The sequence below is a fragment of the Cibotium barometz genome, chromosome 30 (genome assembly GCF_041138505.1).
Source record: "Cibotium barometz isolate CiBa-2024 chromosome 30, ASM4113850v1, whole genome shotgun sequence".
NCBI classification, from domain to species: Eukaryota; Viridiplantae; Streptophyta; class Polypodiopsida; order Cyatheales; family Cibotiaceae; genus Cibotium; species Cibotium barometz.
This window is the reverse complement of record NC_141075.1, coordinates 33,798,240-33,870,328: the sequence shown is the minus strand read 5'-3', so window position 1 is coordinate 33,870,328 and position 72,089 is coordinate 33,798,240. Positions and strand designations below refer to the sequence as shown.

General features: G+C 38.1%; 1 protein-coding gene across 1 annotated transcript; it reads right to left on the bottom strand.

Annotated features, from left to right (window-relative positions):
• Window positions 1-42,283: 42,283 nt before the first annotated feature.
• LOC147621406 (homeobox protein knotted-1-like 3) lies at window positions 42,284-66,968 on the bottom strand. The gene is made up of 6 exons (XM_086824452.1): window positions 66,795-66,968; window positions 43,198-43,393; window positions 42,971-43,036; window positions 42,793-42,911; window positions 42,564-42,695; window positions 42,284-42,364 (listed from the first exon to the last, which is right to left on the bottom strand). Exons 1-6 carry the CDS (start codon window positions 66,966-66,968, stop codon window positions 42,284-42,286), a joined length of 768 nt encoding a protein of 255 aa, XP_086680578.1.
• Between the last annotated feature and the right edge of the window lie 5,121 nt (window positions 66,969-72,089).

The following is a 72,089-nucleotide window of genomic DNA, read 5'->3' as shown; positions in this document are numbered from 1 at the left end:
CACAATGCGCTTCATGTAAAATTATCAAGCTAATCATCATCATTGTAGTTGTCATCATGCTACTGATTATCATAATAAATAAATAGATAAGGAAAACAATTATGGAGAGAACTATGATTTTGTTAAAAAAAGATAAAAGAGAATAAGATATACTACAAAATTCACCTGAATAGGAGCTTGAACTATTGTCCTCTTCTCAAGAATCGAATGCCATGTTTCTTTTTGATTATGTCTTTGACAATAACCACATTATTAAATCCATGTTGAAGAATATATGTAAAGCAAGGCCTACTCCTACCTTGTTCATAAACATGGGTTTCCCAGATATGTGCATGGCTATGGTAAGGGTGAATTAATCTTACACTAATTATAATGTGATTAGTGCTAAGTTGATGATACATAAGTGCAATCATAATGATGAATAAACTAAACTAGTTAAACTTTAGACTCAAGCGCAATTAGGTTACAAGATTGAGATTTGTACTCATAAAGAGACTTGAGAGCTTGCTTCATATTTTATTGGTTGAAAATAACCCCTTTTATATGAGGTGGTACAAGAGATGCCTTGGGCTCACTTTATAGGATAATTCCATCTTGCTTATGTAATGCTTCTTGCGCTATAAGCTTTAGGACTTGCAAGATTAGTACTTTGATTCTCCACCCAACCATATCCCAAATGGGCCCTAAGTGAGACCGGCTAGTGAAAAGGCATAGTTAGCCAATGAAGGGTCAAATGGCTAAAGCTGGAAGGTCATGCACCATTAGGGCCTATATAACCATGAAGCTTAGGGTGCATTTGGGATCTGGTTGGGTGGAGAATCAACAATAGTCTTACAAGTCCTCATTAAGCTTATAATGCAAGGAGCATTATAGCTCATGTGGCTTCTTGCTAGGTTTGTTACATGTTTGGGCTTACTCATACTCACTCCCTACCCGCTTAATAGTACCACATTTCTCAACCCCTCCCCTTAGTGCCATATTCTTAGGCTACTGCAAGGTGATCACATGCAAGGTTTACAAATACTTCATCCCCCCTTAATGTAGGTGGTGGTAGGTGGATTGACATTTGGACTTGAACATGGATATCTCCTCCTACTACGCTTGACTAGATACTCTCAACAAGTGGTTAGGAGTTTTTACATTTGTATCTCTTTCCCTAGGTTCTCTCTTTGGCTACTTTTAGGTGGTAAAGCGTGCTTAAAGACACATAGAGTTGCCTACTTATTTGGTGGATTACAATAATGAATTGACTACGTTAGGGTAGTGGTTGGTAGCTCCTTTGTTGTTCAATGTTGTAGCTTACTTGGAATCTCCTTGCTTTTGCTTTATAAGGAGCTTTTATTGATTCCTTGGCACCTTGTTTTTTGCTCTTGGCTTTAACTTTCTTTTTTGCTTGTCTTCGTGTCTATCTTTCGGCGTTGTCTTCTTCATTATGCCCTTGATGTAGACTTTTTCTTTGCCACTTGTGCTTGATGCTTTTTGTTGGTCATTTGATGCTTTGTGCACATGTGTTTTTCCATGTTTGATTTTCCAAGGATTTAAACCCTCCCCAATGATGCTTTGAGGTGCGAATTGCTTGCCATTTGAGAAGATTTTACCAACGAGCTAGTGTTTTGCTTCACTGGCAATGTCTACTGTCATACAGGATTGGCAATGTTCTTTGGTTTCAAGCTACTCCAAGTGATTAAAATGCAAATTTGTGCTTAATGTGATACATATATGGTGAAAAATCACTCAAATTGAGCAATGCAAATGGACGAGATGGCTTCTCATAGTAGATTTATACCTTAATTTTCTAATTTGACATTAATTTGGTTCAATTCGCATAAATTAATCCTTAATGATAGTGATTAGATACTTATCATAGTGATTAAAAAGGTTGAATCTTGGAGGATTCAATTTAGCAAATCCAAAGGGATTTGTATGGGGATTCTTACATAGAGGTGTTTTCCTTGATGAAAAGAAAAGACTTAAGTTGAAAAACCAGCTGAATACCCCTCAGCATCAGCATAAATTTAAACATAAGCATGATTGGTTTTTTGCTCCTCGTGCAATTACTAAAGTAGCTCAAATCATCTAAGATTTGGAGTGTGGATCCCTTGGATGATGATTACAAAAGCATTAAGGGGACGTTTGGACTGCTCATTATGAATTTGAGCACGATTTCTAGGCTCTATGGCCACCTCGGGGTGAGGAAGATCCCCCTAGAGTTGTTTGGGAGATGGATGCAAGGATAGGAAGAACAAGGCTCCATAAACTAGCAACTTGAATTGCAAATTATGGGCAAAATTTGACAAATGGATGATGTAGGAGAAATTTCTTCTTGTGGGAAAGATTCTTCTAAAAGATCTCTTGCAATGTGAGTTGTAGAGAGAGAATTAGCACTCGCAAATCTGAGTCTCTTCTCTCACTCATGAATTGGAAGCTACGACATGCTTAGGTAGCCACCTGGTATATATTGGAAGCTCCTAGTGCATGCCGCTAGGACTCGACATGCATTAGTAGCTATTGGTTCATGTCAGTTAGTTACCACCATGCCCAGGTAGCTACCGGCATGACTTCAAAGCTATTGGCATGCCTAGCTGGATACTGACATGCTTAGGTAGCTATCAACATGCCTTGGAAGCTACCGGCATGCTTAGGTAGCTACCGACATGCCTAGGTAGCTCTGAGGCATGCATTGGAAGCTACTGGCATGCCTAGGTACAACCTAGCATGCATTGGAAGCTCCTAGTGCATGTAGGTAGCACCTGGCATGCATTGCAAGCTATTGCCATGCCTAGGTAGCACAAGACATGCATTGGAAGCTCCTAGTGTATGTCGATAGAACCCAACATACTTAAGGAGCTACTAGTGCATGCCTTGGAAGCTACCGACATGCCTATGTAGCATCAATCATGCAGTGGAAGCCCCTAGTGTGCAAGCTAATAGCACCCGATATGCATAAGGAGCTACTGTCATGCCTTGGAAGCTACCAGCATACCCAGGTACCACTCAGCACACATTGGAAGCTACTGGCATGCATTGAAAGCTACCTAGGCATGTCGGTAGTACCCGAGTAATGTATAAGCGGTATGCATGTAGCTTATGCATATGGCTAATCCATAAGCCTCATGCATAAGCTTTATGCATAAGCCTCATGTATGAGAAAAGATTTATGCATAAGCCTGATGTATGAGGCTTATGCATAAACCTTATGTATAAGCTACACACATGAGGCTTATGCATATGGCTAATGTATAGGCCCAATGCATGAGGCTCCATTTATATGAGGCTTATGTATTAGTCTCATGCATGAGGCTTATGCATATGGCTAATGCATAAGTCTCATGCATGAGGCTTATTCATATGGCTAATGCATAAGCTTTCTGCAATCATAACATTTAGGCATTAGCCTCATATAAATGTAAATGCATGAGGCATATGGCCACCTCTTGAGAGATGCACAGCTCTCTAAAGCCTAATGCACAGAGGCTTATGGCTAACACATAAGCGTCATGCATAAGCTTTATACATAAGGCTTTGTGTACAAGTTTCATGCATGTGGCATGTTCATACACCTCATTCATAAACCTTATGTATAGGCCTCATGCATGACGCTTATGTGGGTATGGCCTAATGCATATGGCTAATGCATAAGTCTCATGCATGAGCGTTATACACTAGCTTCATGCATTTACACTTGTTGCCCTAGTCTCATGCATGAGGCTAAGGCATATGGCCATCTCTTGAGAAAAGTATAGCTCTCAAAAGGCTATTCATAGAGGGATGAAAATATAACAAACCCTAATCTTGGAAGCCCTAAAACTCAAAAACCTTGTAACACGTAAAAGTATAACAAATGAAACATAAAAGAAAGAGGTCTCTTACTTTATGAGGCTTGTACATGTGTCGATAACCTATAAAATCAAATCAAATAAAGAAAAAAAGTATTAGTAGCCCTAATAGAAATCATATATAAAACCCTAATCTTAATAGAAATCTTAATGAAAGATTTTGCATAACATACAAAACTTATTGAATCTTTTTTTCCCTTATCATTGAAGCTTAACCCTAAACCCTAGATTGTACATAGAAACCCTAATAAAGAGCTTTGATAGAGAGCTCTCCATCAAAGCTCTTATGAGGGTTTCTATGTACAGTCTAGGGTTAGGGTTAAGCTTCAATGAGAAGAGAAAAAAAAGAAAAGAAAAAATTAAAAGAGAGGAGAGAGAAGGGAAATACTCATAAGAAAAAATTAAAAGAGAGGAGAAAGAAGGGAAATACTCATAAGATAGCTTTTATAGAAAGCTTGTTTGCATAGGAGATGAAGGAAAAAAGAAGACATACCTTGCTTGAGCTTGAGGAGGATAAGGTCTAGAATGACGATAGGGTAGGAGAGGTAGAAGTGATAGATTAAAGATAAACCTACAAAAAACTCGAAGTATCAAGTTTAGGACATTTAAAAGATAAAAAGGCAAAAGAAGCAGGATTATTTTTTGCAGGCCACGCTCCTAGGGAGCATTTTGTTTCTTAGAGTGTAGTAGTGTTTCTGTTGAGCTGCATTTTTTTCATCAACAACAAAGTTAAAGCCCAAACATTTCCTTTCAAAAAACATTATTGTGTCCCTGATATGTTGTAGTGTAAGTACAATCATATGAATAAATGAACTGAACTAATTAAGTTTTAGACTCAATAATAATTAGGTTACAAGATTGAGACTTGTACTCACATAAAAAGGCTTGATATCTTTCTTCATATTTGATTGCTTGAATGCTAACGAGGACATGGCAAATGAGATGTGGGCAGCAGTTCATGTGAGAAAGTTAATGAGAATATGTCCTCTATTATTTCTCCTCCATTCTCTGAAGTGGATTTTACCAGGGGCACAGAAAACAACTTTAGACGCCCAAGCATCCAGGAGGAAGTTCAAACAATTGTTTCTCCTAGAAGTAAGCATACAATGAAAACCTTACCATCTTATTTGGGAGAATATGAGAACTGTTCTCAAACCTTGAGGATACCCTCCATACATAGAAGGTTGACAAAGGAGATGGATATGGGTATCGTGCAAGCTATTTTGTCAGCACCAGTGGCTTGTACCTTACCTTTGCTTGATTTGATAAAGCTTCGACCAGAGTTGTGGAATGATATTGCCACATGTTTGTCAGAGCAGGTATTGCTACAAAAGGGTCACCATCAATGTACTATACACCCTGAGACAAAGCATATTATGCCAGTTCCTATCAACAAAGAAGGAAAATTTTGTGAGGACAATCAAGGAAATGCTACCCTCCCATTAGAAGTGCGAAAAGTAGCTTCAACTACAATACTTGATAGTGGTGTAGGAGTGGGCATTGTGACAAGATCCATTTGGGAAAAGTGGGGCAAATGATCTATTAGGAGTACCAGGATGTGCTTGCAGCTAGCAGATGGAAGCTTAGAACTTCCCATTGGGCTACTAGAGAACATACCACATGTGGGATTGAATATGAGCACACATTTGCAGTAGTGGATTTTGGAAAGCATCCAAACTATGAAGTGATTTTGGGTAGACCATTCATGCGACAATTTCAAATGATTCAAGACTGGGGATACAATTATTTGTACCTCCGACATGATTCTGTCATCACAAGGGTCAACCTAAAGAATCACTCATATCGTGATGTAACGCGGTCTCCAATAGATGAGTTTGATTCTGCTTCTTCTGAGGGCTCAAGAGTTACATTGTCAGATGGGCGAGAAGATCTGTGGATGTGTGGAGCCTCATGTAAGGATTTCAACACTGAGAGACTTAAGGGTAATCGAAGTGTATCAGATGAGGCATACATTCCACAACCCTTCCTTGAGCACTTTAATTGATCCCCTAGAATGGAGTCATGTCCTTTTGCAACATTATCGACATGTGCTTTACCTAAGCCAATTCAATTTTGTGACTCAGATGGATGACATTATTCCTATATGAATGGTACAACCACGTGACCTTCTAGATGATTTGTACTATGGGGTTGCATCCACAGCACTGCATGTAGAGGAAGTCTCAGTGGAGGATTTAACACTCGAATCGGCTAATGATGCTGATAAGGAAGACGGATGGGACTCTGATTTTGATGATGATGTGATAATCCTCGAGGAAGAGTTAGGAAAGGCACGCCTACTCTTGAGAGGAAGGGAGGTTCAAATAGAGATCCCTCGAAGCCGACCCAAACGTAAATGCTGTAAGAGCCATAAGAGAATCCGTAAACAAGATGTGGGGGAACGACGTGAGAGAATACAAAAAGAAAACGGGGAGTTTAAGAATGAACACTCTCCACCACCACCTCACTTCTCAGGAAAGAATGGATGTCTATACTATGTCCAAGCACAAGATAGTATCAAAGACCAAGTAAAATGATCAGATGGATTCCAACCAGGAGAAAAACTAAAAACTGTTAGCAAAAATCGTAAAAAAACAAAGAGACCAAAACAAAAACTCAAGTCTCAAACCGATTCAAAAGAGAGTGTCGGAAGTGCAAAGATAACGGTTGAACAAAAAACTGTGATGCAAGATTGATGGAGAGCTCAAAACCGCATGGTCTTCAATTAGTGATGACTCAAGTGGACAAGAAAAAGGTCTCAATGTTCCCCCCAACTTCACACAATACACTCTTCAAGATCGGAAGATTGTTCTTCAACAGCCCATGCGACAAAAGCCAAGCATGCCAGGGGTTTCATATGATGGTCCAGAAGATGCAAAAAAATTTGATATCGCTAAGCCAAGAGAAGAGCCTCGCTATGTGTGGATTGCCACAGACTTGTCCTTCGATGAGGAGAAGTTATTAATTCAAACAATAAAGGAGTATCGCGATGTTTTTGCTTGGAGTTATAAAGACCTCAAAGGAGTTGATCCAAGCATATGTCAGCATACAATTCCATTGCGAGAGGATGCAAAGCCTTCCAAGCAACGTCCTTATACTTACAATGAGAATTTTGCACGAAAGATAAAAGAAGAAATAGACAAGCTCTTAGAGGTAAAATTTATCTATGAGATTGAACACAGTGAATGGGTCTCCCCTATTGTAGTGGTGCCCAAGAAAAATGGAAAACTTCGAGTATGTGTAAACCTCAAGAAGGTAAATGCAGCTACTTTACGTGATCAGTATCCACTTCCAATCACGGATCATGTTTTGGAACGTGTTGCAGGGAGAAAGGCATATAGTTTCTTGGATGGATTCTTTGCTTACAATCAAGTGTCAATTGATCCAAAGGATCAACACAAGACATCTTTGCCTATCGTGTTATGCCATTTGGTCTAACAAATGCACCTGTAACCTTTCAGCAGTTAATGAGTCATGTATTCAAGGAGTACCTTAGGCTATTTCTTGAGATCTTCATGGATGATTTATGTGTTCACTCACAAGAGCGTGATGATCATATAGAACACCTAAGAAATGTGTTTCAAAAGTGTCAAGTTTATCGTATATGCTTGAATCCTGACAAGTGCAAATTCATGGTAAGACAAGGGAAAATTTTGGGCCATATTGTTTCTCGCAATGGGATTTCAACAGATATGGATAAAATTGATGTCATTGTCTCATTACCTCAGCCTATCAACCCTAAAGGGGTACAAATATTCATGGGACATTGTGGCTTTTATCGTCGATTAATCTACATGTACGCTGTCCTAGCCAGACCATTATATGCTCTTCTTGTAAAGTTTAATTGGACTGACGAGTGTGAGGAATCCTTTGAAAAGTTGAAGCAAGCATTAGTGTCTGCACCCATCTTACGAGCACCAGATTGGAACCAAATCTTTCATGTCCATATTGATGCTTCAAACTTTGCAACTGGATGTATTTTGGCTCAATCTAGAGAACATAATAAGGATTTTCCAATCTCATATGCTAGTCGACAGTTGAACAATGCTGAGAAGAATTATACCACAACAAAAAGAGAAGGTTTGTCCATGATATATGCAGTGAAAAAGTCCATTACCTTTTGGCAAACAAATTTATATTTTTTGTGGACCATCAAGCACTGCTATATTTGGTGAATAAGCCTTGTGCAACTGGAAGGATTGTGAGGTGGTTTGTCATTCTTCTTGAGTTTGATTTTGAAGTGGCAGTCCGAAAAGGAACAACTCATCTTAGGGCAGATCATTTGTCTCGAATCACCTCTGGAGAAGCTCTTGTGGGTGTGGATGATGATATGTTAGATTCAACACTTTTCCTTGTAGAGAGACAGGTCCTAAATGGTCTGAACCTATCTTAGAAATTTTGACAAGTGGGCAGATACAACTAGCGGGTCCTAATGTGGACCTATGGGGACCATTCAAGTTAATCTCTGGGAGATTATATCGTCAGGGTAATGATGGAGTGTTGCGGCTTATACCTAACCCTGACCAATATGAGGAGATCTTGGAATGGGCACATGAGGGTATTGGTGGAATCCATGCATCAGCTACTACTTGTGTGCGACGTATAACTCAGGATGGGCAATGGTGGCCTACCATGCATGCAGATGCTGAAAAATTTGCTCGTAATTGTGCTTCATGTCAAATTCAATAACCAATTCATAATGTCACATTATTCCAAATTTCAACTACACCAAGTTGGAGCAAGTATATTGTGGACTATCTTCAGCATGGTCATACTGATCGAACAATTCCTAAATATCGAAAGCATGCTATTGAAGTTGAAGCGGCCAACTATATGCTGATAGAGGGCCAACTCTACAAGAGGGGCAAGGATGGCAACCTGCGCATGTGTGTATGTGAAGCTGACTACTTGAAAATCTTGACTCATGCACATGCAGGTGTTGGGGGTGGACACTTTTCGGGCAATACCACAGCTAAGTTGATTAGGTGGTCTAGGCTTTAGTGGCCAACCTTACAAATGGATGCCGAAGAATATGTGAAATGTTGTGACGATTGTCAACGGACCAAACCTCCCATCACAGAGGACAATATGCCATTGCGGCCTATGTTAAGCACACGTGTGTTTGCCAAATGGGGTATTGATTTTGTCGGTCCCATTAAACCTCCAGCTCGTCACACGCATGTCGAATATATTATAGTCGCAACTGACTATTTGACTAAATGGGTAGAAGCAAAGGCTACAGTAAAAAATGATGCTAGAACCACAGCCAAGTTCTTGTATGAATACGTGTTTACATGCTATTGCTTACCTATTAAAATCGTTAGTGATCAAGGTGTGCACTTTGTGAATGAGGTCAGAGAGTTTTTACTTCAAGAATTTATGGTAATTCACAAGCGTTCTGCACCCTATCATCCCCAGACCAATGGTCAAGCTGAGAGTACTAACAAGATTCTCTGCACAGCACTCACAAAGATTGTTAAGGGACATAGGACTGATTGGGAGAAAAAGTTGCACTCAGTTCTTTGGCCATATAGAATAGCCTATAAAACATCTGTGGGCACAACCCCATTTGAGCTTGCTTTTGGGCTAGATGCAATTCTTCCCATTGAATTTCTTGTACCTACTCTACGAGTTGCTAAACAATTGGACTGGACTGGTCATGAGCTTTCTCAACGCATTGATGAATTGGAAAATCTTGATGAGACCCGCTTATTGGCAGTAATGGGGATGTATGCCGAGAAGAGGAGACAAAAGCAATGGTATGATCGAAATGTAATAACTGGCCGATTCAAAAAAGGGGACCTTGTGCTCTTGTACACACTTAATAAGCATAAGAGAAAGCTCAAGAAACATGGCCTAGGATTGTTTGTGATTAATGAGCTTACTCCAAGTGGTGCAGTGCGTTTAGAGACACTAGAAGGTGAGCAAATGCCTAACTTCATTAATGGAAGTCGTCTCAAGAAATACAATGAACCATTAACTGAAGCCATGCTTCAACAAATGCATGTTGCCCACACAAGGAAAGAAGCACATGACCTACTTAAACGTCAGGCTCAAGAAGAAGCTAAAGCTAGAGTTGCAAAAGCCAAGGAGCGTCACAAGGCTTCTGTGTTGACCTTACAGTTGGCTACTGATGAACAATATGTCGATCCTTTGAATATTCACGTGTGTCTTCATCTTCATGAGACTACCTACTTTGTCTCTACCTTAATTAACTCTGGTGCAGATTATAATGTTCTCTCATTTGACACATGGGTAGCCTTGGGATAACCAACACATGCACATTCCTATTGACTTACGAAGCTTCTTAGGTGAAGATAACCCTATAGAGGGAAAATGTGTCATTATGATATCCATTCAGGATCACCAGATGTCAGTTCCCTTTTATGTGGCTAGTAAGTCCAAGGCAGTGGTAGAGGTTGTTCTTGGTCGATCATGGTTAAGTGCTACCAATTGTTCATTAGATTGGAAGAATAGACAATACAAATTGCAAATTGATTCTGATTGCATCTTGGGATTTGCTGCTCGACAAGTTTTATCATGTCAAAAGGGTGGTAGTTCTACCTTACACAACCCACTTTCAACATCTGCTCTTCAAGCTCCAAGACAAATGATGTGGATAATCGATGAGTCCTCAAGTGAGGGCCATGACTGGCATGTTCCAACTACTCTATTCAATCACTGCTCAAAGAACGCCAGGCAAGAAGGAATCATCAATTTGGCTACCCAAAGATGCGTACAAACTTGTACCATCTAGCCTAGTTGCTAACATCCTAAAAAGAATATCTTTTCCAAGTCTAAGCCTCAGATTGTTACTCATTGGGTCCCAAAGCATGTTCTTAAAGCACAAGGCTATTATAAGGGTGCAACAGCACTTTGGCTTCCCAAATGCCGTGGGTTGCTAGAGCCAGAAGAGTGTATCAATAAGATTCCAAAAGCCACTCTTGGTTTTTCATATCAGTGGGTGCAAAGGAAATCAACACAATGTCTTCAAGATAGGATAGGTGGTTGTGATGGCACCTACAAATCTCCTTGTGTTAACCTTCCCGAAACATGTATTGAATCACCAATTGTCCCAACTTCTCCTTGTTACACACTTCCACCATCAACTTGTGTACCTAAGGCATAGATTCTAGCACTTCACTGCCTAAATCCTCTTATCTTGCTCAAATTCCTCAACAATTGCTATCCTTCCCACCTCTTAAGAAGGACATACCCAAAACCAAAGGTAAGACATTAACACTACAATTGAAGCTCTTTGGTAGATCAGTGTTTGAATAGTCTCACTTTTACTAATGTGGTTCCTTCTGCCATTACAGGATTGTGTTCTTTTTGAGATGATCTTATCTACTTGTTTTTTATAGGGATTGTAATGCTGGATATGAGTATATAAGTTTGAAGTTTCTAAATTTCATTGTTCTACGCCCAGATACCTCCTGATGGATACTTGGCGAGATACATGTCCACCATGCATTGACCCTGATAGTACTCAACCTGAACATCGCGGGGGTTATAGTGCTCCTCCTTTTCAAACTCATTCTGGGTACTTTTATGCTCCCTTAGGTGAAATTTGCTGTGGGCATCACTTCGTCACTTTATTCTATCAACAGCACCATCCATTTTCACATTGTCAAGAGTGTGCACGACTTGTATTAGGGGAAGCTTCACACATTTGTTGGCTATGCCGCTCTTACTTTCGACGATATGGTACGGGCTTAATGAAACGAATTGTGGGAATTACACCCCAATGCCATAACCTTCTTGATATGAGAGTACCAGACCGAGGACCAAATCAACGTAGATTACCTGAGGAGGTTCAAGCACAACAATGGAGGGATACATGCATAAATGACTTGCAACCACCTATCTTGCAAGCCCTTCTTCCTCTAGCCTCAACATGTCAATTTTAGATCACTATGAGCACCTACATTAAGCAATTCCAAAATCGGCATTGTCTGCTTAACCTTCCCATAGAACCAATGCCATATTTTTAGCGAGGAAGCACTCCTTCCTCTACCACCTTCTCCTCCAGAGGCTGGCTTTTGTACAGGGTTGTCCTTGCATTCTTAAGTGATTGATACAATCTTTCCAGCAGAAGTGGACACGGATCCACCTCTAGTGCAAGGATAAGCACATCAACTCAACAATAAGATCAACAAGCCAGGGCACTTTTCTCCCACTGGGTTTTTTTTCTCGGCTATATTCGGTGATTGGCACCAATAACAAATTTTATTCTTTTCTTTTCTTGTTTGTTAATAAGACATTTTGCAGAGATCTCAGCAAAACAAGAGCATACAAACACGCTCCAACAGTCCACCTACCGTGCACACAAATTAGGAAGGGGGGAGACATGCAATGCCTACAAAGAGCAAAGAAAGCAATCTACACATCAGCAATGCATCAAGACAAACGCGCCACATCAACGAGCACTACAACAGGTGTATTCAAATCATAATCTTCTGTTCTTTATGTGCTTTTCACTTTTGCATATATTGTTTGCATGTTCACACACAGTTGGCTGGTTTAAGTTTTAAATTAGTTGTTACTATTGGTGAGTGATTTCTAGATTCTTAGAGGACTTAGTAGAAGGTATTTCTATTTGAAGATGGTGTAAGATATATACCACGGAGTATGCCAAGTTCTTAAGCTCTAGAAGTATATTAGTTATCCCTAGTGGTAGCTACTTAGGTATGGACTAGGTGCTACGATAAACAAAAATTTACAAAACACGTGCCCTAAAAAATATATAGAAGTTGGCTGGTTTAAGTTTTAAATTAGTTGTTACTATTGGCGAGTGATTTCTAGATTCTTAGAGGACTTAGTAGAAGGTATTTCTATTTGAAGATGGTGTAAGACATATACTAACGGAGTATGCCAAGTTCTTAAGCTCTAGAAGTATATTAGTTATTCCTAGTGGTAGCTACCTCTTAGGTATGGGCTAGGTGCTACGATAAATAAAAATTTACGAAACACATGCCCTAAAAAATATATAGAAGTGACTTGAGACATGACGTGTCTACAGCCATGTGGAATGCTTGGTAGGACCTTGGGTTGTTTTAGCACCTTGGGGCCGATGCCTTGGTTTCCATAGGGTGAACACTGACGTCTAAAAAATTAAGAAGAAGACCTACAAGGACTCTATCGCCTGGATAGATGCTGGTAGGACTCTTGGGTACATTATGGGCCCGCAAGACCGATGCCCTCATCTTCATGGGGTACTCCTTATGTCAAAAAGAAAGAAAAGGGTTTGTCGCCCTTGAGATACTTCGCGGCCTTTAGATTCTCTTGGCGGAGGTCTCTTGGCCATTGCTTGGGTCTCATTGGGATGGAACCTTCCTCTTTATCAAGCTAAAAGTAATAATTCTCTTTAATCTTCTGCTCTTTACACAAAAAAAACAAAAAAAAATAAAAAAGAGAGAAAAAAAGAAAGAACGAAAGGTCCAATCACCATGGCTTATATTTAGGAGTAGGGTTGCCACTTAGGAATAACTTAAATACTTGTAGGACATTGAGACTGCGGTCATAACCTGCGGTGTACAAACACACTTGCCTTTGCATAGCACTATCTACCACTTAGTCTCACTTTGACTAGTCTTTACTCGCTTCTTTTAGCACTCTTTAAAACTATAATCGGCCTTTCACTTGCATGCTCACGTGTGAGATTGTCATTTCTGTTTTTTTTTCAATAAAAGGGCTTTACTTGTCTTCCATTGTTTTTTGCAACTTTTGTTTCTACCACGCCCGAGGACGTGCGGGATTTAGGAAGGGGGAATGTTCCACGGGAACACTCACAGGAACACAGATTATGGAAGGAGGCCGGAAGCAATTAATGCGAGAGCGGGATTGTAGCCATGGGAACATAAAGATGCACATAATTTTTTCATATTTTTGTGCCGAAGTGCAATGTAAATCGTTTTATGCCAATGTGGGTTCTAATAAATAAGAGTTCTAAGTGTATTAAGCAAGGCTCACTTATGGGGTTGTCTGTCCATGTGTGAAAGAGACCTAGGGTTAGGGTTAGTGACATCTCTATAAAAGAGATGTTAGCTAAAGAAAGAGTACGTTTTTAGCCATTCTCATAAGCTATTGAGTGAAGCTCTTGAGCTCTCAAGCTATGGCAACTCTCTAACTCTCTCTCTATTGTACTCTAATGAGCATCAAGCTCCAATGAGTATAGCTCCACTTCTTTCTCTTAATCTGTTTTATTATCATTGAAGTAGATTAATCTATGATTAGTTGAATGCTTCTTTCTTTCTCTTGTGTATGCTGCATGCTTATAGTGTGTGTGTGTGTAGTCTCCATTGATGCAAGCTCTTGCCCACTTCATTGGCAATGAGTTATTCATGGATAGACTCTCTCTATGAGCTTGTGGGTTTGTGAATGTTACATTCTATGCTTGCTTAAGCTTGTGGGTTAGTAGATGCACGCTTATGGGTTTACTGGCATTAGGGAAAGCTAAGATTTAATCAATGTTTGAATGGGATTAAGAGATTGCCATGCATTGCTTGTTCTCTTGATTAGTGTAGTGGATTTAAGGGATTGAGAGATTGATTGAGGTGTTGAATGGTTGAATCGTCAAGTGGTGGCTCGTGTATGTGAGCTCTCCCTCAAGGGATAAGCCTTCATGCACTAATCGGGTCGAGTCCTCGGATTGACATTGTGTTTCTTAACACATTTGTTGATCGGTAGTACTCTATGAGCACTATATAGCATGGTAGAGAGAACCGCTCTACATTGACCTATATAAACAACAACATTGACATGTGTATATTCTTCAATCTTCTCGGGCGGCCATAGTTGCAACATCCTTTCCTCTTGCTCCACGAGCGTTGTCATTACTTGAAAATCCATGTAGATTCTCTTGCACATTGTCTTGTTTTTTGATCTCTTCTAGTTAATCTCTCTCACACACCTCACGTGATGCTGGCTTGTTTTTGCACTTATTACTTTTTTGACCCTTTTCTAAACAACGAAAACATAGGTCTTTACGTCGCACCTTTCTTACCATCTTTGGGGACAAATATGTGAAATAATGGTTACTATTTTTCTTCTCACTCATCAACATTCTCATATTCTACATAAAATTTTTCCTTCTTGACCCTGTCTATTATCAAAATTTAGATAATCTTGCATCTATTCTTCTTAACCACCTTCTTCTTCTTCATTGAAATCCATGGAAGTTCGAATGTGCATGGCTCTCATTCTTTCCCCCAATTCTTCATGCTTGTCAAGAACTTTAATAACTTTCTCAAGAGTTATACCCACATAAAATAATCTCTGTAAAAGCTCCTCTTCTTGTAGATTGGTTGACTGCTAAATTTGTTTGATCTGTAGCCAGCTTATGACTGTACAACAAAACTTAAAAAAAAAATTTAAACAGAAAAGAATCTCCTCGTTGTATCACCAAAATAAAAAATAATATGAGTCCTTAAAGACTGCTTTTGAGCATATTAACTGATAGAAAATGCAAACTAGAATTTTCACTTAATTTTAACACTTGATTTTTTACGCTGAAAAACTGTTGGAATTCATTAATAAAATATGTAGCATCCAAAACTTAAGATTATCTTTGTCATAGCCTGGCTAAACTTGTAGGTATGTTATAGCTTGAATGTGTTAGCTTGACACAGCTAATGAATTTGGCATTGGATCCCAACATCAATTCAAAACATCCAAAATATTTTAGTGTGCAATCCAAAAATCAATAGAGGTGGCTTGCTACATTTGAGGCACCAAAAGAGAACCATGAAACAGTGAAGAGTTATAAGATTTGGTGACTAGAAAGTAGGATGACATCTTATTGGTGATTTAAAAACATTGAAATGTATCACTACAATAGAATGAGGGTTTAGCAACGAAAATAGCACTGCATTTATAACTAGAAGGGTGTGGAGATGTCAGGCCTATATCAGTGCTAAACATGCTACTATTTTTGCTGCAATGGATTCGTTGTGCTGAGTAGCGAACGTACTGCATAATAATAAAAAGTTGGGATACACTGAGAAGTCTGCACAAGACTCGCAAGTCTGTCCCAGCTCTTTCTTTCTAATGTAGACACAATAAAACTAACATAACTTCATATCATCATGGACAAGTGTAATGTAAAACTTACAAATATAAAAAAGAAAAGACGTTTGCAAACCATGGTTTTAGAAATGTCAAAATTCAATTACAATACTTATTAGTAGCAGATCACGTAAGTGCATGTTTCTAAAAAATGCATATACACGATAAAGTGTAATAAAAACCTATCGAGTTAGGCGCTATCTAGATCTCATGCTGTGCGATTGGTATTGTTCCTCGCTTCTCACATTTCCATTGCTTTCGGCATGAACATTTGCACCACCATTTCTACTTATATGATCCTAAAACACAATAAAACTAATACAAGTGAGAATCAATTTTACAAAAACAAGAGGTTTAGGGTTTAGGAATGTACTTACTTGCCATGCTTACCAAGAATCTCCTCCAGCAATAACAATATATCTGTCATCTTGCACCCTATCAAATAGAGCTTGCAAACCTTGTTGTAATGCAAAATCATATTCCTCTTACGTAGGGGAGTGGTCCATGTAATGTACTCATATGTATGTATTTTTAGACAGAGATGACCGAGAAGATGGGGAGATGGAAGATCGTGATAGACAAGGGCAACAAGAACGGCAAAGAGCAAGAAATTCTCTGATGAGCAGCAAGAAGAACCTGGTGAAATTCTTATAAGCCCTCAACCAAGAGTTGCTGCACACAAGCTGGTTTCGACCTTTCAATTCATCGAGATATTAAGGAGTTACAAGATACTGTGTAGGCCATGAAAACTGCTATGGGTATAGGATGTAAATCGGGACATGTAGATGATTTTTTCCCTCAAACAAGTTAGAAAGAAAAGGTCACTACCAACCTTTAATGGAAAAGGGAAGAGGAGTGAAGAAGCAGAAGCATGGATTGAGCATCTTGAAGATTATTTTGGAACATGTAACTTTAGTGAGGAAGCTAAGGAGAAGACATCAGTACTTCTTTTTGAAGGTTCTGCAAAATTATGGTGGAAGTCTATTATGCACAGCAGGGACTTACAAAATGAGGACATCACATGGCCTCTAATAAAAAGGCATATTCAGCATTACCACCAGAATACCATATGGAGAAAATGAATGAATTTTTAAACTTGGAACAAAGGGCACTTACACTTGCAGAATATCATGATAAATTTTGAAACTTGTAGAAATATTCACCCTCATTATTAGAAAAGGAAAGAGCCTCCCAACTTTTGAATGGCTTCAATAGGCAAATCAAATTTCTGGTAAAGGGTAACAAGCCAACTACAGTCCTATGACGGACCTTTTGAAGAAGGATAGAATATTCATATGGACTACACAATGTGAGCACAATTTTTAGATTTTGAAGCATGCATTGACTACAGCCCTATGTTTAAATTGTGTGAGCTTGAAGAAACCGTCTTGGTTGTATAGCGCTTGGTGGGGTTTTGATGCAACCTTGGCATCAGGTTGCATTTGAGTCATGTAAGCTAAAACCTCATGAGAGGAATTACTCAGCATATAATTTGGAATTATTGGCTCTTTTGCATGCATTGCGTGTATGGAGACATTATCTCCTTGGAGTTAAGTTTCAATTGCAAACTGATCAATATGCTTTGAGGCGTTTGTTTAGCCAAGCGGAATTGAATGCAAAGCAAAGAAGGTGGATAAAATTTTTGTAGGAATATGAATTTGAAATCATTTATAGACGAGGATGAGAAAACAAAGTGGCCGATGCATTGAACAGAAAATGAGAAGTTGCTTTAGTGAGTGTAAGCACTGTCATACATAATAGTTTGGGAGAACAGGTAAAGAGTGAGATCTCAAGAGATTCTTTCTTCAAAACAAATTTTGCAAGTTTGACAAAGAAATATAGGTCACAAGAGGAAATAGATGCATTTGCAAAGTATGAAGTAATTGATGGAATATTATATTATGAGAAAAGGTTATGCATACCTGATGTTGTGGAGATCAAGACAAAGTTAATGCATGACCTCTATGATATTTCCATAGCAAGACATCTAAGTTTTTAGAAGACATACACTAAGGCTAGAAAAAGTTTATTTTGGCCAAGAATGAAAGCTTATGTAGGGATTATGTGGCAAAATGTCTAAAATGCCAACAGGTGAAAGCTGAGCATGAAAAGAAACCAGGTTATATGTTACCATTGGATGTGCCAGAGATGAAATGGCAATGTATATCAATGGACTTTTTTATGGGGCTACCAAAGGACTAAAGGAGGTTATGACATCATTTTTGTGGTGGTAGATAGGGTTACAAAAGCTGCTCATTTCTTGCCTATATCAAGAGTTCATATACCGCTATGGATGTGGCAAATATATTTGTAAAGAATATCTTTAAGTTACATGGTATGCCTAAAAGTATAGTATCGGATCGAGATTCTCGATTCACTTCAAATTTTTGGCAGGCATTCGTTAAAGCTGTTGGGACATCACTCGATATGAGTATTGCATATCATCCTCAAAGTGATGGGCAAACACAAAGAGTGAATCAAATCTTGGAGGATATGTTAAGAATGTATTGCATGGATAAACCTGGAAAGTGGGATGATGAATACTTACATATGGTGGAGATTGCATACAATAGTAGTCCACAGTCTACACCGACATACTTAGGTGGCACACCCAGCGTAATGAGAGCTTCCGGTGTATTCCGGTAGCTACGTGCATGCCTAGGTAGCACTCGCCTAATGCATAAGCCTTATGCATACTACGCATAAGGTTTATGCATAGCATTCATAGCTTGCATGAGGCAACGCATTCGTAGCCCCTAAATAAAGCTATGCATAAGGCTCATGCATAAGCCGCCACATACATGGCGGCTCATGTATTAGCCATATGGATAAGCTTAATACATAAGCCTCATGTATGCGGCTTATTCATGAGGCTTATGTATGAGCTTATACATAAGACTCATGTATGCGACATATGCATGAGGCTTATGCATAAAACCTCATGCATAAAGCTTATGTACCCGGCTTATACATTAGCCATAGGCATAAGCTTTATACATCAGACTTGTGCATATGGATTTATACATGGCTTATGCATATGGGTTTATACATGATGCTTATGCATACGGCTAATACATAAGCCTCATGCATAAGCTCATGTATAAGGCTATACATAGAGGCTTATCACTAATGCATAAGCTTTATACATGAGGCTTATGCATAAGGTTTTATGCAAAAGTCTCATGCATAAATCTTATGTATAAGCCTCACACATGAGGCTTATACATTTGGTAATGCAGAAGTCTTGTGCATGAGGTTTATGCACTACCCTTATGTATGACGCTTATGCATAAGGCTAATGTACTAGCCTCATACATGAGACTAAGGCACATGGGAACCTCTAGAAGTGAGGAGCTATGCTATCCATGTAGGTGAGAAAAAATAACAAACCCTATAACATGTAAAAGCATAAGAGAGGGAACATAAAAGAGAGAGATTGGGACATACCCATATTCAGTTCCATGATCTAACTCAAAATTTATCAAAACATATAGAAAAATCACACATTCTTCACAAAACAAAGAGATTTCAATAAACCATAATCGTTTACAAATCCAAAGTAAAAGTAATATTCATCAATACAAAATCTTAAAATGAGAGATAGAGTCACCAACAAAAGATCTAGCCAATAGGGCCTTTCTCCGCCCATCCACCCAACCACCACGCTGGACATCGCGGCTATCCCAGGTATGCCTCTAGTAAATCTCGTCCACTCTAGGTTCTACCGAATGGCCCCCAAAGGGCATAAATCACATTCTCTGTCTGACATTCCCTGTCTAAGAACGACCAGTGCAAATCTCAAAATCTCATGTCGAGTCTCATCATACACATGCATATCAATCAATCATACGTGTGCGTATTAATCATTCATCTCGGCTCTTCATTTCTTGCCTGACATCATCCAAAACCACATTGCCATATTGACAATTGTATAATATATCTTCCCCATCCGGTGTGGGGTATGTTAAAATGTCGCAAAAATGATCGTGAGTTCTTCTGGCGCTAGATATGGAAGGACGCTCACATGGGGGCGTAGACCCATCCGTGCCTACACTTGGACAACAACCGCCTACACCTCCACCACTCGAGCGTTGTCCTCTGCGGCGTTGGACAAGGGACCTGAGGGAGGGGTTCGTATAGCTCTTTGTGGAGTCCTTTGTGGGGTTTTAATTGCTGAACTAGGGTTAGCGGTGGTGATGGCCGGTGGTATGACCAAAGTGCCTGCCCCCCCTCCCCCAAAATATTTTTGTGCCATCGCTCTTTGCTCGGGTGTGGCTTGTGCTAAAAAATCCATAAATTGGTCAAGCGACATGGCATATGGAGAGAGGGATGGAGAGTAAGCCGGTGTCTGATCTGGAGTGCGGGACATGTCTCTACACACACATAACAAAGCTTGGGAGACAGAGAGAGAACCTGCAAAACAAAGAACAAAGTAAAAATAAAAACATTATCCCTAATCACATACACACACATCTCACAACACACGCACATGCAACCAAGAGGAGAGGGGAGGGAGGGTAAACAAGGAGGTGAACCTGCTTCAGTGGTAAGGAAGTGGAGAAGAGCTTGCCAGAGAGAGAGAACCTGCAAAACAAAGAACAAAGCAAAAAACAAGACCATTATCCCTAATCACACACACACACACATCTCACAACACACGCACATGCAACCAAGAGGAGAGGGGAGTGAGGGCAAAGGAGGCGAACCTGCTGCTTCAGGGAGAAAAACTCACTCGCGCTTCCAAAAACGTTAAAAATGACATTAGAAAGCGAGGCTCCGTTTTACTGTAAAAACTTGAACCATCAAAATAAGTGTCGAAAAGGGTGTCAAAATTAGCGTGGAAAAAAGCGTCAAAAAATAATAATGAGTTCACACCCGGAATGTGGAAATAAGCATCGAAAAAAAAAAGTTTCCCATGCTGGTTTTGATCGCTTTTTCGGTGACCTTTTCGACGTTTGTTTCGACGACCTTTTCCAAGATTATTTCCACGACCTTTTCTACGATCGCTACTTTTCATTCAAATTCAAAATCTTTCTAGATCTTGCGCACCCCCGACATTTCAAGTTTCATATCATCGACTTCCACCCTCCACAAATACTTAAGGTAGGATCCCCCTCCAAAAATAAGTATTCATACCCAGTGCAAATTAATATGGAAACCATGGATGACGCCACACCCTCAAATTTTGTTGGTTTAGGGAAGAAGACACTTTGCCCACGTACTCGCTGCAAATACCAAGTGGCTCGACTTTGATGAATTTGCAATGATCATACAAAAAAATGGGAAATATTTTCGGTGGAGCGATTGGAACATCTAATTAGTGGCAATGCGCGCTTCAACAATGACGAACCAGTAAATATCCAGCCTGAATGATGGAGACCAACAAGAGTAGCCCACAAACGAGGTGATCCAACAACCGTAGGAACTTGAGGCGGATTCAGAGCAAATACTAGAACATGACATGGATGACATGATAAATGTCTTACGTGACGGAACAAAAGATCGTGGTTTGGAACACAAAGGGGTAGAAGAAATCACACGATGTGTGGAATACGCTTCCCAAGAAGAGAAAGATCTAGGTACGCTTGCTCGTCTTCCACTATATCGTGGAGCACATGTGTCTATTTTATGCGCTTGCCTATCCATATTGAACTTGCAATCGATTTTTGGATGGTCTGATATGAGTATATCAAAACTTTTTGCGTAAGTGATGATATCATATGCAATTAGGTGAGTTATGTACCTTTATATGCATTTTCTTAGCATGTCTATTTTGTGTAACAGCTTATTGAAACATCAAATATTGCCAAAAGATAATGAGATGCCAGTGGACAGTAGTAGTCGAGGTAAAAACAATGTTGCACTCGATTGGCATGGATGACAACACACTCCATGCTTGTCCAAATGATTGTATTCTTTATCGACAAGAATATAACAACGCACTACAATGTCCACATTGTGGTACATCAAGATATAGACAAGATGTGCAAGGAGAAAGGGTACCAACAAAAGGTTTACGATAATTTTCCATCATCCCTCGGATTAAAACAATGTTCAAGTGCAAATCCATTGCAGGATTGATGACTTGGAACGGTAACACTAGGTCCATGGATGGCGTTATGCATGTGCCTGACAGATTCCCCTGCATGGAAGCACATTGAAGAGAAGTGGGTAGCCTTTCAGGAGGAGGCTCGCCATATTCGACTCGGACTAGCGATGGATGGAGTGAATCCATTTGGTCTGCAAAGTTCATCATGGAGTACATGGCATGTTTGTCTAGTTAACTATAATCTCCCACCATGGCTAGCGATTAAAAAAAGGGCATCTTTTATTGTACAAGGTAAAGAAAACGGATGTGTATTTATCCCCTTTTAGTTGAGGAGCTTCGTGTTCTATGGGAGGGCATTGAAGTTCATGATATTTCCAAGAGGTTTGGACAACATGCGCTAACATTGAGAGGAATACTTATGTGGACTATGCATGATTGGCCTGGCTATGGAGAGTGCTCTGGTAATACTGTAGCTTGTTAACATATTATGTTAAGTCATGATTGTCATCCAAACTTACATGCTACAATCTTTTTTGATGTTCTACAAGGCTTTAAGTGTCAACGTATAATGGATGTCCATTATGTACTCAAAGCCTATGAAGAAGATAGTATACGAGGGCCACAAGAAGTATCTCCTTGACAACCATCCTTTGCGTGAGGAATTTCTAGAGAGGTCTCCTCGCATATGGAAGAGCAGTGATTGGAGGACCTTATGGGAGCTAGGTCGTCCAACCTACACACCTCCAAGAATGAAGCGTCTATCCTTATTCCATCAACTTCCATACTGGAATGACCTTCTAGTGAACCATCTTCTTGACCCAATGCACATTTTCAAGAATATAGCCGAGGTGCTTTGGAAAACCATCACAGGAGCAAAGGAGAGCAAGGCACAACGAGATGATTTCCAAGAGGCTCAATGCATGTAACACTTATGGGCCAAAATAGAGCAGATGGGAAGGTGAAGCTACCAAAAGCACCTTGGGTCATGACAAAGCAAGAGCAACGGTGTGTAAAGAAGTGCATTAGTGAGTTTCGTACCCCTACAGGATGCATGCATTAGTTGAAGGGAGCATTTACAAAGGACGATGAGATTAGTGGCTTGAAAAGTCATGATGGGCATAATTTCTTACAATTCGTGCTTCCTATAGCCATCAAGGATTGCCTCAATGATGACATTAGAGCAACAATTTACAAAATTGGTGCAGTGGTGCGTTGGATATCAAGGAAAGAGATTAGTAGAGGCACATTGGAAGCAGCATGGTTAAACTCCATCAAGGCTGTTACAATGGCTGAGAAATACTTTCCAAAACAGGTATTTTTACCATTCAATGGCACTTTCTAATTCATGTGGTTGATGAAGTTGATGTGGCTGGGGTTGTCCATAGCCGATCGATGTTTTTCTTGGATAGATTTATGAAGACACTTAAAGGATTTGTTCGTTCAAAGAGCTCGTCCCTGAAGGTTGTATGGCAGCGGGATGGCTTGTTCAAAAATCACTTGTATATATAACTGAATTTCTCAGTACGTGTGATCCTGATATGCCAAGATTATGGACACAAGAAGAAGATGATCGACTAGTTGGGGAAGAGCCACAAGGGAAAGGCCTTGTGAGAACAATGGATGTACCATTGCGTTAGAAGATCAATAAATTTTGCATCTTAAACTCACATGCTATGGAGAAATTGATCGAGAGATATAACTTGGTGAAGGCTAAAAGGGACCAAGCTTGTTTTAGTTTTAGAAGGAGTCGAACAACCTGCACACTACCATACCCAACAGAACTTACACTTCTTCCAGACTTTCCTCCTAATAAATGGATCGAGCAAACCTTACTGCAAGCTAAACACAATGGTGAATCAATAAGTAATGAGGAGTAGCTTGCATATGGTTGTGATTTCCATGTATGTGAGTTTGAGATATCTACCCATTGTCTTTTATGTTGTGCTTTCGTGAATTTATATAATAAAAGTACTTATTTATTGTGCTTGCAATATCGTAAGTTTGAGGCAATTTGGTCATGGGGACGTCACTTTTGAGTAAAAGGACTAGATAAAAAGAGAACAACATTTGATTGTGGTGTGAAGGCTAATTTCATGCAAGAAAGTCATTCAAGTGCAAGTGATGGCATTACTGAAGCAAGCATAGTGGATTATTGTGGAACAATCCAAGATATTATCAAGGTTGGATTCAAAAAGTTTGATATGTTCATTTTTAATGTGAAATGGATCAAGTTGGTAACTCAAGGGACACAAGTAACCGTATGCAAAAACAAGTGTGGATTTCTTCAAGTAGACCACACAAAGGTATGGACTAACCAAAGGGACACATTTGTTCTACTAGAGCACTGTAGCAACTCATTTTTGTGGAAGACCCGACATATAATAAATGGTTATTTGTGATCCAAATAAATCCATGTGGTAAACAAATATTTGAAGAGGTGAAAATAGCAGTTGACGAATTACCAGATGCTGACGAACTCCCCCTAGATCATGTGATGGTTGAGCATACACCACTAGCACCTATTGAACAACAAGAAGAACAAGAAGAAGACATAATAGTTAAGGAAGTAGGTGAGGCTCACACTGATTAGGATCGGATGAAGGTGTACTCATTGAGCAAATACATCTTGAACCAGAAACAGACACTAGAGATAATCTAGAAGAAGAAGAGAGTCAAGCTCAGTATGATCATGATGCATCGACAGCTCTCATTCTAGAGCTAGAAGAGGATGACCACATGGATGAATTACCTTCTACTACTATAAGACAACCGGTTCCACCAATTGACAACAATGAAGAAGTATTTCTAGGAATATATTTATTTGGAGACATGGATCTCGCTGAGGATGAGCAAGTTGAAGATAAACTTTAATTTCATTGTAAAACAGAGCACTATCTTAATTCCACCTTAGTGATGAGAAGGAGGAGCTAGCATTTGTCCTCCTTCAAAGAGCGTGAAGGAAGTTCTACCCTCATCTCTCCGTCGGCCCCCCCTCTCTCTCTCTCTCTCTCTGTCTCTCTATCTATCTATCTCTCTTTCTCTCTGATCTCTCTCTAGCTCTCTTGCTTCTCTCTCTCTCTCTCTCTACTTGGATTGGAAAACATATTCTTCATGTTTGCACATTGTGCATAGACCTACCAATTATATTGCCCACTCGTGGTAGTCAACTCATGAAGCGGTTTGAGAAGCCTGATGTCCTCATGTTCGTCTTTGGTTTTTGTTGAGGGTCTAGCAAGAACGGTTTTTACAAGCATTTCTACCTTCGTTTTGTTCTTTTTCTCCCAACCTTGTAATTTTTTGCAATGTCTACCTGGAAAACATGCACCCCATTTTCCATAACATGTATCTCATTTTGTAGATAATGGCATTCACTCTCTTTCTCCCTTAGTGATTTTGTGAGCTACTTAATCCTTGCATCCATTCCCAAAATGGTGTATTAAATAGATGTGTAAACACTATGAGCTTGGAAATGAAAGCCTCCTAGTGTATCCTAGTATTACCTTCATGCACATACTTAATGAAAGATATATGCCTACTAAATTACGAAGGTCTTTGGGTAATTAGATCAGTAGGATAAGCACTCCCCTCAACCTAAAGAACAGTATGTTTTTTCCTTGAATTTATCTCTTGTTACATTTTCTCTAGTTGCCTTTCGCTTATTTCCATTCTCTTATATAAATAGTGGTGCATACTTTATAGATAGCATTATTTAATACAACTATAAACTTAAATATAACCCAAAAGTAAATTAGAAATTTTTATTAACAATTATCATTCACATACTTGTTTCACTCAAAAAAATCACTGATGAATAACCCAAATAACAAAAAATCACTCAAAAAAGTCACTGATGAATAACCTAAATAACAAAAAACTGTCATCATTATTCTCTACTATTGACTTCAATTTCACATATGACTAAATCACATTTAGAACAATAACATCGTCAAAATAGAAAAACAAATACTATTAAACACAATAATTAATATAAATTAGAATTTATACATTCCTATGACTAAAAAAATTAACAGAACTTAATCACAACAAGGTACAGCAAACAACGAGAAAGTGGAAATGAGAGACATAAAGAACGAGTCGATCCCGTCAACTGCGGAAAAATATGTTAAGTATAGTATGTGAGTTCAAATGAAAGGGTTTTTAAATTCAAAAATTTAAGGTAAATTTATAGAAATACATTTACAAAAGGGGTTTTTTAATTGATTTTGAAAAAAAACCCCATAAGTCCATAAAGAAAAAGGGGTCATTTTGTTCATGAAAAAAATATAGGTAAGGGGTTTTTTAAATATCTTTTGAACGTACGTGACACATAGGGTCTCTTAGTGGTGCATCCCCCAAGAACATTACCTTCATCATTATTCATGTTATAAGGAATCTTCTCCTCTTTATCAACATTTTCTTTTCTAACATCACCAGGCACTTTTTTTTCATGCCTTCTCTTTCCATGTCCTAATCCTAAAAGATAGCCAATGTAAACATAAGGAACAACACATGGGCTTTCCAAAATAGAAATGGTGAAGCATTCAAAGATTACCAATATCCAGATCCATGCTCTTCCTACTTAGCTCAGAGGAAAGACACTAATGTGTCTTCCTTCGCTCTAAAACGTGGCCCTTCTCCATGTCAATCCACCACAGACAGTTTTTCATCTCCCATTTGTGTAGAGAATGCAATTGAGGAGGATATAGGTCTTAATTTGCTACTTAAGCACACTACTTGACACTAGTACGAAGTGCAGCCCAATGACCTCCCCTCTTCATAAGTATAATAAATCTACACATAACCAAGAGTTCTCACACGCACATTTGTCAACCAGTATACCCACCAAAACTTTCATCATAGTGCACCATTCTTATGTATTAATTAAGCCCTTTATTTTAGCTCTTCTCTTTATGCAAATTAGGCCGAAGGGAGCAAGAATTCTCTAATTGGTGAAGAAATTGTTGCAATTAGACGTTTTGATGCATTTACATGCTCCCAAAGCACCCAAAAATATTAAATTTAAAACCCTAAATGATTGATTTTGATCCCAAAAAACATATTTTCTAGTTTTTTGCCACTTTAACTGGATTAATCACCCCTTAATGACAACAACTAGTCAATTAAAAAAGATTAGTCAATTTAAAGATTTTTTAAAATTTTTGTGAATTTTTTCACATGATTAAGCTACTCCTAATGCTTTCTAACATTTTTATGTATACAAATCAAACAAAAAACACACAAATCAAGAAAAAATTATGATTCCAGCTCTATGTTTAACTCCAGAGAGAGATAAAAAACACAAATTGTAATCCATTGCATTATTTGATGCAATGGATGCAAATTGAACTTAACACACTCTACGTGCACACTTAGAAAACACTAAAAACTAGATTAAAACTAACAAAACAACACATTTAAGCTAAAAAATCATTCTTTCAAAAGATAAAAAAGCGAGCTATTTCTCACAAAATCACACACAAATCTCCATATTAATGATATAGTTTTTATGGGAAACCACTAATCAAGAAAGTGGGCAATGTGTTTACATAGATTAGAGAGAAAAAATGGAAAAAGCCAAGGGATGGCTCCCTAGCGGTGGCAGCAAAAATGTTATGGCTCACCTAAACCCCCTTTGAAACACATCCAACAAAAAGATTACCTTGCGAACCGCAACTATCGTGGGGACCTTTCCATTGGCCGAGCTTGTAACCCTTGAGGTCTCTTAGCTCCACCACTTCTTGAGTAGCAATTCCACCGTGCCTCCCGCGAGCGTTGTCACACCGTCGCGTTGCACTACCTGTACTCGTCCCTCCTCTCACCTCACTTCACTCACGCACACTCGCTAGCATAGATGAGCAAGAGCAAGAGTCTATTGCACAATGGGAGAGTTCTTTGTATTATGAGAGATATTCACTTTTACATATGGCCATAAGTGCTTTCACACTCACTTAAACTGTGGTGGCCGAGCGTTATTGCCTTTTGCATTTATTGCATCAAAGACATTGACTCTTCCTTGCATTATAGCACTTTAGGCTCATAAGAGGCCTAATGCTATTACAATGACTACTCTCATAATATATCCATGAATTACATCACTTGAGACGTCCTCTTAACTTCCTACTACACGCTCTTTAAGCAACGATTGCCATAAATATTACGTCGGACCATTACAGGTGCCCTTCCAAGTTGTAGATTTGGACATCATGGCTTCATATCTTGAATGTTTGACCATTTGGTGTCTCTACCTTAACTCCTTGATGTAAGATAATGCCAGTAGCTCTTGTTAACCCTTGAAATTGGTTAACAAATATTTATTTATCTCTTTTAAAGAGTGAGATATTGAAGAGCCCTTTCTTCTCTATCTTAATTGATGAAAGCATAGACATGACTTCTTAGTAGCATTTGATTATCTACATCAACCACTTTAAAGAGATGAGGAAAAATGTGGATGCAGCTGTAAATATACATCTCTTTTACCTCTGGCAAATGATAAAGCAAAAACTAAGTTTGATTTGGTGATGGAATTTTTAAAGAAAATGGAATTACGCATGTCACGTTTAGTTGGATTTGCCTCTCATGGTGCTTCTACCCTCAGAGGAGCAAACAAGGGTGTTCTTATGTAACTTTCAAAGGTTGTTACTCATATTGTGGAGGTCCATTGTGTGGTACTAAGAGAAGTCCTTGTAATTTCAAATGCTTGTGATCACTTCTATAAAATTTTTCAAATGGATGCTTTTGCAAATGAAGTTCATTGGCTAATCTCAAAAGAGGCAAAAATCCATTGAGGAGCTTATGAAAGCTTTTAAGCTTAGACCTTTGGAGGTTCTAAAAATTCATGATGTACTTTGGTTGCCAAACTATGAAAGGTTAGGAATGATGGTGTCATCAGTGCTTGAGGAATTCAAGCAAAGTGATGCTTCTTTGTACACCATGGCCACTACATTTTATGTGTACACCATTGCCACTACATTTCATGTGGCCATCATTGCTTGAGGAATTCAAGCAAAGTGATGCTTCTTTGTACACCATGGCCACTACATTTCATGTGTAGTTCTTATTACATTTGGTGATTGACTTTTTGCACAAAATGAATATGATAAATCAAAAATTTCATAAGAGAACACTACAATCACAGACATAGCAACATCTTTGGATGTACCCTCGATATTATAGCTTGAAAACATGTATTTCAAGGACCAATATCCCCTTAGTTGGGTTAGGAATTTTAATTCAATGTCTTCTAATAAAACATCACACATAAAGTTAGTACGTAATGGTATAATCTGCTCGAAGATTTGATGCGTTTTAACACACTTCTGGTTGCATGGACTATATTGTGGTCAACATGTTTTGCACTCCGGACATGTAGGATACTAAGTACTTAAAAGACTAAAATAACTTGTATGTCTTAGCTCATACGAAATTCCCATCTTAAACATAAGATACTCACATAACATGGAGCTTATTTTTAGTGATTGGTAGCTTTTTGTTTGGTTATGCTAATTTTTGTAAATATTGTATGGACTTTTAAGCGTTATAACTCACATAACATATATGCCATGTTGTTGCACTAGTCAAGGTTTCTAGCCTAGCATACTTAAGAACCCTATCCAAGACCCTTAGAAGGAGCCCAAACCTTAATACTAGCTCAAAGATTAACAAACCTTAATCTCTAAAACTCTATCAACTCCAACATAAGATTTGGAATCGTCACTATATCTAAATTTGTAGATATTAACTACTCCTACATCTCTTTAAATTATCAATTTTCCTTCATAGGAATCTACTCATAAGATAAACCACTAGATGACATGCTTAAGCCTACTACTTATATAGTGAAGCATGCATGTCACTACATTAGCATGCATGTCATTACATTAGTAAAAACTCTCTTCTTTCTTTCTTTATCATACACCAATTCCTTGTCAAGTATGAGTGTACTACTTTTTTTGTTTTGTGTTTTAAGACTAATGCTTTTGTTTATTAAGGTTTTTTCTTGGGGGCTTCACCTAGAAATATGTAAGTCTTCTACATGCGGGGTTTTTAAAAGAAGAATTTTGAGAAAAAATTATAGAAATATACTTACATAAGAGAGTTTTAAATGGCATTTTGAAAAAAGAAACCCGTAGGTTTATAAAGAAAAAGGGGCAATTTTATTAAGTCAAAACTCACATAAAAGGGTTTTTTTTAATACCCTTTGAATGCACATTATATGTAGGTCTTCTTAAGCGTGCAACCCCCGAGGGTTTTCTTCACACAATGCCCTCAATAATGCCCTATTTCTATGTAGTAGAAAGTTTGGCTTCTGTACAAGCTTTTACCTTGGGGTGCTTTGGTCCTCAAGATGGCCTCACACAATAGCTCTTCTAAGTAGTTTTTCTATTGCAAGACTAATCATATTCTTCTACGGGGAGAATTTATAGCAATCACACCATTGGGTGGTTGTACGATAAGGGTGACTCACTTTGTGTAGTGCATCCTCGATACAGTGTGAAAACATGTATTTTTTCATCTTCAGGGGCTATTATCCCCTAGTTAGGGTAGCAATGTCAATTGAAGTTATTCTAATAAAATAAAGTTGGGTTCACATTGGTATAATCAGCTCGAGGATTTGATACATTTTACCATAGTTTTTATTGCACAGAGACTGTGTTGTTTTGGCAAGGAGGATACTAACTACTTAATGCAATGATAACTTTAATGTCTTTACTCGTATGAATTTCCCATCTTAAACATAAGAAACTCACATAACATAGAGCTTATTTTGATTTATTGGTAGCTTTTTTTTGGTTATGCTGATTTTTGTAAATATTGTATGGAGTTATGTGTTAAAAAAGATAGTTTTTTCTATCTGCAAGCTCTTTACAATTACAAACCTCAATTTGAAATGTCCAACGCTCGAGGGTTTCACTTAAAAGTATCAAAGTCTACTACGTGCGATCATTATGAGGGGGTTTTAAAACTAAGATTTTGAGAAGAAAAAAAAAAGAAATATACTTACATAAGGGGGTTAAGAAGGCATTTTGGAAAAAAAACTATAAGTTTATTAAAAGAATGGGGTCATTTTGAACGTACATTATATGGAGGTCTTCCTTAAAGTAGACTCCTCCCTGAGGTCCACAACAGTGAGAAGATAGAGAAAGGTTATGTGTATATGACACTTAAGTCAAATCTCAATCCCAATTGAATTTGAACGTTTGAATTTTCTTGCATAATGGGTGACCATAGTGGGAGTGAGCCCCTTATCTCTCCACCGTTAGCTTTTGTCATGAGGGGCATAACTTTACCTGCTGCAAGTACTTGCCAATCCACTACTACATTTTTTTAGTACAAAACATGTGGTCTTTTCTCATGCAAAGTGGCACTTTGGCTGGCCACTCAGTATCTTTTTCACATCCATGATGAGACTTTTAGTAATGTACTAGCCGTATGGGGCACCATATACTAGCTCTGTTGTCACACTAGGTAAGTCATATGGCCTAGCATACTTGAGATTCCTCCCTAAGACCCTCTAGAGGAGCCCAAGACTTAATACTAACTCAAAGATTAACAAGCCCAAATCTTAATAGTAACTCAAAGATTAACAAACCCTAATCTCTAAAACTCTATTAGTTCTCCAACATAAGCTTTGGAATCTTCATTATATCAAAATTTGTAGATATCAACTCCATCATCTCTTGAAATTATCAATTTTCCTTCTCTCTACATCCTATAATCTACAAGCTTTGGATTCATAGAACTTTGTTCATGAGATAAACCACTAGATAACATGCTTAAGACTACTAATTCACTACTGAATCATGCATGTCACTACATTACCAATGACACTCTTCTTTCTTTCTTTCTCCTACACCAATTCCTTGTGTACTAGGAAGTTTGTACAAGCTTTCATGACCTGGCTCTACTGTGGTCTTTAAGATGGTCTCACACAATAGCTGTTCTAAGTAATGTTATTCTATGGAGAGAATTTATAACAATCACCATTGGGTGGTTGCAAGATAAGGGTGACTCACTTTGCACCCTCTATACAACCTAAAAACATGTAATTTCCATCTTCAAGGGCCAATATCCCCTAGTTAGGGTAGGAGTTTCAATTGATAATCTTCTAATAAAATAATATCACACAAAGTTGGGTACCTAATTGTCTAACCTGCTTGAAGATTTGATACATTTGAACACACTTTTGATTGCCTGGATTGTACTATGGTTAACATATTTCCCACTTCGGTGGATGATAGGCAGGATACCAAGTACTTAAAACACTTATTACTTTTATGTCCTAGCTTATATGGACTTCCTATCTTCAACATACGAAATTCACATAACATAGAGCTTATTTTGATTTATTGGCATCTTTTTGTCTAGTTATACTAATTTTTATAATTATTGTATGGACTTACTAAAAGAGGCATAGTTTTTTCCATGCAAGGTATTTATAATTACAAAAGTCAATTTGAAATATCCAATGGTGATGTTGAGATAGAGAAAGGTTTTAGGTATGTGAGATAGAGAAAGGTTTTAGGTATGTGATGATATTACTAACATAGAGCTTATTTTGATTTATTGGCATCTTTTCGTCTAGTTATACTAATTTTTATAATTATTGTATGGACTTACTAAAAAAGGCATAGTTTTTTCCATGCAAGGTATTTATAATTACAAAAGTCAATTTTAAATATCCAATGGTGATGTTGAGATAGAAAAAGGTTTTAGGTATGTGATATTAAAGGTAAATATCAATTTTGTTGTTGAATTTCCATGGATCAAATTTTGAAAATCCATCAGATTGATAAAAGACCTATGAGAGTTTCATAAATTAAATATAGGAATTTTAATATCAAATAAAATTACTCCAGACTCTTATGGATCAAATAACTTATAATAATGAATTTATTAAAAAATTCTTGGATCAATTTAGATAAAGGATGGCCATTTTCCACCCATCGTAAGGGAAATAACTCATTATGTCTACAACGGAAATACCTCATATCATGATGAATTTATTGGATCAATTTGGATAAAGGATGGCCATTTTACAGGCGTCATAATGAAATACCTCATATTATGTCCATAATGTCCCTCCAAGTTTTAAAACCAAGCCTAAGTAGGTCTAGTAATTTAGGGTTGTATTGATCAAACCTAAATCTCATGCCATGTGTCAACCTCATTAGCTTTAGTAACCTAGAGTTAGTGGACATGCCTCCTACATGTATATGCCACCTCATTTTGGGAAGATTCCACATAAACTCTTTACCACCTCACCTAGTCACCCATTCTCAGCTCTTGCCAATTGTAAGTTTGAGGAAATTCTATGATAATGGGATCATGTATCTACTCAAATGATTGATGACATTTGACAACTTGTAAATATCTTCTTGATCATCCCTCTAAATCACCAAAAAATATCATAAATTAATTTGAATTATTTGTGTTTTAAGCTCAAATCTAATGATGATGGTGAGCAACATAAAAAAATCTCGCTTATAGTTCTTGAAGAACATGTTCGCTTGGAGGGGAGCTTTACATGAAATTAATAAGATTTAGAGTGAAAATATGCACTAGGAGCTTCCAATGCATGCTAAGTTTTGCTTAGGCATGCCAGTAGCTTCCAATGCATGCCTTTGAGTTACCTAGGCATGTCGGTAGCTACCTAAGCATGCCGATAGCTTCCAAGGCATGTTGATAGCTACGTAAGCATGTCGGTATCCAGCTAGGCATGCCAATAGCTTTCAAGTCATGCAAGTATCTACGTGGGCATGGTTGTAACTACTGACATGAACCAATAGCTCCTAATGCATGTCGAGTCCTAGCGGCATGCACTAGGAGCTTCCAATATATACCAGGTAGCTACCTAAGCATGTCGTAGCTTCCAATTCATGGTGGTAGATTCCAAGGCATGCCGGTAGCTTAGAATCCATGTCGGGTAGCTACCTAAGCATGTCAATAGCTTCCAAGGCATGCCAATATATCTACCTAAGCATCTCGCTAGCTTTCAAGGCATGCGAGGAGCTACCTAGGCATACCAGTATAACATGCATTGGTAGCTCATAATGCATATCGGGTAGTTATCTAAGCATGTCCATAGCTTCCCCAATGCATGCCGATAGCTTCCAAGGAATGTCAGTGCCTACCTAAGCATGCTAGTAGCTTTCAAGGCATGCCCATAGCTACCCAGACACAGCACTGACATGCACCAGTAGCTCCTAATGCATGCCGAGTGCTAGTGGCATGCACTAGGATCTTCCAATGCATGCTCAGTAGCTACCTAAGCATGCATATATATGCTTTATGGATGCATAAGAGTTTTACCTTGTTTATGTCTATGCATGGTTAGATGGAAAATAACTTACAGAAAGCATGATATTACACGTGAAGGAGGAGTAGATATCCCAATAATCTTTGTAAGTATATTGCCTCAAACTAAATCTTATCTTTTAAGAAAAGAAGGTTACCTTAAATAACAACATAAAATCAATGTTCTTTTGTTTTTATGTCTATAACTTGAAGCAGTGGACCGTCTCCCTACATAAGATAAATATGATTTTACATTACAATAGTGTTTGGAAGCTCTCTTTGAAAGGGTGTAAGATGAAGGATGGATTGTTATTTGTGGAGGCCATACTAGGTAAGTATGGCCAATACGTCCATTAATAAAACCATAACCTCTTTGTTTTTTAAAAACTGATTTTCACTTCTCGTAGTTTTATCGTATTTTAGGATTAAGCTACTACAAACCGTGTTACTACAAACCGTGTTACTACAAACCGTGGTGCAAATGTGCAAGCAAGAAGTAATAAAAATGTGAGAGAAGAGTGTGGATCTGCAAGCGACAATAATAATTGAAATACATGAGATGTCGACCCCTTTTAATGCAGCCCCTAACTCCATAGATTTTTAGTTTGCTTTATTTTGTATATGACCTTTTTGAGCTCATCAACTTATGTAATTTTGCCATGTATTGTAATAGAATTATGACATTTGCCATGTATGAATTGTAATTATCTTTTTTTTTTGTATTTGTAAAGTTTTACATTATATATGATGATGACGAATGAGTATGAGTATGACTTGAACTTGATGTATTGAAGAAGTTTCATTAGACGAAATATGGACTCTCATTTTTACTCCTTAAAGATTTCCACACCTCCTCTCTCTAGAAAAATGGGCTCATGGCAAAAATTTTACAAATCAAATCAAAAGTTGGCGGAGATTACACATTTGGAATCTACTCATGGAGACCTTTCCAATGATATATAGCATGATGGGAAATTTTGATTATTCAAGAAGTCCCCAAATCATCACCAATTTGGGGACTCCTTGAATAATCAAAATTTCCCATCATGCTATATATCATTGCAAAGGTCTCTATGAGTAGATTCCAAATGTGGAATCTCCGCCAAAAAAAATCACTATGAGCCCATTTTTCTAGAGAGAGGAGGTGTGGAAATCCTTAAGGGGCAAAAATGAGAGTCCATATTTCGCCTAATGTACTTTATGTGTATCAAAAACCAAAAGGCTAAGGTAGACTAGAGAGTCCTATGATGACTCCCCATTCACTCGAGCATCTTTTTAAGAGGTTAGTCGATCACTACTATACCACAAAAATGCAATGCTATTTTTATTGCTAAGCAGCAATCCCATTTAGTAGCAAAATAGACCTGATATCTCCATGTCCTTATAGTTATAAAAGTGCTCCTATTTTTGCTACTAGACCCTCATTCTATTGTAGTGTTAGTATCATCCATCTTAGCTTAGCTTATCACTAATCATATTGTAATTAGTGTAGGATTAACTCACCCTCACCATAGCCATGCACCAATATGGGATACCAATGTTTCTCAACATGGTATCAAAGCCTCCGCTCTCCCCGAAGCCTTCTTATGTTACCTCTTCCTTGCATCAATCTCACTAATTATCATTATCAGCTCACAATAATAACCTTATCTTCAAGTTAGAGAAGAGACTCAAATTTGCGAGTGCTAATTCTCTCTCTACAACTCACATTGCAAGAGATCTTTTAGAAGCATCTTTCCCACAAGAAGAAATTTCTCCTACACCATCCATTTGTCAAATTTTGCCCATAATTTGCAATTTAGGCCGCTAGTTTACGGAACCTTGTTCTTCCTATCCTTGCACCCATCTTCCAAACAACTCTAGGCGGATCTTCCTCACCCCGAGGTGGCCATAGAGCCTAGAAATTCTGCTCAAATTCACAATGAGCAGTCCAAACTTCCCCTCAATGCTTTAGTAATCATCATCCAAGGGATCCACACTCCAAATCTTAGATGATTTGAGCTACTTTAGTAATTGCACGAGGAGCAAAAAACAAATCATGCTTATGTTTAAATTTATGTTGATGTTGAGGGGTATTAAGCTGGTTTTTCAGCTTAAGTCTTTTCTTTTCATCAAGGAAAACACCTCTATGTAAGAATCCCCATACAAATCCCTTTGGATTTGCTTAATTGAATCCTCCAAGATTCAACCTTTTTAATCACTATGATAAGTATCTAATCACTATCATTAAGGATTAATTTATACAAATTAAACCAAATTAATGTCAAATTAGAAAATTAAGGTATAAATCTACTATATGAGAAGCCATCTCGTCCATTTGCATTGCTCAATTTGAGTGATTTTTCACCATATATGTTTCACATTAAGCACAAATTTTGCATTTTAATCACTTGGAGTAGCTTGAAATCATCATTGCAAGAAAATCCAAAGCACATTGCCAAGTAGACATTGCCAGTGAAGCAAAACACAAGCCCATTGGTAAAATCTTCTCAAATGGCAAGCAATTCGCACCTCAAAGCATCATTGGGGACGGTTTAAATCCTTGGAAAATCAAACATGGAAAAACACTTGTGCACAAAGCATCAAACCACCAACAAAAAGCATCGAGCACAAGTGGCAAAGAAAAAGTCTACATCAAGGGCATAATGAAGAAGACAACACCGAAAGATAGACATGAAGACAAGCAAAAAAGAAAGTTAAAGCCAAGAGCAAAAAACCAAGTGCCAAGGAATCAATAAAAGCTCTTTATAAAGCAAAAGCAAGGAGATCCCAAGTAAGCTACAACATTGAACAACAAAGGAGCTACCAACCACTACCCTAACGTAGTCAATTCATTATTGTAATCCACCAAATAAGTAGGCAACTCTATGTGTCTTTAAGCACGCTTTACCACCTAAAAGTAGCCAAAGAGAGAACCTAGGGAAAGGGATACAAGTGAAAACTCCTAACCACTGGAGAGTATCTAGTCAAGCATAGTAGGAGGAAATATCCATGTTCAAGTCCAAATGTCAATACACCTACCACCACCTACATTAAGGGGGGATGAAGTATTTGTAAACCTTGCATGCGATGACCTTGCAGTAGCCTGGCACTAAGGGGAGGTGTTGAGAAATGTGGTACTATTAAGCGAGTAGGGAGTGAGTATGAGTAAGCCCAAACATGTACCAAACCTAGCAAGAAGCCACATGAGCTGTAATGCTCCTTGCATTATAAGCTTGAGCACTTGTAAGACTATTGTTGATTCTCCACCCAACCAGATCCCAAATGCACCCTAAGCTCATGGTTATATAGGTCCTAATGATGCATGACCTTCCAGCTTTAGCCGTTTGACCCTTCATTGGCTAACTGTGCCTTTTCACTAGCCCGTCTCACTTAGGGTCCATTTGGGATATGGTTGGGTGGAGAACCAAAGCACTAATCTTGCAAGTCCTAAAGCTTATAATGCAAGAAGCATTACAAAAGCAAGATGAAATTATCCTATAAAGTGAGCCCAAGGCATCTCTTGTACCACCTCATATAAAAGGGGTTATTTTCAACTAATAAAATATGAAGCAAGCTCTCAAGTCTCTTTATGAGTACAAATCTCAATCTTGTAACCTAATTGCGCTTGAGTCTAAAGTTTAAATAGTTTACACATTGTAATTAGTGTAAGATTAATTCACCCTTACCATAGCCATGCACATATCTGGGAAACCCATGTTTATGAACAAGGTAGGAGTTGGCCTAGCTTTACATATATTCTTCAACATGGATTTGGATAATGTGGTTATTGTCAAAGACATAATAAAAAAGAAGAATGGCATTCGATTCTTGAGAAGAGGACAATAGTTCAAGCTCCTATTCAGGTGAATTTTGTAGTATATCTTATTCTCTTTTATCTTTTTTTAACAAAATTATAGTTCTCTCCGTAATTGTTTTCCTTATCTATTTATTTATAATGATCATCAGTAGCATGATGACAATGATGATGATGATGATGAGCTTGAGGATGAAGATGGATATGGTAGACTAGGATAGTTGAGGATATTATCCTCTTTTAGTGTATATTATATATATCTAAATGTACTTTTGGTATTTAGTATCTTTTTATAATCTTAATTGTTATGAGATCTATATCTTCATAATGTGTTCTAAGTCTTAATGATGTATACTTAAATTCAATTAAGTATACATCATGAGATCTATATCTTCATAATGTGTTCTAAGTCTTAATGATGTATACTTAAATTCAATTAACAATATTTGGTCCCAAATGGGGGAGATTAATCTCTCCCATTCTTGCATAGTTTTTTTTAATTACACAAGTATAAATATGAATATAATGTGGCCTAGCTCTGCGAACCCATAAAGCCTCATTGTCAAGAGTGTCTTCAACCATGAAAATGTGATTATTTGTATCTCTAGATTCTTTGCTTTCTTTTTAGATAAAAATGCATCTATACTCTCCCTATTTCTTGTAGTGCATGCAACACATAACATAGACTACATTATTACTGCATTGGGATCTTTCCAAAATAACACCAACCAAGAGATATGTGACATTCTCTACATTGATGGGAAGAATAGTAAAAACTCAAGAACCACCTACCTTATGGACCCACATATTTTGGATAAAGTCGATGTATTTTATAAAGTCAATCCTCACCTAAAATGTTTATCTTAATAGTTGGGATTAGAAAGATTATTTTCTAGGTAGCTACACCAACTGATAATAAACTATTAGAATTTTAACAATAGAAACTAGCATGGTTAAGTTGTTAGATGTTTTATCTATATAAGAGCATGATGTTCAACTTATGTAAGAACTACATTAGTGTTTTTTCCTTGCCATTAGCATCGGCATCCTCACAAGAGAAACATCTAAGAATGTCATTCTTACGTCTTCTATAAAGAGTTCTGGCACACATTTTGATCTACGAGAGATATTTGAATAAGTAGTAGGCCATGATGAATGGGATCTAAAATTGGATAAGAAGATATGCATTGGATCAGAATCACTTATGTACTATTCAACGCCAATTCGAGAACACTTAAGCCTTGTAAGATAGGAATAAGAAGGGGAAGAATGCAAAGGTCTTACCGGCTTACACCTCTAGCCACTCTTGGTAGAGCTACCCTCTATAATGGAGAGCCACGGTCCTCAACCTTGCCTCCTTTTTTGTCTGTATAAAGAAGATTTTAGATTGCGTGGGAAGCAAACAGAGAGAGATATGTGGAAAGATCAACCTCTACTATGATGCGTTGATGAGGAGAGCACAAGGGTGAAGGGAAGACAAGGGGAGAGGGAGAAGAGAACATTTATCAACACACCATCGCTCACCCACAAAATACCTATGCATGCATGCATGCAACAAAGAACGAGAGAAACCATACAAGAAACTTCAACCACAAGAGCAAGAAAAACTCAATTGTGAAATGCATGTACATTGCTCGACCAACAAGTAATGTTTGGGGGCCCAATAAGCTAGTCTAGGTGATTTTTCTAGTCTAAGTATACATTATCACATTAGATAAGTCTTCAGATCATTTTTGACTCTCTTTTGTCACTAACCAAGTCCTAATCTTAGAGATTTACCATAATAATTTCACATGAAGCGCATTGTGTAGTATAAAAAATTTGGCTCGAAGGTGCTTCCATGTGTTGGAATAATGTTAGACAATATGGTTAACATACACCCTCCTTGATCATGAAAGTGGAGGTATCTAGGGGAAATTGTACTATAGCTTTGGGTTCTAGCTAACACCTAGGTTGTTTGTAATGTTAAGTTGCTTGTTGTAGATCTTCTTCAGGTTATTCTTGATGTAGGTTTAAATTTATGAATATCAAGTGTCCTACATAGGTTCAATTTTTGATCTTATGTCTCTCTTTACACTATTTATACTTCTTTCTTATCTTACTCCCTTCTACACTATTTATACTTCTTTCTTATCTTACTCCCTTCTACACTATTTATACTTCTTTCTTATCTTACTCCCTAAGATTCAATTGAATTCCCCTAGGTCTCCATATTGTTTTGAAAAGCTAAGGGGCAAAATTGGTGTAGTCTAGAAATTTTCTTTAAATTTTTACACCATGTTTGCTAGTGATTGATACCCATTAATATTATAATCAAAATGGAGGGATAGAATATAAAATCATAACTTTTAGTTTACAAAATGGGTTATTAATCTTACTTGGGTTCTTTTCCACCCATTCTGGCCTCTTCTAGGTATTGGGCATTTGACTCTTGCGTATTGTTTTGTGCTGATCATGTTAAACAAGGTACAAGGTCTTACATGAGTGGAAATATTGAAATGTTTTGTGAGATGATGATATTCTAAGCAATAATATGTTTTTTTCCTCCTCTAAAATATTCCATTAAAATCTTAGGTACATACTATGTTACGTATGATACTGTGCATGTATATTGCTGTGGCCTAGTATTGAGTTTGCCATGTAGTATATAATACTATTATTCTACTCCCCTTATTAACTTCACTATTTAGTTTTCTCATTTTATATGTTGTTTGACACTGTGTTGGGATAAAATATAAGATATAATTTGTATTTTGTAAGGGTTGTGAAGCATGCCCCTTAGGTAGACTTTGTTGATCCTTAGCAAGGCTTCTTAGAATTAAAAGATGTGTCCTTATGCCTTCAAATTAGTCTTTTTTCACCTCCCCTTTCTTGTTCACTGCATGTGATGTATATAAAAAACAAAAAAGGCACTCTTCTTCCTTCTTTTGTTCACATGCATGCACACCTCCTTTCATGCATGTGAAGAAGAAGATGAAGAGTCATGTATATGGCTTCTTTGTTCATGTCTTCCTTCTCTTGTACCTCCTATTTCTTCTTTATTATATGCATGCAAAGATGACAAAGATGCGAAAGCATGCAGATGGCTTCTTTGTCCTCTTCTTCATGTGCATGTCTCATTCTAATTCATTATTCTCCTTCTTCACATATAAGTGAAGAAGAACAAACGAAATAGCAAGCATGCATGTGTGACCTTGATTTTCTTCCTCTCATTCTAATTCATTCTTCTTCTTGTTCACATACAAGTGAAGAAGAACAGACTGAAGAGTAAGCATACATATGTTGCCTTCATTCTCTTCCTCCTTCTTTTTGACTTTCTTGTGAAGAAGAAAAATATTGTATAGCACATCACAAATTTTTTTCCTTCCTTTATATAGATTTTTTAATGACTTTATACATTCTATAGCTTTTTTTCTCTTTTCATTTACCTTGCTAATTGCCAATGCATTCGTGAGTATGCTTATCAGACATGGTCCTTATAAGATTAGATAAGCTTTTTCATGTGCCCACTTTAAGTAAAAGAAAAACTAAAGGAAAAAGAATCTATTATGTTTCTTCTTCTTCTTCTTCTCCAAGCTTCCTTTAACATCTATTATAAAAAGAGATTAATGAAAAGATCATTACATGTTTCTTTATTATATGGTTCTTCATGACTCTCATTGAGAGACTTAGTATATTTATCTTTCTTTATGTAGACAATATCTTTGAATACTAATAACTAGAGTATGAGATTCAAAGGTAGTCAACCTTCTTTCCCGATTAAATCATGACCCACACAACCATGTGCTTCTTCATGATTTTCATTGAGAGACTTAGCATATTTAGCTTTCTTTATACAGACAATATCTTTGTCAAGTAATAATTAGAGTGAAAGATTCAAAGACAGACAACCTTGTTACTCTAGTGAACTCTTGAATGGCCACACACTAACCTCCTTGCATGAAAGTTTGTCTAAGATTTTGCATAAATATGTTATGTAGTCACCATCCATTCTATCCACTTAAGTCCTAGTGAGTCGGCTCTGTATACTTGCTTTATCGACTAGGACACCGTCTAAGTTTGTATGGTGTAAAAATGTTTAAATCTAATGTAAATATAAATGGGAGAGAAAAAGGCAAAAAATTAAATGATGTACATGGCCTCGCTTTTTGGTGAGAGAATTTTAAATAGATTGTTGTGAGTTTGTGTCTATTATCTTGTTAAGCTATTTTCTAATCTTGAAGTTGTAAATCTGTTTCCTTATTAAGTTTTCCTGATCTCGTTTTTGAAAAAAAAAATGATTTGCATGATCCTCCCTAATTTCCTCAAATTGTAGGACTCCGGCTATGAACGAAGAACCAAAATCCAAGTCTAGAAGAACATATAGTTGCTATGAATAGAAATTTCATAAACCCTATACCTTCATCTCAAAACCATCGAGATTTCACCAAAATTTTACCCAACTTTGTTCCCCTAGAGTTTATATGGTTTTTGTGCAGTAGTAGATTCAAATAAGGTTTAGTAAGGGGGAAAAAAAATGTACCGTGGGGTATGGCCACTTGGCGTGGGCTGTCCACCAGTCTTTCAAGACGTGTGTTGTGGCTCCGGGTAGCTTACCAGCACGCCTCTTCCTCAGAATCTCCTCACGCACGTCCTTGAGCTTTGGTTCATATTCCTGCAGGCGGGCGAAAGAAAGTCAGATTAATAATCAACTCATTTCTGCACATACTACTACTGTCAACACAAATCCAATAAAACGTTTTGGGCTTTGCCTTCTTTAGCTCGTTCTTTAGCTCTCTTCGAACATGGTCAAAAAGCGACTTCTCAATATCACGAGGAAGAAAATCATCGATCCCTAAGCGCCCCGAGCCTTTGTAACTAATCAAAGCGACTTCTCAATATCACGAGGAAGAAAATCATCGATCCCTAAGCGCCCCGAGCCTTTGTAACTATCAATATCACTTTCTTTCTCGTCTTCAGGCATCATGAATCCATTTCCTGGTCCAACAGATACACCTGCATGAATAATAAGGTACAAAAAATTAACCTGAGTTGAAAAGATTAGCATTGTTAAAAGGTCAACCTCAACCTTAGCGTTCTACAGGTCCTTCAACTTCCAATGGTACGATAACGGGAGGCTCATATACATGTAGCCTAACCTATTACCATCTACTTACCGGTGAGGTTGTAGAGTGCCTGCTCGATTTCCAAGCATGCAGAGATGGCCTTGGAGGCCTGTATGCCGATGTGTTCTTGAAGCTGCTGTTTGAACGACTGCAACAATAGAATGTAATTCACCTGTTTAAGCAACAACACTTTCAGAGGCATCATCTGCATGCACCCAAAGGTGACGGTAATGTAGAGTATGCTTTTCTGTTAACAACAATCACTAAATCAGAGTCTTTGTGCTCCCAAAAGTAGTCTCATTTAGCCTTCCAGAGCAGCCTGATTCAACCTTAAAGCGATGATGTATGTTCTAAAGACTCACTCAACCTTTCAAATTAGCCATCATGTTATATACTACTAGTAGTTATATTGTATAGCTAGTAGTATATAACATGATGTATGCTAGTTAGTTGTCATATTCTAAAGCCTCATTTAACCTTTCAAATTAGCCATGATGTTACATACTACTAGTTATATCATATAACAACATTTGTAATATCCTTGACCCACATAGTGCAAATGACTACTTCCATGGGACACATTGGATTTCACAAAAATAAATAAAATCACGAGTTGAGGTTAGACCTCACAATCTAGTGGGTAGGGTGGAACTTTTGCTAGCCTATGAGAAAGTGTGCCAATAAAAATGGCTCAGTATTCTTATCATGTACAAGCTAGAAAGAAAGTTTGCACATGTTTAGTTTTTCAACATAAAGTTATTGAAGTATCTTTCTTTGAAGCGTCCTTATGATAAAAACAAAGCTTGCACATGTTATATTTTTGCACATGAAGCTAATGAGGTATCATTGTTTGATATATATATATATATATATATATATACACACACACATAAAGTGCAATGAAGCTTTATCGTACTATAACCAAACTTGTAATAAGCACACTAAAAGTTTAATGTCAACCTTAATCATAAAAATTATGCTGCCCATCGCTTGGTAAGGTTTCTCTCGAAGTACTCTTCGTTTTCTCTAGTACTTTGCCCAAATAAGCTACATTTCAAGGGAAAACTATGCTTTAGTTAACATAGTTTATATATTTCAAACATTTTATTAAGGGAAAACAACTTTTTTCCAACAAAAGAAAACTTAATATACAGTGTGTGTAATATAAATTTACTTTTAAAAATTTTGATTCAAATTATATACTAAAAAAGGAATATATACATTTTATTTTTTTTCTTTTTAAATATAGCAATTGAGAATATGGTTCATCGTTTTATGTAGAACTCTAGTATTATGTTATATATGTTATATATAGACACTATAGTTGTAGCCAAACTTGATCTTTTCGTATCTCTCTCGGGTCTCTTTCATAGAAATATATTTTTCTTAGAAGTTAGACAACATGATTTATCATAAAGGTTTAGACAGAAGAGGTAGAGCCGCAATAGGGAGGGATTCATGACACTAAAAAGAATACGTAGGATAACATATGAACTCAACATCAGGGGATATGCTTTGGAAATTTTTGATAGAGAAGGGATTTCAAATTAAAAAAAAAAGTTTTTATAAAAGTGGTAGTTTGATCATCTCAATAAGGGGTTTATCATCTCCAAAATGGGTATATCTATAGTACAAAAAGGGGTGTATTATCTCTAAAATGGGTGTGTCTAAAGTATTAAAAATAAATTTAATGGTTTTGAATTCCAAGATTTTAACACTGTACAGATTTCGCACTTTTGGGGAAGCAAAAAACACAAGTACGAAAGGCGATAGTAAATTTATATATACATGTGACAAGGAAAGGATGAGTTTCGATATGGTAAATCGTATGGAGATGAACGAGGAAGATGAAAGGAGTACTGAAGAAGAGGAGACAAAAAGTGAAAGTGAAGAAGAAGAGAGTGATGATTCTGATATAGAAAATGGACAGGTGTCTTTCATACTTGGAGAAGAAGACCCACAAGGAGTAACTCAACTCACAACCATATATGAGGTAGAAGAGGATGGAAGATTTGAAATCATGGAGAACCTAATGCAACCAAAGACTTCCAAACCTCAATTGCAGGAACTAGTAGAGAAGATGTTGAGTACCAATCTTACGTTAGAAGATAGGCAAGAGTATCTTACTATGTTTGCCACATTTCCCAATCTTTTTATCACTTTTTTATGAAGAGATAAGAGGATTTAGAGGTTAAACCACTCAAGAATAAGTTAAAAGAAGTTTTGAAACTAGTATTTCAAAAGTTGAGAAGACTAGGACAAGAAAAGACTCAAGTATTCAAGGAAGAGGTACACAAGGCTTTAAAAGCCGATTTTATTTATCAAGTAGAAAATTTAGATTGGGGAAATCCGGTTGTGATAAGGCCAAAAAAAGATGGAAGATGGAGGATATATGAAGAAGTTTTTGGCAAGGTTAAAGAAAAGTTGGGATGAGGAATGTGAAGAAGTTTTTAGCAAGGTTAAAGATGTGTCGGGAGATATTTCAAATAGAACAGCCCTTGAGTTTGATAAGCTATTGTATGTGAATTCTTCTATTGGACCAGATGCAGTAGGAGCTATTCTGTTGAAACAAGGGAATGATTCTGGGTACAGGAGGCGAGTGTATTATGCAAGTAGGGTGAAGATTGAGATGGAGAGGAAATTAACTGAATCAAAATTGGTGATATCAAGCCTAGTTTATGCTTGCAGAACATTCCAATCATACTTATTACCCAAACCCTTTGTAGTGTTGACCAGAAGTGTTGACCAGATATACTCTTTTAGCACAAATTGTCAATAATACTAATTTATCAAGAAGTATGCTCAAATAGATAGTTGAATTGCAAGAATTTGAATTCACATTTTTGATCAAGGAGTCCACTCGAGCTTCTTTGGCCGATTTACTCACATGTAAAGAGGGGCCAATTCTAGTAAAAGAGGTAGAAAAACAAAGTAAAAAGATGGAAGATTAGCAACTTGTCAATGCTCGTGTAGTCTTCTTTGATGGCTTATTCAAAAAATGTTTAAATCAAGATACTGGAGGAATGGTGGTTCTAGACTCACAAGGAAAAGAAATACAAAAAAAAGCATTTCAGCTGGAGGTGAAAAGCAATAATGAGGCGAAATATGTAGCTCTATATCAAAGTTTAAAGGTATGTCTTAATTTTGGAATTAAAAGAATTGCAATTAAAGGAGATGCTTTTTTGGTAGTCAAACAGGTACTCGGAGTATGGAGAACTAAGCATACCCATCTCAAAGCTTGGGTAGGACAAGTGAAGAGATTACTTGGACATTTTGAAGCATGGAGCATTCAACACATTGATCGGGAACAAATCATGGAGCTCACAAAGCTTTTCAAAGAGCAATTATGTCCACACTTTATGAAGCTAGGGTGGATAAACCATTGTATCAAGGAAGAGAGTTCCTTTACAAAGAAGAAGCATATCTCATGATAGGGAAAGTGCCTCAAGATATGCCAAAATCAGACAGGTACCACTTTGTTAAGAGATGTCAAAACTTTTCCTTGATTAATGATGTTTTATTCATGAAAGGACCAGATTTAGTGCTAAGAAGAATTCCTTGGAGAGAAGAAATCTATTGGATCTTGGAAGTGAATCATGAAGGCGGCTGCGGAGGACATTTTGCTTTCAAAATCAGATTACCAAAGATATTATTGGAAGGTTTTATATGGCCTTCAATCCAAAAGGATGTACATCATTGGTTTAAATCATTTTTACAATGCCAAAGAATGGGAAGAAGAATACTAAAGTTTGAGCCCATGATTGTTATACTTTCTTTTAACATTTTTAAAAAATGGAGGATCGATGCCATTGGGTCATATCCCATGACTGCACGTGGGAAATGCTATATAATCACAACCATTGATTATCTCTCAAGATGGGAAGAGGCTAAAGATATAAAAGTAGTCAATGCAAAAGAGGTATCAAAATTTGTATATAAAGGAATTTGCTATAGTTTTGGGGTACCACTAGCTCTGCTTTCTAATAGGGGATGATGATTTAGAAGTGAACTGATGGATCATCTATGTGAGAAGCTAAAAATTCAACAAAGATATGCTACACCATATTACCTCCAATGCAACGGGATGAATGAAAGATTTAATGGGTAATTGATACACATGTTAAGTAAAATGACACAATCTCATGAAAGGACTTGGGATTTAGAGCTTCCGTGTGCACTTTGGGCTTATAGGATTATAGTCAAAGAGGGCACTCAGTTCTCTCCTTTTCATATTCTTTATGGTGTCAAAGCTTTATTATCTATTGAGGTGGAAATTCCGACCTCAAAATTCTTGGTAGAAGAAGTGAAGAACAACATATTTTCGAAAACAAGATTCTTGAACTACAAATAGCAGAGCTCGACACACGATGTATGCTATTGAACATTATCAAAGGACCTAAGAACAAAATTAACAGAGAGTTAACAAGAAGATCAAGGAAAAAACTATTGAAAAAGGTGACCTAGTACTCCGATATAACAGTAAGCTGGACAATAAAATTTTCACAAAGTTTTAAACAAAGTGGGAAGGTCCTTTCAAAGTGCAACAAAGATTCCCTTATGGTTCATATCAGTTAGAAGATTTGGATGGCACATTGCACGAGAGAAGAGTCAATGGATACTGATTAAAAAAGTATATATCAAGGATGATGATGATTAACACCAATCAATCAAACAAAGAGAAGGGTGAAACATGTTCAAATAACCAAGGTGAAGATAATTCTCTACAACAACTATTTGAGGACTACAGGACATGAATATCCACAGGCTGAGGGGTGGGCAAAATATGTTAAGTGGTTTTTGTGAACCCTAGAATGCACGGAATAATACTAGGATTGTTGTGAGATTTTATCTCGAATGGATTTTTAAACTATGATATCATCATTGTACATATAGTATGATATGATTGCATGAGGAAAATAGGGTGGTATCTCTTTGCAAATAATCTCTTGAAGAGGAAAGATAACCTACAATAACCAATGCATAATGGTGCTGACATCAAGGTGATATGCTAAAGTCAATAGAGCCTCAAAGATTGGCAGCTAAAATGTTCATGGTGCACAATGGACACTTACATAAAGGCATACCAAACTTTTGGTGGACGTTTTTTTCTCTCTTCTCATATATAAGGCCATAGACAAGGTATTATGGGACTCATCATGAAGGTGCTTCTAAGGATTGACAACAAGAGTTTGTAATTGCAAATGGATAAATTCAAAGGCCAGCAAGAGAGTGCATAACCTTGGTAGAAAGGAAGCCAATATTGAAGTACTTTGCGAAACCCCTCTTGGCATTGCAACATGATGAATTTGAGAAATGGGTAGCACCCTTTGAAGAAGGAACTTACTATATGGGCATACCTTTCATTTTTCAAAGGTTTTGAATTAAAACTCAAAGATTTAAGTGTGGTTTAAATATTTGCTGGAGCATTATCTAATGGAGAAGAACATTTTTTTTAAAATACATTAAAGGATGGCAAAGAGTAAAACATGGAAGAAACCGGTTATTGACGTATACAAAAAGCAACAGCACCCAGATGCCATGTAACTTAAGGAGGGTGGAGGATAGAAGAAACTGAACACTATGAATTAAAAGCAAAGGATGCATGGAGACCCTGGGCAAAGCCAACTTGGAAAAAAAGAAAAGGACGACATCGAGCCACCCATCGCAGCTATGGCTGCATTAAATTGGAAAGATTCCTGCAAAGAAGAGAGGATGCTGGAAAAGTGAGAAAGGAGATGAAAACTGTAAGGCAAGCAAAGACTATAAAATGGGGATGAGTTTGCTGTCGACAAAAGAATTTTTGCATGCTATGCTGAGTTCATGGCGAGTTTATGTAGAGTTGGATTATTTTCTTTGGTGTTATCGACTGTGGTTAGCCGTGAGAGGACGTTCATGGCTGCCGGATAGCCGATGTTTAAGCGAGACAATGTAGGTGATAAACGTCTTACTATAGACTAGAGAGAGGGAAAGGTAAACTAGGTCGAGTGTTGAGGCAGCCAACCAATCAAGAAGGGGTTTCTCGAGTAGAGATAGAGCGGCACCTTGAAAGCGATTCATCCAGCATAGAAGAAGGTCATAACTTGAGGCATAATTGAGTTGTTTCCACAGTGGCCATCAGCAAGGCAGTTGAAGGCATAATTGGGCTGCTTGTGGGCAGTCTATCAAAGAACTTAGGAGGCTGAAACCAAGGCATACTTCAGGCATATCATTGTCATAAGGATCGGAGGCATGGACAAGCTTGTATACCTTATTCTCTTCCCATTATCATGATGAGTCACTAGACTTCTCTAATCTTGAGCTAGTCATAATGTGTTGTTTGGAGTTTATGTTAGTACTGGGTGTGTTTGAATGATGTATATGAGGGGATGATGCTATTGTATGGTGGAATATTAAGTCCCCTTTAACACAAAACTTTGTAAATCATAAACATGTGATGTTTTTGTGTGTTTGTTCAATGATTAACACAATCATTGAGGCTAATGAGCCCATTGAGTTGTATTGAGAGTTGTATTGTGAGTGTGTATAAAAAGGAGAGATATACAGGTAGATCCTTTGTGTTGATGGTGTGAAGGGTAATGAGCATTGGTCCTTGTGATTGTGTGGGTTTGCGTCAAGACAAATCCAGTTATCCTTTGGATATTGAGCATATGTGTTGACATTGAGAGTGTGTGAAGGTCCCTTGCCACCTCTAGGGTGGTGCCCTCTTGCTTCCGATTATGTTTTTATTGGGTTATGTTGGGTTGTTTGACTAGCCTTGGATGCTTGGTTGTTGACCAACGGTGATAGTGGAACTATAGAGAGGGAGTGTGAGCTTTACCATTAAAATTCTAACATCGTCCTCACCCCCAAGACATCAGTGATGCATCAATCCTAATGGTAGATGCATTTTGACTCAAAGAGGACTCCATTGTATCCATTGAAGCCCACCCTCCACTTCTCCCACCCCTTCTGCCTCTCTTGCTTGCTCTCTTTTACCCATGATTAGAGCTACACAGAAGTCACGAAACTTGCCACACTAACCCATACATAATCTGATTAAACACAATGATGTAGAGCAATATGTATGTGAATTCTCTATCAGAGCAAACATATTCAGTTTGTCTTTTAAACTGCTCTCATACACATACTCAAACACACACACATAGACAAGGTGCTATATTTTGGTTATGTTAAGGTGTTGTGTTTTGTCTTTTAAAGTTCTCTTATACACAATTTTGCATACACACATATACACTTCTTTCACCATAAAGGATTCTATTTGCACATGAACACATAAACACAAACATCTAACATACACACACACACACATACAATAACATACACACACACATACATTATTACATACATGAAAACATAAAAACACACCGATACACACCCACACATACAAAGAAAAACATATGCATACATGCATACACACACAAATTGTCATGCATGCATATAAACACACAAACATAAATACACACACACACACACAATCAAATACACATACATGCAAACACACATAATCAAACATACACACACAGAGACCTTCATGCATACACCATATACAAACACACACACACACACACACACCCCTTTATGCTTGAACCATATAAAAAGGAAAAAAACAAGTCAGTCATTTCCAAGCCGCTTGTGCCTCAAAAACACTATGCAAACTAGGGTTATCTATGGGTATGGGAGGTGTACTACAGGATGCCCCTGCATATATTGGATCTTGATCCGTTGATGATCCCCACGATGAGCACATCGATAAAAAAATAAGGTCGTTAGTAATAATCTTAATGTACTAATAATAATGCATTAAGCTTTAAGCTCTATGCATGATCTATATGCACGCATACATATAGCCTATGTATGCTCTAATATGTGAGAGGATCCCACTTCACAATACTTGCTAGACCTCCATACATTAGCATTCAATGTAGCTTCCCATTGAGCTCTAACATAAGGAGCTCTGGCAAGCATTATGATGACTATGTTTATACACATGTAAACTCTATGAATAGAGAACATACCTTATGCATAGAAAAAGAGATAATAAGCAATATATGCTATATGCAAATCATAAGCATAAAGCCATAAGAATGCTCTATGTGAGTGATACATGCTCTATGCATAAACATATATGCATGCATAACTCACATAGAGCATGTGTATGCTCTATGTGAGAGATACATGCTCTATGCAAAAACATATGCATACATAGCTCACATAGAGAATGCATGCTCTATGAAAAAATAAATGCATACATAGCTCACATAGAGAATGCATAGAGGATACACATGGCAAACGCCTTATGAATAAAGCTTAATTTATATGCCATATTGATTAAGCTTTATGTAGAAGGCTTTCCATATAAAGCCTTATGCATAAAAACATAATGTATAAGCTGTAGCATAAAGCCATAATGGATGAGCCTTTTGCTTTATGTAATACACACAAAAATCCTCCCAAACATCGGGGATGCACCATAAACAAGTAAAGAAAGTCATTATGAAAGAAAAGTACTCTTACCTTGAGAAGAAGAGAAGCTGTGTTTACATTGTGAAGTTAAGCCTATGTTGCAAACACAATCTACAAGTTAAAGCAAATATATATTTTGGTAAAGCACATGTGTATTAAGCTTATGCATAATCTTAATGCATTTGAAAGCATTAATAATAATGAATTAATACATTAACGCATTAATGCATTAGGCATAATCTTATGCAATAATGCATTAAGAATAATGAGTTAATACATTAAGCATAAGCTTTACGTAGAAGGCTTTATGCATAAGGCTTGTCATAAGTCTTTATGCATAAAAAACATAATGCGTAAGATTAAGCATAAAGACATAATGCATGAGCCTTATGCTTTATATTATACACAAAAGATGCTCACAAGCGCCCAGGGGTGCATCATAAACAAGTAAAGAACGGACTTATGAAACGACAAGTACTCTTACCTTAAGAAGAAGAGAAGTTGAGTTTGTGTTTATGAAGTTGAGCTTATGTTGAAAACACAATCTACAAGTTTAAGTAAAGGTATATGTTAATAAAAAACATGTGTATTACACTTATGCATAAAACTTATGATAAGCTTAATGCATTACTACATTATGCATAATACATAAGCTTATGCATAATCCAATAATACATTAAGCATAGGCTTAAAGCATTAATGCATTATTAAATTATGTAATAAGCTCAAACCATTAATGCAATAAGCATAAGCTTAATGCATTAATGCATTATGCATAATACAATAAGCTTATGCATAATGCAATAATACATTAACCATAAGCTTAATGCATTAAGCATTAAGCATTATGCATGTTTTCATAATGCAATTATGCAATGTTACATTATGCATAGTACATTAATGCATTAAGCATTATTGCATTAAGCATAAGCCTAATGCATAATGCAATAATGCATTAAGTGTAAGATTAATGTATTAATGAATAATGCAATAAGCTTAATGTATTAATACATAAGTACGATGCATTATGCATAAGCTCAGTGCTTTATGAATAATGTATTAATAAGTACTAGAGGTAAAAAAACTCAAGAAATACTCCTTGGCACCCGAAGGTGTAGAAATAACAAAGAGTTTTGTCAAGGGCTTACCTCTTAAGCATTTTCGAAGCTTGAGGGAGTTTGAAGAAGATTACTTTAACCTAGACCAAGAATATATTGACCTAGCCACAAAAAGAAAAAGATTAATAAAGTTTTATTTATAAATAACTATTAATACAACTAGTCAAATAGGCATGTATACAACACAAAGAGAAGAGAGCAAGCAAGCAAGAGAGAAAGAAATCATAGTGAGGTAAGTCTAAAACCACAATTAGTTCACTTTATAAAAAAGATTAAATAAAACAAATAAAATAAGGATATGATACATACCTTGATATCACCTTACTTGTGATGCTTGTGGAGGGAGGTGTTTCTTCCTTGTCCGCTGGAGAAGAGGGTTGCTTGTGAAGGGAGAAGAGGGTTTGAGTGTGAAAGGGGCCTTGTGCATAAGGCATAAGGCATATAAGGGGATTATACATACGTTTATTATGCATAAGAGCCTTATGTATAAGGCTTATGGCTTATGCATAAGACATGAGGCATATAAGGGTCTTATGCATAAAGCTCATGGCCCTATGCGTAAGGTCCTTATGCATATGGTTTATGCATAAGGATCATATGCATAGGGTCCTTATAAATATTTCTTATGTATAAGGCTGTTATGCATAATGCACAACGCTCTTATGCATAATTATGTATAGTATGCATAAGCCTTATACATAGTATGCATGAGGCTAGGTTATAAGACTTATGAATACATGCATGAGGCTATGTTATATCCATATGTATAGTATGAATCTATTTGCATAAGTATGATTTGCATGAAGCTCTCATGCTTTCTCCAATCATATCTCATCTACATAATTGTTTGTATTTTGTAAGAAATCAAGGTTTCTCCTACTTGAACTTAATTTTCGTAGGACCCTTCTCGCCATCATTAATCATCATTAGGGTGTTCACCTAAAAAAGCATTCTCCTTACATGAGAGAGGAAGAAGAAAAGAGAAAAGAGAAGATGTAAGGGTTGGTTTGGAAACATACACTTAGCCAAACCTAATTGGGTTAAGTCCTGGATGTGAACCCCCTAGGGGCTTACTCTACCACCACTTGTGTCACCCAAGTGGAGCGTTCCTTTAACTAGGTAGAAAGAAATGAGAGAAGGAGCTATGGAAATCTCAACTCCTATCTCAATGCCTTCATATGTGCAAGAGAGAGAGAGAGAGAGAGAGAAGAAGAAGAAGAAGAAGAAGAGAAGATAGTTAGCATCACCCACAAGCACACACTCCACAATCAAGCAAGCAAGCATGCATCAACACACAAGCTCACCACCATATCCACAAGAGAGGGAATTCTACCAAGAGGATATGATCAGATTCAAGAAATCGATGGTGGCAATGATGGTGAGGTCCGGCACTTGATCATACTTGGAATTCAATGTGTGCATCTGAACAGGCATGCTTTCTTCAGTGTATGTACTTCTGGAAGTGGGGGGGATAAATCATGTCGTAAGCTTAATCATTTCATATCTTTTTACATGAAGCAATTTGCACGGTTTTGCATAAAATTAAATCACATGGAGTATAACCATTCTTTGAATAATGTTAACCATTGTGGTTAACATAACCCCTCCCTCATTCATGTCCGTCTGCGCAACTAGCAAGAAAGCTCATTGGGTGCGGTAATAGAGAGAGGTGTGGACAAAATAATACCATGATTTGGGGTAGTTGGGGAAATAGTGTAAAGCTTTATAGATTATCCAGAAAGTGGTCTCCATCATGTCTTTAAAGGTCTGGAGGTGGCAGGCGGGCATCCACTGTATGTGCTCGTAGTAGCCGAATAGTTACCTTAGTGTGTGGCCTTTGTTGACGTCAAAGATCAGCCCTTGGGAATCTTCATCATAGTGGTGCCAAGTACAAAATTCTGTCGTCGAGAGAGGGTGATGATTAGGTTGAAGAAGTGGATGGTGATGATCTCCATCAAGGTGTCCAGCTTGCGCTTTATCTCGAAAGGAATGCCCAGAGTTATGGTTTGTGCTTGAGTGGCGCATTCCTTGGCCACCCATAGCTATGCAACCTTTAGCTTTAGTCTCTTCTCCATGATGTTTTTATAGGCCTCAAAGGACGTGAAGATTTTGTTTTAGCAATCCTAGGAAATTTGGGCGATGCGGCACATTTTGTGGGCTTCCTGTTGGGCAAGGGAGAAGGTGTCTTGGGGATTGACTTGACATCTTCTTGGGCTATTTCTATGTGATATGCTCAAGTCCATAAGGCAAGTTGGAAACCTTCTCCCTACTCACCAAAGTCTTATACCATGCCACCAGGTTGGGAGGATCTACCCAAGCCCACCATCCGTATACAATGAGAATCCATCTCTTCTTTCATACATATTTGATCTCTAGTAGTGTAGCTGGACATCCTCCAGCCTCTCCAACTACAAACTACCTTAGCATTTGGTTATTCATTCTCCTCACTGCATCACTTAGACTTCTCATGGCTTCACCACACATATGCATCCAAAATTGCTACCTAGAAAAGACATATATAAACACACCCTTGTCCAAACCCATGAATATATAGCATCTTATCCACAACAAAATACCACGAGGTCACCAAAGCACACATGATCACCACCAACCCCAATGGAATTACACTTAAAAAAAACACAAACCTATCATATCATCATCCTCACAAACCCAACCACAAGGACACCCTACAAACGCAAGGATACATTGTCACTGTGAGACAGACAAACATATGAATACAAAGGATATTGGTATTAACCTAGATTTCATTAGAGTCGCATCAACTTTTACATGAAGTGAGCTCTATGTACCTTACACTCTATGAGCTCATACCACTATGTGCAACCACAAAGATGGCACCCTCGATGTCTTAACCAAAAGACCAATGATTAACCTCTCTCAAAGAGGCAAAGGAGAAGCCGTCGTGCTGCTGCCTTCAAGACTATCACTAGCAGAAGCGACCTTAGTGGAAGAAACCTTGCAGCACCACATCCACTTCAAGCAACAGCTCGACGTTGTCTTTGTAAATAGGCTACTTAAGAATGGTTGGGCACTGGTACACTAGCAACATGATCATGATCTTATGCAATCAACCCTTAGAGAAAGAACACCTTATAACACCACATCCACTTCAAGGAATAGCCAAATGTTGTCTATAAATAACTCACATGTGAATGTATGGTAACTAGTACACTAGCAACACAATCATGATCTCATACAGTCAAACCTTCCACCATTGTAAGTCACAATAGCAACAGATGTGTCCAAATCTCCACGGCTCCCTCATGTCTTCTATTCCTAGCTTCAACAGAAGCTGGCATCATAACAAAAATAGTCCCAGATTGTCAGCCTCTCATAAAAACAAAACACTGCTGCTAGAAGAAAGGCACCACACCCTCACATTCTTTCCCTCCACATTTTTTGGCTTGCATCCCACCACAGGATTCCATCTCTTTGGCTTTTATCATGCTAAAACACATGCCCTTCCTTTCCTTGTGATGGGATAGCACTGTGTAGCTACCTACCATGCAAAGGCCTAAATTCCCTTCCACACACGTCACTTTATGCTAACTACTTTGGTTCCCCGTAAGAGGTGTTCACACCGGCCATTACTTCCACACTTTGGGTAGCCCATAGGAGATGCCTTGGCTACACCTTGGTGCTCATCCACAACTGGAGTGGCTCCATCAATGCGTCACACAATTCCATAAACCTTACATGATGATATACCTTATTGCCATCCAAGTCGAACACATTGACCACACATTGATGCCTTTACTTGAATGGGAAAAACCTATCAGTGTGTGTGACCACACATCTAGTAGCAATGGGGACCGTGCGCTTAAATTAGCCTCCCACTTATATAGACTAGTACTTTACTTGATAATATCTAAAATATGTTATGTCTATGATTTATCATCTGTAGTACATAAGAAAGAGTAAATTATCACATTTCTCTTACAAAAGACACCTAATTTACAAAGAACTAAACGCTAATACTATCCTCTACCAGGTCTTGACAAGTGTGTCTTCCTCCACCTCAAGACCCATTGTATAAAGATCAATAAGAAGGTTGATTCCACTATCCAAATTGCTAGTTATAACCTCTATGGGGACGTTAGCCCCATTATTTTCTTTTCAAATATTTTATTTTTGGATATGTTTTTTATTTACATCATTTTTCAGGATTAATGTGTCATTAGGGGAGATTTAGGCTCCAAATGGGAGGCCAGACTGATTGAAAACTAGTCTGTTTGAAAACTTTCTTCACAATTTGAACTTGGTTATCTTCATTTCTCACCTCTCTTACATCAACTTATCTCCTCCATGTATATTTCATCTCTTCTTCTTCTTCTCTAGGTGCCTTTTTTGGCAAGGAATTATGGGCGACTAGTTTTGTGAAATTGGCGAGCGGTTAAAATTGTAACACATAGGTAACTCTAACATTACTCTCTCTTTCTCCCTCTCTCTCTCTCTCTCTAAGGTTATTGATACATGTACACACTAGCACTTTGCACACTTTTGCGAGATATTGTTAAAAGTCACTTCCATACATGAAACTTTGAATACAAAATCCATGGAAAACATAATTAAGTGTTCTTGGTTGAAATCGTAACACATAGGCAGCTCTAACATCTCTCTCTCTCTCTCTCTCTCTCTCTCTCTCTCTCTCTCAGGTTATTGACACATGTACACACCAACACATTGCACACTCTTTCAAGATATTGATAAAAGTCACTTACATACATGAGATAGGTCAATACAAAATCCCCCATGGGTTGCGGATAAGAACATTGAAAATCCCCCACACAATGTGCCTACTATATGGGCAGTGGGGCCGAAGGCACTAATCTAACTATTGAGGAGGTCAACACATTGGTGCTTGTAGGCTATAACTTATAGAGTAAGACATTGTGAAGGGAGAAAAAAACTGCTTTGAGCTCAAGTCAACTACTAGAAATGCCCAGGGAAGAGGAAAAACACATTCATATATGATATATCATGAGATGGCCGTCGCACAAGATAGAACAAGATGTTCATAAGAGGCTGCAAAAGGGATCAAGAAAGCACTAGATATTAATGTACAAGTTAGTGTAAGTTTTTCAAGATTCCAAACATGAGGCTTTCACCATTGAAATGTTTGGAGAAGGTTCTCATGTGGGAAGTTATGGTATGCACATCAAAATGCATCCATCATGCTAATGTCCAGATTTCTTGGGAGAAGGGTCAGAAAGAAAAAACCCTACTTAGCATGCAAGTACTTATAATTTGTTTACATGAGAGTCATGGGATTGAGCCAAAATGAAAATATGTTCATCCAACAACCAATTTTGACAGAAAGAGAGGTAACCAAATGCCTACATAAAATGGACTTACCTTGAATTGTGGTTTAGTTGAGAACTCGTGTTAATATAAGTTTAACTTCACAGATGTATGTGATGTGCTAGAATATTTTGGAATATCATTTTATAAGAACAATTTTATTTTGCATTTTATTTGGTTATATCATTTTATTGGAATAATTTTATTTTGCTTTGGATTGGGTTGTATCATTTTATTGGAATAATTTTATTTTGCTTTTGAGAGAGAGAAAGAAAAAGAGAGAGAGAGAGAGAGAGAGAGAGAGAGAGAGAGAGAGCGATAAAGAGAGAGAGATAGAGAGATACATAGAGAGAAAGAGAGAGGTATGTAGCCAAAAAAATCTCCCCATTATTTTAAACCGCTCCCATTTTTCGGAAATTGCTTGCCAAAAAATTCCCCCCTTTTCTTTGAGTCTCTTTTCTCTTCGATCTAAATGGTATGGTAAACTTCGTTAAGCTATGTTTTCTAATCATGATTTCTTTGTGATTTTATTTTTTTTGTTATGTTCATTAGCCTTACTAACCATGATTTCAGTTATGAAAACTTATAGGATTATTTATGAACTCGAATAGAAGGAAAAAGGAGAGCAAGTTCATAACATTTTTTAAAAGTTTCATTTTTGTTATTTAGATTGTTGAGCCCATCGAAATGGTTTTAATATTCTTTTCTCCCTTTATAGATGAACTCTAGGAGAAAACACGTATGTGCAGCATTTAAAGTTTGGAGCTTTATAGGAAAGATGCTGATGGTATTGAATTAGATTGCTTATTTAATTGATTTTGTCTTGGTGTAGTGCACTATGTTCAATGCTATATGGTGTCAGGGCAAGCATTTTCGAACACAACGGATTGATGATAAGAGAAACACATAAGATTGCGGCATCATTGCTAGCTTTGAGGGAGCCAATGGAGCCATGGATGATTATTGTGGCATAATCCAAGATATTATTAAGCTTGACTTTCGATGCTTCTTTGTGTATGTTTTGGATGTAAAGTGGTTTAAGGACGTGGTGGAAAGAGGCCCTAATGCAACAATCAAATGCCATGCAAGTGGCTTTGTAACTATTGACTCCACAAAGTTTTGGCAAAGTAAGAAGGACACACTAGTACTACCGCAACAATGTGAACAGGTACTGTACACACATATAAAAGTACTCACTTTTAGATATTTGATACCTTCGATGCAAGGAAAATAACATGATTGTATTTGTGTTTGAATTAGGTTGTCTATCAACCAATGGTGGGTGGATAATAACAGATGGTGGCATGTCATACCTATTATGCCACGTTCCAAAGTGATGTATAGTACATTTATGAATATGGAGCGTATGGAGGATGATCATGGCCATGGAGGTGATGATGACCGTGATACAAGAGAGGAGGATGATCATGAGATAGGAGATACAGATATTGAGGCCATTACCCGTGAGGACGAGCCTACCATTGGTGATGCTGATTTCGATGAGCACATGAGTAGCACAAGTAGTAGTGGGTTGAATGTATTTGTAGATCTAAACACTTGTTTGGATTTTGAAGTAGATAGTTTGGCAAGGAATGATCTCATTGAGGATGAGATTGAACCGTAGCCCATCATTGATATTGGCTAAACTATTTTACATATTGTCTCATTCTCCTCACCTCACTTATTTTTTGTATATGTGGGTTTACAAAAAAGCATTGATGTTTTTGTTAAAATTATGTGCTTTGGTAATCATGGGTAATTTTTGGTGGAAAGCAGTGATGTACATTTACCAGCCTACACCAAAATCTCATTTTTTGTACTCTCTGTTTTGCGTCTAAATACACGTCTAATTCTCAGTGTAGACGCACTAATAGACGCCCTAATACAGGCGCTATTAGACGCAGTGTTAGATTCTCAGTGTAGACGCCCTAATACACGCGTAAATAGACGCGCTATTAGACGCGCCCGTAATTTCTCTATTCAAGCAACACCTGTATAAAACATTTCTCAGTGACGGTTCTCTAAAATTGAGTTCTAAGGTCTCTTTGATAGCATTCGAAATGGTCAAAGCTATGTTTTCAACATGAAACTATAAAAAATAGCCAAGTGCCCACTTTGCACTAAAATAACTCAAAAACAAAAGGGATTTAGCTTTCTAGAGTCTCATACACTCTTGTAGAGTTTCTTGTCCTCTAAAAATTTCATGTTTACCTCAACATCTGATTCTAAACACAGAGAAAGATAAACTCTTCGCAAAATAACCCCCAATGAAGGTTATCCCTAGAATCTAGTCATAAACTAGCAAATATTCTATCTTCTAATTCTTTACCCCACCAAAAGTGTTTATTCTATGAGTCGTATAGATAAAGGCGATCATGTATAATTAAGAAAGTTAAGATTTACTCATCATTAAGTGCACCCTATATCGACTCAGATTCTCTCATATACATACTTATTAATTTATTTATGTAATATCAATATGAATTTGAAGCAAAATAATTAAAAGAGAGTTTGTGTACTTCCTTTGACTGGGAATCCATGTCTACTCTCTAGAAGTTGTGGAAGAGTTGTTTGTAGATTTGGCAACCCTCTCAGATCTGTTGTTAGGACTTCAACCTTCAATAGCTATAACTTCGCACACAGTTATCAAAAACTAGTCTTGTAGGTACTTAAAATTACCAGAACATGTGTGATTTATAACTTAGCACGGGCGAAATCGATAAAACCAGCTATATATGAAAGTCGACTCTAAAAATAGGACATGTTTTACTTTTTTATAAAATTTTAATTTGCATGTCTATATACACACTTAAAGGCTTCTTTTAAGCATATTAACTAATAGAAAATACAAACTTTAATTTTATCACTTAGAACTTTTACTGCTAGAAAACTCCTAGAATTCCTAAAATCTGTAGCATCCAAAACTTAAGATTATCGTTAATCATAACTTGTTTAAACTCGAAGGTATGTTACATTAGCCCTTGAGAAATAGTTTTTTCTTATTCAACTATTATACTTGAAATAGTACTTGAGAAGTCATATACCTTTGAATTTCAAGAAAATTCTATTTTTGTTCTAAGATTTCTTCAAGTAGCCTTGGAACGAATGACTTGCTTGTCTAAGATCTTAACTTGATATAAAAGCTCTTAACTTAATTCTTCATTTCTTACGTCACTACAAGAGAATCACTGTTTATTGATGCTTAGTTTCCATTCCTGGGCTCATTGTTGAAATGAGCGTCGAAATTCTCATGGAAATATGCGCTGAAATAAGCGTCAAAATAACAGTGAAAAAAATCTTTTTAAAAAAAATTAAATTTATATATAATATTTGCTAGTTCCCACCTTGGGGTGTGTTTTAGCCTTCTCTTTGTACCTCTTTGCAAGCATATGTGTCTATGAGAGAGAGAAAGAGAGAGCTAGAGAGTGAGATTAGAGAGAAAGAGAGAGAGAGAGAGAGAGAGAGAGAGAGAGAGAGAGAGAGGGGGGGGGACCGAGGGAGAGAGGAGGGTAGAACCTCCATCACGCTCTTTGAAGGAGGACAAATGCTAGCTCCTCCTTCTCATCACTTAAGAAAGTACTCTGTTTTACAATGAAATTAAAGTTCATCATCAACTTGCTCATCCTCAGTATAGCGAGATCCATGGCTCCAAATAAATCTATTTCTAGAAATACTTCTTCATTGCTGTCAATTGGTGGAACCGGTTGTCTTGTAGTAGTAGAAGGTAATTCATCCATGTCATCATCCTCTTCTAGCTCTAGCATGAGAGCTGTCGATGCATCATGATCATACTCAGCTTGAAGCTCTTCTTCTTCTAGATTATCTCTAGTGTGTGTTTCTCGTTTAAGATGTATTTTCTCAATGAGTACACCTTCATCCGATCCTAATCCAGTGTGAGCCTCACCTACTTCCTCAACTATTATGTCTTGTTCTTGTTCTTCTTGTTGTTTACAATAGGTGCTATGTTGAGATATCGAGCTCGTCTAGTGAGGCGGTGGCCACTGATGACCCGCCTGGGGGATAGGCCCCACACTTACACCACTGGCATGGTTGGTGAGATCTTGGGTGATATGCGGCCAGTGGGATGACAGGCTGTGTGACAGCCATTCTAGAGACTGGCATAGTTATAGCGCCAGCTCATTTAGTCGGGTTCACACTATAGAGAACCCGTGTATGTATTTGGTTGAGTACCTTTCATATTATTGTGTACTCTTATCTTGTATATGGTGTGTTGAGTGTTGAGTAGAGAAGAAGAAGATTTTCAGCCTCTCACCTTGTGTGTTCTCTATTAGGGTTTTGTGAGTGTGTGTGTGTGTGCTTGCAACAAGAGCTCAAGCTCTCTTCCCCGCTGCATATTTTCATGGTATCAGAGCCTGGTTCGTGCTAAGGGCTGAGCTGCAAGCAAGAGAACCACAGGAAGCGGTACGAGGGTAAGAGCTTCAACTACTCTTCCCTATTGTGTTGGTGACTACACCCTTGTCGGGAGCTCTACGGGAGGCACCGGCAAACGGTCTCTGATTGAGGAGCTTTCTTCGCGGGAGTAAAGCTATAGGGCAACTATATAGTTCTATCGGACTGAAATTTTCGGGCCGAAAACGCGTTTCGGGTGCGTCTGGACCTCCGTTTTTCAGAAAGCGGGTGATTTCGAGCACTGCGGATAAGTCATCGATTCTCTACAGAACTTTGTTTTAAGAATTGCAGGAAGACAGATTGACTGTACAGACACTGTGGGTGCTGCAAAGAGGTCTACAGTTGCCATTGGGTGTATGTATGCGCATTGAAGTCACTGGTTGTGACATTTGAGAGTACTACAGTACCGCTATGCAGAAAATACAGCAGTTTGTGCAAAAAAACCAGAGTGCAGTTTTTGGTAAAGTTGTGTGTTTGGCAAGATGTCAAATGATGGGATAACTCATATTGTGGCTGACAAGCTTGATAAGAATAACTTCCATGCTTGGAGGTTCAGGTTGACGAATTTCCTGATGGGAAAAGGCTATTGGGACTATATAGAAGGTGAGCATGAAGAGGCACCGGAGATACCGGATATAAATCCGACTGCTGCATATGTGAAAGAGTTTAAAGACTGGAACCAAGGAGCCAGGAAGGTTATGTATTGGCTATCCATTAGTATACAGGACACCATGATTGGGCACATTCAGGATGCCAAGTCCCCCAAGGAGGCGTGGGACACCTTGGTAAAGCTCTACGAAACAAATACCAAGGCACGTAAGATACAGTTGAAGAATGAACTTCATACTGTGTAGAAAAAGAGCATGTTTGTGAATGACTATGTGTTGAAGATAAAGGGTATTGTGGAATCCCTTGCATCTATTGGTGTGTTAGTAGATGATGATGACAAGGTGGAAGTCTGTCTACGTGGTCTCAGGCCACAATACAAGGCGTTCAAGACGTCTATTCAGACTCGGGAAAACATTCCCAACTTTACAGATTTGGTGTCTATGCTGATTATCGAAGAGAAGAACTTGGGTGAAGACCAAGAGTCTTCACAAAGCAAAAACAGTTCAGAGCAACAGGCCTTCTACACGAGTTCAGGAAGAGGACGAGGTAGAGGAGGCCGTGGACGCGGTCAAGGAGGTGGCCGAACAGGTAATCAGAATTATGGCCAACAGCAGCAGCAACAACAATAAACCCAGAATCAACAACAATAACACGCAGGTGGAAGAGGCAAATTCAGAGGCAGGGGGAGTCAAAGAGGCCGTGGAAATTGGCAAAGGCAATATAATGATGCACGTGAATGCTATTATTGTGGTAAGCCTGGACATGTGCAGTCAGAATGTTATAAGAAGCAGGCTGACATGAAAAATGGGAAAGTACAGCAAAACAACTATGCATCCTCAAGCAGAAATAATGAGGATAATGAAAGGTTGTTTGTTATGCAGCATGTTGTGAATGCCATGTCTGAAAATGTTGATGCAGCACAAAAAGATAATGTATGGTATGTGGATTCAGGCGCTTCAAACCACATGACGAGTCATGGGGAGTGGTTCAAGGAGATGAAAAACCCGGAAAGACCAGGTTTTGTGGAAACAGGGGATGACACTGCTCATCCAATTGCCCACGTTGGAGATGTGCCATTGTCTATGCAGGATGGCAAACTGAAGTACCTTGCAGATGTACTTCATGTACCGAACATAACAAAGAATCTGGTTTCAGTTGGCCAGATGATTGAGCAGGGTTTGCAGGTTCGGTTTAACCTTGATGAGTGTTATGTTGTTGAAGATTTCAAAGACAAGTGCAGGTTGGTTGCAAAAGGCAACAGAGTGGGTAGAATGTTTACGTTGAATGTAGACATGCCTGAAATGAGTGCTGCGATGTTTGCAAATGGTTCAGGAATTGTTGCAGACACAGACATTTGGCATAAAAGGATTGGACATGTAAATGTGCAGAGATTGAAGTCTATGTAGACAAAAGGAATTGTGACAGGGCTGCCAAAATTTAAAGTGGAAGGTATGCAGAAAATATGTGAAGCATGCCAATTTGGGAAGCAGACAAAGCATGTGTTTCCACATAACAGATATGTGAGCAGAAATGCACTAGATGTTGTGCATTCAGATGTATGGGGTCCTACGAAGACCATATCTATGGGAGGCTGCAGGTATTATGTGACTTTCATTGATGACCACACAAGGAAAGTGTGGGTATATTTCATGAAGGAGAAGAGTGAGGTGTTCACTCACTTTCAGAATTTCAGAGTTTTGGTTGAAAAGCAAATAGGGAAATATGTAAAGTGCCTAAGGTCAGATGGAGGGGGAGAGTACTTCTCCAATGAGTTCTCTGAATTTTTGAAGAAGAATGGTATTCGGAGACAGTTCACATGTAGATACACTCCGCAGCAAAATGGAGTTGCTGAGCGGAAAAACAGGCACATTGCTGAGATTACGCGAGCATTGATGGAAGAGAAGAATATGCCGCATTGCTATTGGGCTGAGGCTGTTTCTACAGCAGTATACATCATGAACAGGACTCCAACTGCAGCCATACATGATGTAACTGTTGGCTATATATAGAATGTCTCTATATATAGTCCCAGGATCTCCTCTATATATACTCATCTATTGTGTGTATTCCACACACCTTTGGGGATGCATATGACGTGTCTCTCTCTCTCTCACGTTGGTTCAACATGGTATCAGAGCAGACCACGAGCGAGTATTTTCGTCATAGCTGACAAGGGAAGTCGAATTAGCAGATTTGGCCCGCATAGTCTTCTTGGAAACGACGATATGATCAATTTTTGTATTCAGAATTTTGTCATTCGGAGACCGTACGACCAAGTTACGATTGATTTTCTGCAGCTGTCTTGGAAGATGACGATTTCTGTCTGCTCCTGTTCTTTGGCTTCTTGGAGGTGAGGAGGAGGTAGAGGAGGCTCTTTTTGTTCCTCTTCTTCTCTTTTGGTGTGTGTATATGCATATGTATGCATACGGTTGTGTATTGCGAATAGAAGAAGAAGCGGTATATGTGTATTACGAATAGAAGAAGAAGCGGTATACTTCTCAGTGTCGGGAGCAGCGCTTTCACAGAGGTAAGTGCTTACGGCTTTCTTTTATGATGGAGATTATTTGTATATGAGAGTGTGATTATGCTCAGCCTTGCTTCCCCTACCAATCTCTATCACTCCGTCTCCATGAAACGTGCGGTCTAAGTACTATGCGGGCAGGAAGGGGAAGAGAGAGGAACAAAGGGCGGGCCGTCTCAAGGCCGAGTTTTGTGATTAGGATTCTTCTTCTACTCTCTTATGATGTTTTCAATACATATCCATACTCCTCTTACCTATCTACATCATCATCTGTGGCATATGAGAAGAATAGCAGTGAAAAGTGTTTTTTCGGCAGGCTCAGGGGGCTGTTTTGCAGAGGGCATAACTTTCTGTAGGAATGTTGGATTTCAAATATTTTTATATCAAAATGTAGCCCTGAATAATCTCTACAACTCTTGTGTGATGCAAATTTTCTGGTTTGGTCTTCTTCATGCTCCAAAATTCGCCGCAAAAACCGGCAGAGAGCGGTTTTGGCAGTTTTGCAGGGAAATCTGATTTTTTGCCATTTTGGGGGTGGATTTTGGAGGTCCTCCACTACTTTTTTGCAGGGGCTCCAAATAGACAAAGTTGTTCATTTTGTTTCCCTCTACAACTTTGTAGTCTTGAGTTTTTTAAGATTTCTTCTAGTTTGAGAGTTATGGCTCTCTGAAAGTGGCCGTCGAAACTGGCAGGCAGTTTGGCACTTAGAAAAATTTTGCCCAGTTTGTTCTGTTTTGACCCAACAGGGGGTAGAGGGTGGTTTTTGGTGTAAATTGAACAGGTTTATTTGTTGATGGCGATCGGTAGAGGTCCGATAGTGAGAATTGTATTCCTGATTGGCATGCATAAGGGTATATATGATTGATACGATCGGTAGAGGTCCGATAGTGAGAATTGTATTCCTGATTGGCATGCATAAGGGTATATATAATTGATATTGTGGTTGTGGGTAGAGACCCGTATGGTTATGATATGCTGATGGGTTGCAGGCTCATTTGTTTGTGATCGGCTGAGGTCCGATAGTGGAAATTGTATTCATGATTGCTATTGGTTGTACCCTGATTGTTGAGCACTTGTGGTATGCATGAGCATATGGTTGACTAGGCTGCAGAGTCCGAATTGCATTGTGGAACTCTTCTGTGTCGATGTGGTTGTTGTCAAGCAACCACTGTCACGTTTCATTCTCGGTGTGGCTCTCTCGATACCGCACCGCCTCTCGAGTTGTTTGGCCGCGACATGGTGATATTGTAAAACTTATCCTTCCATGCATCTTTTCCGCCGGACCCGTAGTGCGTGGGTGTTTGGCGCGCCCTTGCATCCCTATGTTGGGAGTGTGCTCGTCGTTGCCCCGCCGCCTGCTCGTTCATCTTCTCTTCCATCGCCGTCTCCCACTCTATGTCGTGGACTTGGCCGGGGCGATGATTATGGTCAGGGTCTTCGATGGCCTTGCCTTACATTGATCGTGACTTATGCCATGGTCTGTGCTAGCTACATGAATCACATGATTAAGCTTGGATGTTCATAATGTATTTATTGACAATCCAAGGCATTATCACACGATGGTAACTATGCCTTTCTTTTCAATCGACTGCTGATGATATGTATATGGATTTTGTTCATCCTGCCTCGGTGATGATTTGATTGTTTTATCTTATGACTTCTAAATCGTTACAGTTACTTTCTCATGGTCATCTCGGTGATGATCTGATCATTTTAAATCTTATGACTTCAGAATCGTTACAGTTACTTTCTCATGGTCATCTCGGTGATGATCTGATCGTTTTAACTCATGACTTAGGAATCGTTATAGTTACTTGCTCATGGTCATCTCAGTGATGATCTGATTGTTTTATCTTATGACTTAAAAATTGTTATAGTTACTTGCTCATGGTCATCTCGGTGATGATCTCATTATCCTTTTATCTCGGCGGTGATGTTGATCTCTCGTTTGATTGTTCTCACATGGAAGTTGTGTATTTGTTCTTTCGGGCTTCGAGGAAGTTCGTCTTGTGCGTAAAGAGGACTTTATTGATGCTTAGCATGCTGTTACTACTAGTTAAAGGTGCCATGTGTTCTACCTTTGCTTGTTACATTACAACCAGTCTCACGGACTTGACAATTATTATTTTAAGCATGCAAGCCTCGGTGATTCTGACAAGTTTGGTGAGTTTGTAATTTTGGTGTCTTGGTATGATGCCATGGTGGTGATGGTTACACTTTTTATCGATATATGTATATGTGTTCATTGCATTGATGTAATTCACTCACTACAATCCATGATGCCATGGTGTTGTTCCGTGATGATGGTTACATGTTTCATCGATGATGGTTGACTATGTTTCCATGGATCGTTGTTCCATGATGATGGTTATATGTTTCGTTGATGTTGGTCATTCCAAGCTACATGTTTTGTTGATGTTGGTCATTCCAAGCTACATGTTTCGTTGATGTTGGTTCATTTGGCTAATCTATATTGGTTGATTGTGTTTCCATGGATTTTATCCATGATGCCATGGTGTTGTTCCGTGATGATGGTTACATGTTTCGTGAATGATGGTTGACTACGTTTCCATGGATTGTTACCATGATGCCATGGTCATTGGATGCACCGTGCCTTGGCTTTGGCTCATCAGATTGACTAGGTTTATTTAAGTCTATCAATGTCTTTTGTGGTTGACAATGCAACCATGCAGGTCTAAATGGCTATAATGGTGGTCAAGTCTTGGAATTCAATCTATGGCAACTAACAAGAAATTCCGTCGAGCATATTTCCCGAGAGGTTTGATTTCTCGTCCTATCAGCTTATGAGGTTTATGTTCACATCATGTCATCCTGGCTACATACTGCCTACGGATGTCAAAGGTTTGATTTCTCGTTCCGTCATCTTATGAGGTTTACTATCTTAATTGTGAATGTCACACGTTTGATTTCTCGGCCTATCATCTTATGAGGTTTACTTTCAAGTACGTCATGTCAGAGGTTTGCTTTTTCGTCCTGTCAGAGGTGTCTACATCCTAATTGTTGTTTCATGTCAGAGGTTTGATTTCTGGTCCTGTCATCTTATGAGGTTTACTTTCATATCATGTCATCTTGGAGGTTTGATCCAAGTTATAGTTGTCTCATTATCTTGACTCATAATATTGGAGGTTTGATCTTATGTCATAGATTTTTCCCATGGCAAAGATATGATTCTAGCTTTCCATGATATCCTTACTAACTAGTGTCATTTTCTATTTTAGTGTTTATTGACAGGTCAATCTTCCAAGTCAACTTCTCCAAGTAACCAGATTCTCTTACCAAATCTAGTTCATTTGCCATTGATTGGATGATCTTCCATAAGTTGACATTGCCATGCATGTCCTTGCGGATGGACTATATTCCTAAGCAACCATATAATAGATACCTTTATGTCTATTTCTTTATGTACATCTTTTCGTGTACATCTCATATTTCTATAACAAAATTATGGTTTTCCATTTGTTATGGAGACTTCTTCCATATTACAGGGTTTATGGATCAGGATTGTATTTGGATATTGTTGAGCTTCAATTTAGAGAAGAGACTACAAAAATATTATTTGGCATCGTCACGAAGATAGACTCGCACCCAACCTACATGAATGGATCAAGACAACATGAAGATGGATGACCTTCAAAGCCTTCATGGCTATTGTACACATAAGAGTGATGAAGTATATATGGGAGTGATGTAGCTCCTTCATGGCTATTGTATATATGGGAGTGATGTAGCTCCTTCATGGATATTGTATATATGGGAGTGATGTAGCTCCTTTGCAGCTTTCATGGCTATTGTATATATGGGAGTGATGTAGCTCCTTTGAATAATACTTTGTAACTATAAAATAATTTAATATAGCGGTAGGTGTATATAGAGCTGTGGGTTTTTCCCTTGAGCCCCCAAGGGTTTTTTTCATCCACAGTTAGAGACCCTTCTTTGAGCGGGGGTGTTGGCTATATATAGAATGTCTCTATATATAGTCCCAGGATCTCCTCTATATATACTCATCTATTGTGTGTATTCCACACACCTTTGGGGATGCATATGACATGTCTCTCTCTCTCTCACGTTGGTTCAACAGTAACTCCAGAGGAGAGGTTTACTGGGGCAGAAAACCAGATTTGTCTCATCTGAAAGTTTTTGGATGCATTGCATATGTGCATGTGCCAGATGAGCTGAGAACTAAGCTGGATCCGAAAGCTGAAAAATGTGTGTTTATTGGATATTCCCTTGAGCAAAAGGGAATAACCCTGCTACACGTGAGTTGAGGGTAAGCAGGGATGTTGTCTTTGATGAGATGAGTAGCTGGTATGCTGCTGAAAAAGAAGCTGTTGGGGCTGATGTGAGTGGAAGTGTGGTTGCACGGAATGCAAGTCAGCAATCACAGTCTTTGAGTGGACCAGGAGAGTCCTCATCTAGTGGGTCTGTTGATAGACCATGGAGTGGCAGGCTGCGTCATAATACCAGCCCTGCAAATGTGATTAGTATATCATGTAAAGGAAAAGAGAAAGTGGTTGAGCCCCTTGGTATGCCTGACATTTCTGCAGGGCATTCTCATGTTGATGGAGAGTCTAGTGGCTCAGATATGAGCCTTGATGAGGAGCTTGGAATCCCAGCTATGAGAACACCTGGTGTAAAGAAGGCTATGGAGGCCATGAATGAAAAGCTGCGAAGATCAGGGAGAGTGAACAACTCTGTGCAGAGATTTACATATGATGGTTATGTGGCACATCACTATGCATATATGGCAAAGGTTGTGCAGGTTGTTGAACCCACATGCATTGATGAGGCTGTTGGAAATGTGTGTTGGGAGAAAGCTATGGATGAGGAGATGGATGCACTATATGGAAATGAAACTTGGGATTTAGTGCAATTGCCTGAAGGCAAGAAAGCCATTGGATGCAAGTGGGTGTACAAAGTTAAACATAACAGTGATGGAAGCATAAACAGGTACAAGGCTAGATTGGTAGCCAAAGGATATGCACAGACATATGGGATTGATTATGAGGAAACTTTCAGCCCAGTTGCCAAGATGGCAACGGTGATAGTTGTGATAGCAGTGGTTGCGTCAAAGCAATGGTCTTTACATCAAATGGATGTAAAGAATGCATTCTTGCATGGGGATTTGCAAGAAGAGGTGTATATGTTGCAGCCACCTGGTTATGAGGATGTGGGTCACCCCGAGCTTGTTTGCAGGTTAAAGAAAGCCTTGTATGGCTTAAAGCAAGCACCAAGAGCATGGTCTGACAAGATTTCTGAATATCTTGTCACTATTGGCTTTCATGTAGCCAATGCAGATTTCTCATTGTATGTGAGACATGGTGATAGAGGGGTTGTACTTGTTGTCATCTATGTAGATGACTTGATCATTACAGGGGACCATGATGCAGAGATCTTTGATGTAAAGATCTTGCTTAAACAGAAGTTGGAGATGAAGGATCTGGGGGAGCTCAGATATTTCTTGGGCATTGAGGTGATTAGGTCACCACATGGTATTGGATTACTGCAGAGACAGTATGGCTTGGACATGTTGTCCAAGTATGGTATGACAGGCTGTAAGCCTATTTCTATGCCATTGGATCAGAATGGCAAGTTGAGTGCAGATTCAGGAGAGATCTTGGAGGATCCTACTATGTACAGGCGCATAGTAGGAAGCTTGATCTATATGACGATCACCAGACCAGATTTGAGCTATGCTGTTGGGTTGGTGAGTCAGTTTATGCAGGTTCCACGAAAACCGCATTTGGATGCAGTGAGACGCATACTGCGGTATGTGAAGTCTACCTTGCATTGTGGACTATTCTATGAGACTGGGACAGAGATATGTGTACATGGGTACACAGATGCTGATTGGGCTGGTAGTATCTCAGATAGACGATCTACCAGTGGATTCATGTTTTCTTTGGGGAGTGCTGCTGTGACTTGGAGCAGCAAGAAGCAGCCTACAGTTGCTCTATCGAGTACAGAGGCCGAGTACAGAGAGGAGCTGCTATGGCAGCATGTGAGGTAGCTTGGTTGAGAAAGCTACTTGCAAATTTGGGTCTATCAGTGGATAGACAAGTCATTTTCTGTGACAACATTAGCAGTATACAGTTGGCCAGGAACCCAGTCTTTCATGCTCATACGAAGCACATAGATGTCCACTACCACTTCGTCAGAGAGAAGGTCTTAGCAGGAGACCTTGACCTTGTTTATGTCAGCACTAGAGGATCAGGTAGCTAACTTGTCTTTGCATACAGTTACTTGTGCCCCTTGAGTTACCAACTTGAACCATTTCACATAAAAAATGAACATATCAAACTTTCTGAATCCAACCTTGATAATATCTTGGATTGTTCCACAATAATCCAGTATGCCTACTTCAGTATTGCCACCATCACTTGCACTTGAACGACTTTCTTGCATGAAATTAGCCTTCACACCACAATCAAATGTTGTTCTCTTTTTATCTAGTCCTTCTACTCAAAAGTGATGTCCATGTG

Excerpts from the sequence above, each read along its gene's own strand:
- LOC147621406 (XM_086824452.1), bottom strand. The coding sequence starts at position 66,968 with ATGGAAGAGAAGATGAACGAGCAGGCGGCGGGGCAACGACGAGCACAC. Across the intron at positions 42,912-42,970 it reads GAAAGAAAGTGATATTGATA|TCGCTTTGATTAGTTACAAA; the intron begins GTTACAAAGGCT and ends GATATTGAGAAG. Across the intron at positions 42,696-42,792 it reads TAAAGAACGAGCTAAAGAAG|GAATATGAACCAAAGCTCAA; the intron begins GCAAAGCCCAAA and ends GCCCGCCTGCAG.